Below are 72,089 nucleotides of genomic sequence, written 5' to 3' on the forward strand. Positions count from 1 at the left end.
AGTTCAATTCCCACTCACCGCCAACACCAGTGACGATTATATGAACCGTTGCTGGGCCTCCCCTTGGTCGACTCAGCCTCAAATTAGTACCTGGTGTGATGTATGACCATAATTATTGGTGAGACAAAGGTGGCCGGGCGTGGTAGCTGGCCACCCCACCCCCTCGTGTGCCGTGCCGGCCTTCATAGGTGCTCGCTAACAGCACTTGCTCCTACTGTCTGTTTGAGGCTACACGGGAAGAGATGGATTTCTGTGCGTGAGTGTGTGTATTTGTGTGTGAGTGTGTGTATTTGTGTGTGCGTGAGTGTGCGTGAGTGTGCGTGAGTGTGTGTGAGTGTGTGTATTTGTGTGTGAGTGTGTGTATTTGTGTGTGAGTGTGCGTGCGTGAGTGTGTGTGAGTGTGTGTATTTGTGTGTGAGTGTGTGTATTTGTGTGTGCGTGAGTGTGCGTGAGTGTGCGTGAGTGTGTGTGAGTGTGTGTATTTGTGTGTGAGTGTGTGTATTTGTGTGAGTGTGCGTGCGTGAGTGTGTGTGAGTGTGTGTATTTGTGTGTGTGTGAGTGTGTGTGAGTGTGTGTGAGTGTGTGTGAGTGTGTATTTGTGTGTGCGTGAGTGTGCGTGAGTGTGTGTATTTGTGCGTGAGTGTGTGTATTTGTGTGTGCGTGAGTGTGCGTGAGTGTGCGTGAGTGTGTGTGAGTGTGTGTATTTGTGTGTGAGTGTGTGTATTTGTGTGTGAGTGTGCGTGCGTGAGTGTGTGTGAGTGTGTGTGAGTGTGTGTGAGTGTGAGTGTGTATTTGTGTGTGCGTGAGTGTGCGTGAGTGTGTGTATTTGTGCGTGAGTGTGTGTGTATTTGTGTGTGAGTGTGCGTGCGTGAGTGTGTGTGTGTGTGTATTTGTGTGTGCGTGAGTGTGTGTGCGTGTGTGTGTGTGAGTGTGTGCGTGAGTGTGTGTGAGTGTGTGAGTGTGTGTGCGTGAGTGTGCGTGAGTGTGTGTATTTGTGTGTGTATTTGTGTGTGTGTGTGAGTGTGCGTGAGTGTGCGTGAGTGAGTGTATTTGTGTGTGCGTGAGTGTGTGTGAGTGTGTGCGTGAGTGTGTGTGAGTGTGTGTATTTGTGTGTGAGTGTGTGTGCGTGAGTGTGTGTATTTGTGTGTGCGTGAGTGTGCGTTCGTTCACTGCTTTTGATGTTTATGCCGGGCAGGTTTTTTGTAAAACGACCCCTAAAGAGATCACACACACACACACGCGCGCGCGGGCGCACACAAAGACAAATATCTCCCAGTATAGCCTCGATCAGACGATCGGGGCAAGTGCTCTTAACTAGCAAACACCTATGAAGGCCGGCACTAGCACAGGTGTGCGGTGGGTGACCAGCACTGTCGCCGGCCGCCTTTGTCTCACACAACCGCACCAGTTGTTCATTTCAGGCTGAGTCGACCTAGGCGAGGCCCAGGGACCGGCTCAGATAATAATCGTCACCGGTGTTTGTCACCCTGAGTGTGGAATCGAACTCGGGACCACCCAGTTCGCAAGCCAGCGCGCTCGCCACCCACGCACGTGAGCACGCGATAGCAAAGAAAAAGGTCCCCCGTGTAGCCTGTAACAGACTGTAGGGGCAAGTGCTGTTAGCAACAACCACGCCCGGCCGCCTTTGTCTTCCCACTGCACTACCGCTCCCACACACGCGCGCACAGCTTTCATGTCTGGCGTGGACACACCTGCTGTTCTCTGTGGTCTACGGGGTATTTTTTTTTCATTTGGAGAGACTTCAGTCAATTTGAAAAAAAAAAATTGTGTTTTATTTTCAAGACTACATTGTTTTGTCTTTTTGTGGGCGCGTGCGTGTGTGTGTGTGACTGTGTGTGTGACTGTGTGTGTGACTGTGTGTCTGTGTGTGGGGGGAGCGGTAGTGTAGTGGTTAGCCGTACGCTGCGCTACGAACCCGGCGACCCGAGTTCGGCCGACACCGGTGACGATTATCTGAATCGGTTCTGGGCCTCCCCTAGGTCGACTCAGCCTCAAATGAGTATCTGGTGCGGTGTCTAAACATCGCCACTGGGGAGACAAAGGCGGTCGGACACACACACGGACACACACGGACACACACGGACACACACACACATAGACACATAGACACACACACGGACACACACATAGACACACACACACACACGGACACACACACACGGACACACACGTAGACACACACACATAGACACACACACGGACACACACATAGACACACACACATAGACACATACACGGACACACACAGAAACACACACACGAACACACACGCAGACAAAGATAAAGATCCCCCATATAGCCTTAACAGACTGTAGGGGCAAGTGCTGTTAGCGAGCACCTACGCAGACACACACATAGACACGTAGACACATACACGGACACATACTCGGACACACACACGGACACACACATAGACGCACACACAAAGTCTGCCCTTGTGTCATTTCCAAGAGATGCGTTATCGAGCACTCGTACCCAAATATTGTGTTTACATAGCAACCGCAGTTAAATGTTTGTTTTGTGTCCCGATTACCGACACAGTTAATCTATTCTTTATTCATCGTGATCATTATCGTCATCAGCACCATCATCATCATCAGCAGCACCATCATCAATCATCGTTATCAGCATCATCATCATCATCGTCATCAGCACCATCATCATCATCGTCATCAGCACCATCATCATCATCGTCATCATCAGCACCATCATCATCATCATCATCGTCATCATCAGAACCATCATCATCATCGTCATCATCAGCACCATCATCATCGTCGTCATCAGCACCATCATCATCATCATCATCGTCATCATCAGCACCATCATCATTATCAGCACCATCATCATCAGCACCATCATCATCATCGTCATCATCAGCATCATCATCATCATCGTCATCAGCACCATCATCATCGTCATCAGCACCATCATCATCATCGTCATCATCAGCACCATCATCATCGTCATCATCAGCACCATCATCATCATCGTCATCATCATCAGCACCATCATCATCAGCAACGTTCCATCCACTACCGGATGCAAAAATCCCGCCAGACCGACTCAACTTTCCGGTGGATGCCACCTCGACGCATCCATCCATCCCCGGGCGTGGCGCGCGCCGTCTTCTACCGTGTCCATGCGGAAAAAAGTCCCGGGCCAATCCGGGATGGTTGGCAACGCGATCCCCCGCGCGAGTGACGCCAAAATCAGCAGGAAAAAATATAAAATTAACAAAAAAACTGCCCGGCCAATCCGGACCTCTCGTTGGAGTGGATGTTAACTGCATCGCTTGGTGTGCAGGAGGTCATGGGCTCGATCCCGTCTCTGACGCATGCTGCTGTATATTTGTAGTTTGCGCGTGTCTCTCTCTCTCCATAGCCGTGTGGATTTGTTACCGGTCACTCCCGACTTGATGTAAATTCCCACGTGATTAGCCGTGTTCGTTGCGCTTGTTTTTGTTGGCAAGGTTGCTTCTTCTTTAAAAAAAAAAGCGCTACGTAACTCAGTGGGCACTTACATGGTATAATAAACACCAATAGTTGAAATCGTTTACACTCCATTCTTGACTCTACTCCACTTCCCGTGATGTAGACCACCCGCACAACAGCTGGGAGTGAATAACAAAACAGAGGCATTACGCGATGTCTCCTAAAACCCACCATCAGTCTCTCCGCGTGCATAAATAACAACAACAAAATTGGGGTTTTTAATTTTTGGACGCATCAAATCAGCCGCACGGCCATCTTGAGAACGCATCATTTCCGCGGCCTTGACTCAAGACAAGCCGACAACTCTGGACCGTCTTCTTGGTTCTTTCGGTAAAGTCACAAAAAGAAAGAACCAAGAAGATGAATCCCTGCAGTCACGAAAGCTTTAAATAGAAATTTAACTCTGGACCGGGTTTGACACTCAGTGCCTCATCAGTAAGCAGAGCCAATGGTCGGCATCTTTGTCGGATGTCCACAGTGCAGGCCTTCATAGGCGCTGCTCGCTAACAGCACTTGCCCCAACAGCCCGTTGGAGGCTACACGGGGGATCTTTGTCAACGGCTGCGGTGATTATGATGATACCGATGATGTCAACGTGGCGATTGTTGTTGTGATGATGAGGGGGGGTAGTGGTTAGCGCTCTGCTTCTACAAAACCGGCTTTCCGGGTTCGATTCACGCTCACGGTCAATACCAGTGACGATGATTTGAACTATTCCTAGGCCTCCCCGTGCCTCGACTCAGCCTCAAGGGAGTGCAAGGCGCTGGTTTGTCGTCAATATCGCCAACTGGGGAGACAAAGGCGGCTCGGCGTGGTGCTGGCCACCCACCCCCTCCCTCGCCTCGTGTGCCATGCCGGCATTCATAGGTGTTCGCTAACAGCTCTTGCCCTACAGTATGTTAAGGCTATACGGGGAGTCTTTGCGTTTGATGATGGTGGTTGTGATGGTGGTTATGATGGTGGTTGTGATAATGGTAAACAAGTATAACCCGTAAAACAAAGTTTTTCACTATAAATCCTTTATATGCGTGGCGGCTAGAGTCCTCTCGTCCTCTGGCTTGAGATGGCTGCCACCTATGGGTCAGATGATTGTCTGCCAGTATTAAGCAATTGGTAATTAAATATTTAATTTGTTTTCCCTAAACTGTGTAAAATTTTGTAAAAAAACATTTCACGAACATTAAGTGTTACGCACAACGAGTCTGTGTGCAAAATGTCAGCTCGATTGGATCACGGGAAGTGGGTTAAAAAACGACCGAAAGATTTGCACGGTCGTAAGCGCGCAAGCAAGTGAACTTAATATAAAGGATTTTAAAAAAAGACGACGATTGTTTGATATGCTACGACGACGGTCGTGGAAGTGGAGTTGAAAACGCGATAACATAATGAATGTTGACGCAGGTCATGATGATGGTGGTGATGTTGATGGTGATGTTGTTGATGATGATGGTGATGTTGTTGATGATGATGGTGGTGGTGGTGTTGTTGATGATGATGGTGATGTTGTTGATGATGATGGTGGTGGTGGCGGCGATGGCGGTGATAATGTTGGTGATGATGATGGTGGTGGCGGTGATGGTGGTGATGTTGTTGATGATGATGGTGGAGGTGATGTTGTTGATGATGATGGTGGTGGTGATGTTGTTGATGATGGTGGTGGTGATGTTGTTGATGATGATGGTGGTGGTGGCGGCGATGGCAGTGATAATGGTGTGATGATGATGGTGGTGGCGGTGATGGTGGTGATGTTGGTGATGATGATGGTGGTGGTGAGGTTGTTGATGATGGTGGTGATGTTGATGATGGTGGTGGCGGTGATGGTGGTGATGTTGTTGATGATGATGGTGGTGGTGAGGTTGTTGATGATGGTGGTGATGTTGATGGTGGTGATGTTGATGATGGTGGTGATGATGATGGCGGTGATGGTGGTGATGTTGTTGATGATGATGATGATTCGCTCTGGCATCCAGCGATTCCACCTCGCGATTATCTTCCGAGCGTGCAACAAAGTTGGGGCTGATAACGTTTGAACAAGAAAAAAAAAAGAGCATTCGTGGTTGGGTTAAAGTAGGTGGGTAAGGTGGTGGTGGTGGGAATTGTATTTTGTGTTACCTTCAAGATAGAAATGCCATCGAGGAAGGACCACACAAGGTGAGAAGCGACTGCCAGAGCCAAACCCACGGTCACGCAATCACTCAACGATCAACCGCACACACACAAAGATAAAGCCCCCCACCCCACACCTGTATAGCCTTAAACAGGCATTTGGGGCAAGTGCTGTTCGCGAGTTTGCACCTATGAATGGTCGCCACGGCACACAACGGGGTGGGTGGCCAGTACCACGCCCGGCCGCCTTTGTCTCCCCAGTGACGATATTTACACGCCGTACCAGGTACTCATTTGAGGCTGAGTCGACCTAGGGGAGGGCCCAGGACCGGTTCAGATAATCGGGAATTGAACCCGGATCGCCGGGTTCGTAGCGCAGCACGCTAACCACTACACTACCGCTCCCCACGCACACACAAAGACAAAGATCCCCCATATAGCCTTAGCAGACTGTAGGGGCAAGTGCTGTTAGCGAGCACCTATGAAGGTCGGAACGGTACACGAGGGGGTGGGTAGCCAGCACCACGCCCGACCGCCTTTGTCTCCCCAGTGGCGATGTTTGCACATCGCACCAGTTACTCATTTGAGGCTGAGTTGACCTATGGGACGGCCCAGGACCGGTTCAGATAATTGTCACTGGTGTTGACCGTGAACGGGAATCGAACCCGGGTTACCGGGTTCGTAGCGCAGCGCGCTAACCGCTACACTACCGCTCCCCACGCACACAACACACACATACTGACACACGCAGACACACACACGCAGACAAGCAGACGAACAGCATCACGATCCATCAATTCATTAAACACATCTGACCCTTGAAAATGTGGGGGGCATAACGGCGCACAGACAGCAAGTATTAACTTTTCCCTTTTTAAAACATCTGCAAAAATTAATTAATTCAAAGCACATTATTTCATTTCCATGCTCACACGACCACCACCACCACTACAATAACAACAATAAAGACAAAGATCCCCCCTATAGCCTGTATCAGACTGTTTGGCAAAGTGCAGTTAGCGAGCAGCACCAATGAAGGCCGGCACGGCACACGAGGGGGTGGGTGGCCAGCACCACGCCCGGCCGCCTTTGTCTCCCCAATGGCGATGCCAACACATCGCACCAGATACTCGATTTGATGCCGAGTCCACTTAGGGGAGCCCAAGTGCCGTGAGCGGGAATGGAACTCGAGAACGCCCGTTCGGTAGCGAAATCGCGCTAACCGTTGCGCCACCGCTCCCCCCCTACGGATGGAGATACCACAACAAAACAAAGGTCCCCCGTATAGCCTTAACAAACTGTAGGGGCAAGTGCTGTTAGCGAGGCGAGGTGGGTGGCCAGCACCACGCCCGGCCGTCTTTGTTTCCCGAGTGGCGATGTTTAACTACACCGCGCCAGGTACTCATTTGAGGCTGAGTCTACCTAGGGGAAGCCCAGGACCGGTTCAAATAATCGTCACTGGGTGTTGGCCCGCGAGCTGGAATCGAACTCGGGTCGCCGGGTTCTTGACGCAGCGTAGCGGTCACCGCCACACCACCACTCCCCACACAACAACAACAACCACCACCACCACCAACCACCACCACCAACCACAACCAACCACCACCACCAACCAGCACCCACCACCACCCCCAACCACCACCACTCCCCACACAACAACAACCACCACCGACCACCACCAACAACAACAACCACCACCACTCCCCACACAACAACAACCACCACCACCACCAACCACCACCACCGACCACCACCAACAACAACAACAACCACCACCACTCCCCACACAACAACAACAACCACCACCAACAACAACCACCACTACCACCACCACCCCCAACCACCACCACTCCCCACACAACAACAACCACCACCACCAACCACCAACCACCACCACCAACCACCAACCACCACCAACCACCACCCACAACAACCACCACCACCAACCACCACCACCACTCCCCACACAACAACAACCACCACCAACCACCACCAACAACCACCACCACCACCACCAACCACCACCACCACTCCCCACACAACAACAACCACCACCACCAACCACCACCAACAACAACCACCACCACCAACCACCACCACCACCACCACGGACTATCACCAACAGCAGCAGTGATAGCATCCCAACCAAACCTCCCCAATAACCGCACAACCACCCCTACCACTCGCAAATCTGCGAAGAAACGCTGCGTGCATATATCTCAGCCAGCAATGCTTGATTGCTGTATTGGAGAGGGTGGGTGGCTGTAGTGGTGGTGGTGGTGGGGGGAGGGAGGGAGGGAGAAGAGCTCTGTTAATGGTGGGGGGTAGTAGTAGTGGGGGGGGGGGGGGTCTCTGCAAGGCACACATATAATTTGTATCGCCATTAGCCGCTCCATGTCGCCGCCGATGGCTGAGTGGATCACCTGCAACAATTAAACCTGAGGCGGCAGATCACGGAGCGAGATGACTGCCTATTAGTGGAGAGGGGTGCGGGGAGAGATGAGAGCGAGATGAGAGTGGTGGGGTGGGTTGTGGTGGTGGGAGTGGTGTTTGTGGTGCTGGGGGTGGTGGTAGTGGTAGTGGGGGTGCTGGTGGTGGCGGTGCTGGTGGGGGCGGTTGTGGTGGTGGTGGGAGTGGTGTTGGTGGTGCTGGGGGTGGTGGTAGTGGTGGTGCTGGTGGTGGCGGTGCTGGTGGGGGCGGTTGTGGTGGTGGTGGGAGTGGTGTTGGTGGTGCTGCGGGTGATGGTGGATGGTGGTGGTCGTGGTGGAGGCGGTGGTTGGTGGTAGTGGTGGTGGTGATGGGAGTGTTGTTGGTGGTGGTAGTGGGGGTGGTGGTTGTGGTGGTGGTGGTGATGGTGGAGGAGACAGTGGTGGCAGGGTGGTGTTGGTGGTGATTTGGATGGTGGTTGTGGTGGCGGTGGTGGTGGTGGTGGTGGTGTTGGTGGTGGTGGTGTTGGTGGTGGTGGTGGGGAGGTAGTGGTGGTGGTGGTTTTGGTGGTGGTTTTGGTGGTGGTGGTGCACAAGCCCTGTGTGTGGTTAATGCGGACTTGATTCCTAGTTGGTGTTTGGATATCTTAACACCAGAAAGGGTGAAAAATATTCGTATTTTTCATCCATTGGCACTGGCAAAATATTTCCATGATTCGCATATATAAGCAGAGATAATACCACCCTCATTTCATGTATCCCTCCATCGTAAGAACATACTTATATATATAAAAAAATATATTCATTTTACAAATCTCATCAGCCACAGCAGGATAAATGATTCAATGCAAGATAAACCTTCTTGGATACGACTCTACATGACCTGCTGATGATGCTCCCCATGTCGAAACGCGTGCACTGGGATAAATGAGTACATTCCACATTTCGATGGCAGGAGGTCAAATCCAGGGTGAGAACGGAGGTGACCAGAACGGGAACGTAAAGGCGAATGAATGAGAGGGTTAATGAGCTGAGTGGGTGAGTGAATGGGTTAATTAGTGAGCGAATGAGTCGGTGAATGAGTCAATTCAGGTTTTATGTTGTTTGACCACGTGAGAACTGAAGGGACCAGGATGAGAGAGTGAATGAGTGAGTGAATCACTGAGTGGGTGACTGGATGGGTGAGTAAATGAATGAGTGGGTGGGTGACTGAGTTGGTGAGTGAGTGAATGCATGAGTGAGTCAGTGAATGGGTGAGTTAGTGAATGAGTGAGTGAGTGAATGAGTGAGTGAGTGAATGCGTGGGTGGGTGATTGGATGGGTGAGTGAGTGAATGAGTGAGTGAGGTGAGTGAATGAGTTAGTGAGTGAGCGAATGAGTGAGTGAGTCGTCACAATTATACTGTCTTACCCAGAGGAGTTTAGCTCACTCACCCACTCACTCGCCGAATCACCCACTGAGTCACTCGTTCACACACTCACTCACCCACTCACTCGCCTACTCACTCACCGAGTCACTCATTCACTCACTCACTCACACTGGAAATCCACAATATAAAAAAAAACATCCATGAGCCAGAGCAGAAACTGCTACCACCACTGTGCACCTAGCCTGGCACACACACGCACGCCGTGGTAATGTCAACACCGCTTATCGACGAATTGGTCGTTTGATTTTTCGATTTAAAGCTTTCGTGACTGCAGGGATTCATCTTCTTGGTTCTTTCGGTAAAGTCACGTAGAAGGGAAATAATAAAATAATAAAAATGAAACATAAAATAATTATCACGACGTTTCGGCCACAACGCAAGCAGCCGTCCTCAGGTGAAGAACAGGTCTGTCGAGAAGACAGCGTCTGAAGGGCATATTATGAATTTGAAACCCCACCGCCCACCTCCTACGCATTCCACAAGTAATGACTAATACCATATCTGCATTTCCCATACATATGCTAAATTCCTCTTGATATGCAAATTATTTTGTCAAGGAGCTCTACCCCCTCCAACCCAGCAGCTTAAATATACGCTCCAAGCCTGGTGGTGTTTCATTCAGATGCTGTCTTTCCGACAGACCTGTTCTTCACCTGAGGACGGCTGCTTGCGTTGTGGCCGAAACGTCGTGAGAATTGTTTTATTATGTTTTATGTTTTATTATTTTATTATTTCCCTTCTACGTGACTTTACGGAAAGAACCAGGAAGATGAATTGGTCGTTGTTCGTGCTGTCACCCATTGTAATCACCACCACGTTGCAATCTCACCGCCCTCGTCTGTATGGTAAGGTGCCATTGCATGAAGGGGCTGTTACGATTGTGTGGCTTTATCTCGGTGTGGCCTGGGACTGCGTTTCTTGTTGTTTGTGCCGCCTTGACCGATCTTGATAAATCGGGCGTATGTAATTAACGCACAAAATTGTTAATTATATTTAGTGACTTGCGCGCCAGTTTCTCTATTTTGTACCCCTTAGACAGAGAGAGACACCCAGACCCAGGGCTTGAACCCAGATTCTCAACCATACCGGCTTAGTGTCTCTGACACGGCCACTATGAACCCCCTTACATAGAGAGAGACACCCAGACCTAGGGCTTGAACCCAGTTTCTCAACAGTATAAGGGAAGTGTCTCTGACACGGCCACTATGAACCCCCTTAGACACAGTGAGACACCCAGACCCAGGGCTTGAACCCAGGTTCTCAACAGTATAAGGTCAGTGTCTCTGACACGGCCACTACGAACTCCCTTAGACACACTGAGACACCCAGGGCTTGAAACCAGGTTCTCATCTATACGAGGTCAGTGTTTGCCCTCCTATCGTGTGTTTGTATTTGTTTGCTGTTGTGACTTTGCAGTCCTGTCCGTCCTTACTAGACATTTCTAGCAAGACAAAGAGCTTCAACGCTCTTCGGATTTCCTTCCCCAGTCTAAATAAAGTGCCTGGCTCTGAAACTCTTTCGTACCGTACGTGCCCACCCGTCGCTTCTCCCGTCAATGCGGCCCACATCTGTTTCAACCCTAATCCCAGTCGTATAAGAATAATGTACGATAACAATAATCATCCACTCTGGCTAAAACACAGTAACTCTTACCTCCTGCACCACCACCCCCCATCGGCTTTACAAACTCGCTCAATAAGTTGTGGAATTAGGCTGCTAATAATGATAACAATAAAGCGTGGTGACATTCCCCGTCCACTCACCGCCTGGCAGAGCATTACGGCGCTTAAAGGTGCAACAATGGGGCATTGGCAGTTCGCGGCCGCGAATATTGTAAAATCGCATCAACAGAGATATCTTAATCGGATTACTCAGCGGAGAGAGATTATTTCTGGGGGGGGGGGAGGGGGGCAAATCAGAGAAATTGGAATCGCTGATTAAATGGGATGAGCAATGGGACGCGGATTGGCTTTGCCTGCAGAATAATCTTCAAGAAATATTAATATTGGCCCACGTAACCCGTTATTTATGCGGGATTAGCAGAGACGCGGACACGATCCGTTGCTTTCAGTGGAAAGAGAGCAACTGGAAGCTTGCAAGCCAGAGGCTGCCGGTTCGATTTCGTGGTGGGATGGAGAACAGACTAGAACTTGCAATCTATCAGCCACATGCTCGATTCCCTGGTGGGATTATGAACACACGGGGACTTGCAACCCAAAGTTCGCAAGTTCGATAACCTGGTGGGATAGTGAGCACAATGCGACTTGCAATCCATCAATCACAAGTTCGATTCCCTGGTGGGATGATGAACACACGGGGACTTCGAAGCCAAAGGCTGCCGGTACGATTTCGTGGTGGGATGGAGAGCAGACTGGGACTTGCAATCCATCAGTCGCATGTTCGATTCACTGGTGGGATGGTGAACACAATGGGACTTGCAAAACATCAATCACAGGTTCGATTCCATGGTGGGATAGTGACGACATGGGACTTGCAATCCATAAGTCGACGGTTCGATTCCCTGGTGGGGTGGTGAGCACCACGCGTTACTAAACCTGCCACCCGAGTTCGATTCCTGGCCACGGTCAACACGGGTGGCGGATATTTAATTCAACAATGCACTGAACCCGTAAAGAGAAAAAAAAACAATAAATTAAATACTAGCATACGACGTTTCGATTGCAACTCACACGCAATCATCATCAGGTATAAATGAAATTGAAAGACAAATCTAGTATACTTAGAAATGTGATGTAATACAACAGAGAGTCGGATAACATAACAGTCAACACCCTACCTGGTTGATTGCGTTCTTCCTGAGAATGCTAAATTTGAGAGAGAGATAAAACACAGAACCAGAGACATATAGACAGACATATAAGTAGAGACAGATATCACAGAGATACATAGAAAGAGACACATACATAGGCACACCATATGTAATTTATTTATTTTATTTATTATTTTCTCTATATATACGTGACTTTACCGAAAGAACCAAAGAGTAATTCCTGCAGTCACGAAAGCTCCAAATTAACCGTGATTATCTCTTGCCTACAACTCTGCTGCTGAACCAGCGGTGGAAATTCCACATTACTATGGCGGAGCGCGAGTCTCTAGCCAGGACAAACTCTGCATGACCCCTCATCCCAAGTTTACCAACCAACAGAGGGAGGGATGATGGGCTGAGTCTACCGGGCCCATCCCCCCGCCCCTCAACCCCCTCCCTCCACCCCCACTCCCCCCCTGCCCCCCCCCGGTCCCCCCTGCCCCCTCCCTCGCTGCTCTCCCCCCCCCTGCCCCCCCCCTGCTCCCCCCCCCCCCGGTCCCCCCTGCCCCCCCCCTGCTCCCCCCCCCCGGTCCCCCCTGCCCCCTCACTCGCTGCTCCCCCTCCCCCCGGCCACTACCGCCCCCCCCGCATCGCTCCCCCCGTCCACCCCCCCCCCCCCGTCCACCCCCCCCCCCGTCCACCCCTCCCCCCGCATCGCCCCCTCCCTCCCCCTTACCCCCTCCCCTTTGCCCCAATTCCCCTCCCCCTTGACCCCCCCCCGCCTCCCCTCCGCTCCCCCCCCCCCGCCCCGCCCCCACTCCCCCGTTTCATTTCCACAATTGGGGACTGAGCTCACGACCCACTGATTGTGAGTCACTGGTTGCTCTACGACTTAGCCACCAGGCCGGATATCCTACTAATTATGTTAATTAATGTGAGCGTCATGACCACCGCCACGGTAATGATGATGATGACGATGATGACTATGATGACGATGGTGATGATGATGACGATGATGATGATGATGACGATGATGACAATGGTGATGATGATGATGACGACGATGACGAGGATAATGACGACGATGATGATGACGACGACGATGATGACGATGATGACGATGGTAATGATGATGACGATGATGACGAGGATAATGATGATGACGATGATGACGATAATGACGATGATGACGATGGTAATGATGATGACGATGATGACGATGATGACGATGGTGATGATGATGTCGATGACGACGATGATGATGACGACGATGATGATGACGACGATGATGACGATGACGATGATGATGATGACGACGACGATTATAATGACGACGATGATGATGACGACGACGATGATAACGATGGTGATGATGACGACGATGATGCTGACGATGATGTCACCAACAGAGTGAGGTGCAAATTCGATTGATGAGTTGCCCGCATGGAGCAAGGGGCTATCGCCACTCCAACGGAGCGAAGAGAGAGAGAGGGAGAGAGATGGGGGAGGGGTAGGGAGGGAAATATTAAGAAAACGAAACATTTTTATTTATTTTACCAGGTAAGGTCCACTGAGATATTAGAACTATTTTTAAATCCTTTATATTAAGTTCACTTGCGTGCTTGCTTGCGCGCTTACGACCGTGCAAATATTTCGGTCGTTTTTTAACCCACTTCCCGTGATCCAATCGAGCTGACATTTTGCACACAGACTCGTTGTGCGTGACAATTTATTTTCGTGAAATTTTTTTCCAAAATTTTACACTTCTTAGGTAAAAGGAAATTATATTTAATTACCAATTGCTTAATGGTGGCAAGCAATCATCTGACCCATAGGTGGCAGCCATCTCAAGCCAGAGGACTCTAGCCGCCCGTTTCAAAGACCAATGTGGGCTGGGTTGTGGCCCATTGAACACGCATAAAAAGGATTTATAGTGAAAAACTTTGTTTTTACGGCTTATTTTTTTCAGGAGCGACCTGCCCATCACGAATGACCGTTCAACGGAGACGGCTGATATCATCACGTTGACATTTAGCAGCCAGATACTCTGAACGCGTGATGTCGATTCGAAATGTGGAGGGGAAAAAACCGAATGACCCGGAGAAAATTTCACGCTACCACGGGGCTAGAGAGAGAGAGAGAGACGCAAACTTGAAATATACAGCAGCAGCAGCCATGGCCAGGGTCTGGGTCGAAACCCACGATCCTCCTGCATACCAGGCGAGGTAGTTAACATCTCCTGTAGACCAGGCGAGGTAGTTAACATCTCCTGTAGACCAGGCGAGGTAGTTAACATCTCCTGTATACCAGGCGAGGTAGTTAACATCTCCTGTAGACCAGGCGAGGTAGTTAACATCTCCTATAGACCAGGCGAGGTAGTTAACATCTCCTGTAGACCAGGCGAGGTAGTTAACATCTCCTATAGACCAGGCGAGGTAGTTAACATCTCCTGTAGACCAGGCGAGGTAGTTAACATCTCCTGTAGACCAGGCGAGGTAGTTAACATCTCCTGTAGACCAGGCGAGGTAGTTAACATCTCCTATAGACCAGGCGAGGTAGTTAACATCTCCTGGCCAACGCGGCGACGCTCACTGAGAGATGAGCATGATGGTGATGATGGTGATGATGATGATGGTAGTGATGATGATCATGATGGTGATGATGATCACGATGATCATGATGATCATGATGATGATCATGATGGTGATGATGGTGATGATGATGATCATGATGGTGATGATGATGATCATGATGGTGATGATGATGATGATCATGATGGTAATGATGATGATGATCATGATGGTGATGATGATCACGATGATCATGATGGTGATGATGATCATGATGATCATGATGGTGATGATGATAATGACCATGCTGGTGATGATGATCATGATGGTGATGATGATGATCACGATGATCATGATGATCATGATGACGGCAACGCTGCCACCTCCACGCGGGGGGTGACCATTGCGGGAGAGAGGAGCGAGGAGGAGGAGGGGGTCAGCGAGGAAAGAGGGGAGAGAGAGGAAAGAGAGAGAGAGGAGAGCGCGTAGACCGGGAGAGGGGGGAGATAGAGGAGAGACAGAAGAGAGAAGAGATAGATGGAGGAGAGAGACAGAGAAGAGAGATGCGAGTTCGCGCGCAGCGTCACAAACCGTCGAACAAGGCACAATCTGCCAGCGGCCCCTCCCCTCACAGCCTTTCCCTCGCCTCTTCCCCCCAATGAGGGTTAAACAATCTGGGCGCTCGTGTGGAATTGAGTTGATCAGTTTCTGGGCGAATGCGTTTTGAAGTCTCACCCACCTCCCCCCGATTCCCCTCCCCCCGTGAGCTCCACTCACTCACCTACTCATCCACTCACCCACTCATCCACTTATTCACTCACCCACCAACTCACTAACTCGCCCACTTACTCGTTCACTCACGCATCCACTCATCCACTCATTCACTCACTCACCCACCAACTCACTGACTCACCCACTTACTCGTTCACTCACTCACCCACCCACTCACTGAGTCACTCACTCACCCACTCATTCACTCACTCACCCACTTACTGACCCACTTACTGACCCACTGACTCGCCCACTCACTCACCCATTCACTTACTAACTCACCCACACACTCACCCACTCACCCACTTACTCATTCACTCAATTACTCACTCATCCACTCACACACTCACCCTCATAACGATTCACTCACGCACTAAGTCATTCACTCACCCACGCATCTATTTATGCACTCACTCACCCACCCACTCACTAGCTCATCCACTTATTCTTTCACTCAATCAATCACTCATCCACTCACCCACTTACTGCCTCACTTACTCACTCACTGAGTCACTCATTCTCCCAATCATTCACTCACTCACCCACTTACCAACCCACCCACTTACTGACCCACTGATTCGCTTACTCACTCACCCATTCACGCCCTCACTGAGCCACTCACTCACCCACCCACTCATTGACTCACTCACTCATCCACTCACCCACACACTCGCCCACTCACTCACCTATTCTCTCACCTACCCATCCACTCACTCACGCACACTAGAAACTACATTATTAAAATAAATAATCCATGGGTCTGGGAAAAAAAACGGTCATCACCTAAGGTAGCAAAATCGTTCAGTGGTTTCAGATGCATTTACAATGCCAAATAGCAGTGGATGAATGTTTAACCTCCAATATTTAAACTAAGCTTACAACTACACGTGTTTTTACGTTACCGGTTAAGTCACACTGAGCGGTGTTATTAAGAATGACTCCTCCGCGGGAATTGTGGTGGTGTCAGACACCGACGTTTCGGGAAACATCCCTCCACGCCTAAGAGAGGACACTCCGATTTAAAGCTTTCGTGACTGCAGAAATTCATCTTCTTGGTTCTTTCGGTAAAGTCACGGAGAAGGGAAGTAATAAAATAATAAAAATAAAACATGATAAAATATTATGTTTTATTATGTTTTATTTTATAATAAAATATTATGTTTTATTATGTTTTATTTTTATTATTTTATTACTTCCCTTCTACGTGACTTTACCGAAAGAACCAAGAAAAAGAGGACACTCCCTTGACCCTGTGCACGAACTAATTTTCCCCCCAGGTTTGCTGGCCTGGCCTGGCCTGTGTGGTCACAGACAAAGACACTCGATCCCTCTTAAGCCCTCCTAAGCAGCGAGACACCTCGGAGACAATGGAAGGAATATCTGCGAGGTTTAACGCTTGTTTACTCTCGCGGTGGTTGTGGTGGTGTGGCTGTGGTGGTACCGTCACAGCCACGACAGCAGTATCAAGTAAATGAGAGATTGCATGAGCTACCTGCAATAAAAATAAAAATCACGACGTTTCGGAGGCAACACAAGCTTCCGTCTTCAGGTGGTACCGTCACAGCCACGACAGCTGTATCAAGTAAATGAGAGATTACAGAAGCTACCACTCCGTTTATATAATGGTTGGAGTGGTAGCTTCTGCAATCTCTCATTTACTTGATACAGCTGTCGTGGCTGTGACGGTACCACCTGAAGACGGAAGCTTGTGTTGCCTCCGAAACGTCGTGATTTTTATTTTTATTTTATTTTACTTTTTAATGTTTTTACCTACGTGACTTTACCGAAAAAACCTAAGAATATGAATCATTGCAGTCACGAAAGCTTCAAATCTAGAATTTACGCTGTGGTGGTGTTTGTGATGGTGGCGGTGGTGGTGGTGGTTGTGGTGGTGGTGGTGGCTGTGGTGGCGGTGGATATGGTGGTGGTCGCTGTGGTGGTGTTTGTGGTGGTGGTGATGGCTGTGGTGGTGGTCCTTGTGGTGGTGGCTGTGGTAGTGGTGTTGGTTGTGGTGGTGATGGTGGCAGTGGTGGTGGTTGTGGTGGTTGTGGCGGTGGTGGCGGTGGCTGTGGTAATGGTTGTTATGGTGATGGTGGTGGTGGTGGTGGTTTTGGTGGTTTTGGCGGTGGTGGTGGTGGTGGTTGTTGTGGTGGTTTTGGCGGTGGTGGTTGTGGCTGCGATGCTACACGTGGATTCCTGTTATCCTCCAGCACTGTGGAGGCAGCAACAGCGGTGGTTGGTAGATCACCGCAGCACAGATGTTGTTGTGAAACTCCCTTCCGTGGGTGGAAAAGAAGGCAGTACGACAAAGTGTGGACTAATCGCCACTTGTGTCCATCTGTACGGGGATAGAGTGACATCGAAACATTCTATGCGAGTTTTTGGGTCTATAATGTAAATATTCTGTGTGAGTCTAGGGGTCTATATGTTAGTCTCTGAGTCAATCTGTGAGTATATGGGTCTCCATATAGGTTTATGGTTCTCTATGTGAGTATATTCGTCTTCATATGAGTCTCTGCATCTCTATGTGCGTCTGTGAGGTCTCTATGAGAGTCTGTGGGTCTCTATGTACATCTGTGGGTTCTCTATGCGAGTCTGTGCATATCTGTGTGAGTGTATGGGATCTCTATGTGCGTCTGTGAGGTCTCTATGCGAGTCTCTGGGTCTCTATGTGAGTCTGTGGGTCTCTATGTGAGTCTGTGGTTCTCTAAGCGAGTCTGTACATCTCTGTGTGATTGTATGGGATCTCTATACGAGTCTGTGGGTCTCTATGTGAGTCTGTGGGTCTCTATGTGAGTGTATGGGGTCTCTCTGAGAGTTTGTGGGGTTTCTATGTGACTCTGTGGGGTCTCTATGTGAATCTATGCATCTGTAGGGGTGTTAAAGAGAGGGCCCGTTATGCATGGCAGCCTATGGAAAACAAACACAGTGGGCGGGGCTACGTAAGTGCACAAGCAAGTGCCCTCTACGACGTCCGAGCCAGACACCCTGGGGGGGGCTGGTTCGAACGTTATGATCCCCCGGGGCCCCACCCCTCAGGGAGGGGTTGGGTATAAAAGGGGATGTTCAAAGGGCTCAAGGCAGTTATGTTTAAGCTAAGGGAAGAAGATTGAAGACGTCTTAGATAGAGCCCTGGACTCCCCTGGTTCGATGTCCTTTTCAGGGCCGGACAGGACTGAGCCAGCGGCGTGGTCCCGAAAGCCAGAGCCGGTGCTCTTGTAAGAGCTGGTCTGGAACTCCGGGTACCGGGCCCGACTTACCAGTGTCGGGCCAGTTAGCCTCCCCTAGCCCATTAGTGGAGGATTCGGGGCTAGGACAGAGTTAGCTAGGGGTGTATCCCGAGTTATACGGGTGAGGGGGCCGATACCCCCTCGAGTGTGTATATGCCCACTGTCATATTGTGAATAAACATACGTGTGCCTCAACCTCGGCGTCAAGCGTCCTCACCGGTACTTCACATCTCTATGTGTCTGTAAGCTCTCTGTGCCAGTCTGTGGGTCTCCATATGAGTATGTGGGTCTCTGTACGAGTCTGTGGGTCTCCATGTGAGTCTGTGGGTCTCTATGTTAGTCTGTTGGCTCTCTGAGTGAGTCTTTGCATCTCTGTGTAGTTGTATAGGGTCTCTATGCGAGTCTACGAGTCTCTATGTGGGTCTGTGAGCTCTCTGTGTGAGTCTATGGGTCTCTATGTGAGTCTGTGGGTCTCTATGTGAGTCTGTTGGCTCTCTATGCAAGTCTGTGGGTCTCTATGTGAGTCTGCGGGTCTCTATTTAAGTCCATGCAACTCCTGAGACCACCAACTCGCTCAGCTCGAGAACCCGGCTCGAACCACGTGTCCGCGGTTGAATCCTGGACTCGAACCCAGGTTCTCGGCGATGGTGGCTGAGCCCCCTAGGAAACTCCCGAACCAATCCCCCCGGTCGGGCCCGCGTGTTAATCTTCCCGAATTCGAATCGCAACGCTTCATGCTTCAAATAATCGTCTTTTATTGTCGACAGCTTTTTTTGCCCCTGTCCATGTGTGCAGGCCGGAAATATAAAAAAAATAACTCGTAAAAACAAAGTTTTTCACTATAAATCCTTTATATGCGTGGCATCGGTTTTATTTTATTATTCATTTCTGTTTTTCTTGAGTAAGAGTTTCATTTTTATCACATTGGTATTTTAAATTCAATATGAAAAAAAAATTCCTAAAAAGTGGAAAATTTTTGGAAAAAAATATTTTCACGAAAATAAATTGTCACGCACAACGAGTCTGTGTGCAAAATGTCAGCTCGATTTGATCACGGGAAGTGGGTTTAAAAACGACCGAAAGATTTGCACGTCGTAAGCGCGCAAGCAAGCAAGCAAGTGAACTTAATATAAAGGATTTAAAAACACAAATTGTGAGTCCCAGCCCCATCATCGCCATCATCATCATCATCCCCGCCGTCAGATAGCCCCCGTAGTATCTGGTGTACCGCTCGCACGCTCCCCCACACCTAGGCCTCGGCAAAGTAAGGTAAAAGTGTAAAAAAAAATAACCCGTAAAAACAAAGTTTTTCACTATAAATCCTTTATATGCGTGGCATCGGTTTTGACCCGTTTTACCACTTTCAAGAACCTGGCGGATTCAATTTAACTGCTCTATAAATAGTCTCCATTGTACAGCGTGAGGGCAGGGATTTCATGCCATGTGGTTAGTCAACATTTGCGTCATCATTAAACTGGCGGCTAGAGTCCTCTCGTCCTCTGGCTTGAGATGGCTGCCACCTATGGGTCAGATGATTGTCTGCCACCATTAAGCAATTGGTAATTAAATATTGATATTTTTCCCTAAAAAATACAATTTTGGAAAAAAAAATTCACGAAAATTAATTGTCACGCACAACGAGTCTGTGTGCAAAATGTCAGCTCGATTGGATCACGGGAAGTGGGTCAATAAAGGATTTAACAACGAGCCTGCCTTTACCCTACTTTTTACCTTACCCCTTGGCATGTCTCACACCTTTACGCTTTAACCCGGTACAAAGGGTACAATTACCTTACCTTGCCGAGGCATACCCACACCTTCACTCGCCCTCCGACAGCGCCAGCGTGCACTCGAGTAGCGGCCATGCCTTTCTCTCATTGTGACGTCATCGTCGTCGTCATCGGTCACGTGGTCACCGTGCCCGCCAAGGCCATTCTCTGCCCGAGTCTTCCCCCAACTACCCCCTCTCCCCCGTCTCATTGGGTCGAGTCCCAGCCACGGCCAACTGTGAACTCCCAAAGCCACCCCCGATGGATCGAGGTGTGCAAAGGTCAGCCTTTGACGTAAGTTGTTTGAGCAAGAGGGGTGATGTCACGTGTACACACACACACGTATAGACATTTTTTTTTCTTTCGCCGCTGACGTTTTTCAAAAAGCCATTTAGCTCCCAAAGCCTTAACGGATGGCCAGAGTTGATCAATATTTACCAAAACTCCGGTAAAGTGTGTGAGTGCATAGGCCCTCTCGCTAACAGCACTTGTCCCCCACAACAGTTTGAGGCTATATGGGGGATCTTTGTCTTGTGCGGGGAGCGGCAACTCGGGTTGAATTCCCCGCTCACGGACACCTGCCAGTTTATTATTATTATCTGAACCGAACCGGTCATGGGCCTCCCCTAGGTCGACTCAGTCTCAAATGAGTACCTGGTGCGGTATGTAAAATATCGCCACTAGGGAGACAAAGGGGGCCGGGCATGGTTGTTGACCCCCCCCCTCCTGTGCCGTGCCGGCCTTCATATGTACTGCTACTCGCGAACAGCACTTGCCCCAACGGTTTGTTGAGGCTATACGGGGGGGGGTATATTTGTCTTTGTGTGTGAGAGACAGGGGGGCGGGGTGGAGAAATGCCACGCGTGTGTGGATCTAACCAATACCAATACAGCCGCCATTCACCACCTAGTGACGGTGGCATCAACACGGTACCCGGTGCCAGGCTAGGTGCACGTTGAGGCCATGTGAAGTGTCGAAGGCTCGCTGACAGGAGGTCTCGGGACAGACCCAGCAGGTGCCGTGGGTTGGCTGACTGAAATGACGGGTAGATGCACACCAGATGTACCCCCATACTATGCCAACTTGCTGTGCTTTACCCACCCGGCGCTCCGCTCATTGTTGTGAGCGTCGCTCCTCTGCCCTCCGTTGTTGTTGGAGGGCGACTGCCTCCAACTGCCCAGTAGCGTCCTTCACGAGCCTCCTCCACAGAGGCCGATCTTGGCACCGCTTGTACCGGTCATCCTCAAGTCCACTCAGCTCCACATCCTCCCGTACCGCATCACCTCATACACAAAGATCCCCCATATAGCCTTAACAGACTGTAGGGGCAAGTGCTGTTAGCGAGCACCTATGAAGGCCAGAACGGTACACGAGGGGGTGGGTGGCCAGCACCATGCCCGACCGCCTTTGTCTCCCTAGCGGCGATGTTTACACACCGCACCAGGTACTCATTTAAGGCTGAGTCGACCTAGGGGAGGCCCAGGACCGGTTCAGATAATCGTCACTGGTGTGAGCTGTGAGCGGGAATCGAACCCGGGTCGCCAGGTTCGTAGCGCAGCGCGCTAACCGCTACACTACCGCTCCCCACCACCTCATACACACACACTTACACACGTGAACACAGCATGTCGTCACGCCCCGAGAATTTGCAACGCGCTCAACGTTTTGCAAAGCGGGCACATTTGGTGTTCAAGTCGCAACGTCTTTAACCTGGAGATCTGCTCAGAATATTGATGTGTGCCGGAGGAATCCGAAGAGCTACCAAGCTCTTTTGCACAGATGTCCCAGTAGGGACGGGCTTCAGTGCGAGGTGACACGTTCTGGACAGGTGTTGACGTGGCGTGCTGATGAGGCGTCCACGTGTCGAGAACCGGTCCGTTGGCAGGAAGGAGGGAACCCCAAATTTCCATGGCACGGGTCAACCCTTCCATGGGGTCGAGTCAAGCTCCCAATAGAGATGCATGGATACCCACAGAGATGCATAGAGATGCATAGAGATGCATGGATACCCACAGAGATGCATGGATACCCACAGAGATGCAAAGAGATGCATATAAATGCATGGCTACCCACAGAGATGCATGGATACCCACAGAGATGCATAGAGATGCATAGAGATGCATAGAGATGCATGGATACCCACAGAGATGCATGGATACCCACAGAGATGCATAGAGATGCATAGAGATGCGTGGATACCCACAGAGATGCATAGAGATGCATGGATACCCACAGAGATGCATAGAGATGCATAGAGATGCTTGGATACCCACAGAGATGCATAAAGATGCATGGATACCCACAGAGATGCATGGATACCCACAGAGATGCAAAGAGATGCTTAGAAATGCATGGCTACCCACAGAGATGCATGGATACCCACAGAGATGCATAGAGATGCATAGAGATGCATGGATACCCACTGAGATGCATGGATACCCACAGAGATGCATGGATACCCACAGAGATGCATAGAGATGCATAGAGACGCATGGATACCCACAGAGATGCATAGAGATGCATAGAGATGCATGGATACCCACAGAGATGCAAAGAGATGCATAGAAATGCATGGCTACCCACAGAGATGCATGGATACCCACAGAGATGCAAAGAGATGCATAGAAATGCATGGCTACCCACAGAGATGCATAGAGATGCATAGAGATGCATGGATACCCACAGAGATGCATGGATACCCACAGAGATGCATAGAGATGCATAGAGATGCGTGGATACCCACAGAGATGCATAGAGATGCATAGGGATGATTGGATACCCACAGAGATGCGTAGAAATGCATGGATACCCACAGAGATGCATGGATACCCACAGAGATGCATAGAGATGCATAGATACCCACAGAGATGCGTGGATACCCACAGAGATGCATAGAGATGCATAGAGATGATCGGATACCCACAGAGATGCGTAGAAATGCATGGATACCCATAGAGATGCATGGATACCCACAGACATGCATAGAGATGCATAGATACCCACAGAGATGCGTGGATACCCACAGAGATGCGTGGATACCCACAGAGATGCATGGCTGTCAGGAGACTCAACTCCCTCCCTGCTCTACCATCACTCCCCCCCTCTGCCCATCCACCCCCCTTTGCCCCCTGACCCGAACCCCCAAACACATATTCACTCGTACATCCTGATCTCTGGACTGCACATTGCACTACATCGCACTATCACACTGGTTTAAATATCTTATTTCTTTAAATACTTTATTAAAATAATATTTTACATTTTAAAAATTCTTGACTGTTGTTTATTTTAAGTCTATTACATTTTTGATTATTTATCTTGTGCTGATCGCCGATTGTTTATTGTTTATTTATGTCTGTTAATTGTTATAAATTTTTTAATTGCTTGGTTGCACCGTGGGACCAAGAGAGAGGACTGTAATTTCATCTGTGTTGTATGTCATGCATGTAACACACTTGACAATAAAGTGACTTTAAGACTTTTTAAGACTTTAAGAAATGCATGGCTACCCACAGAGATGCATGGATACCCACAGAGATGCATAGAGATGCATAGAGATGCATGGATACCCACAGAGATGCGTGGATACCCACAAAGATGCATAGAGATGCATAGAGACATGCAGAGGCACGCAGAAACCCATCGGGACACAGACATCCATGTGAACACAAAGAGACCCATAGATTTTTTTTTATTTAAAGCTTTCGTGACTGCAGGGATTCATATTCTTGGTTATTTTGGTAAAGATTCATAGATATTCATAGAGACCCATAGATATTCATAGAGACGCATAGAGATGCGTAGAGAGCCATCGAGACAGAGCGATCTAAATGCACAGAGACTCATAGGGACACATAGACATGTGTAGAGAGACATAGAGACCCATCGAGACACAGGGATCCATATGTACAGACAAAGACCCATAGCGACACATAGAGACCCATATGGACACATAGACATGTGTAGAGAGAAATAGAGACCCATCGGGACACAGAGATCCGTATGCACAGACAGAGACTCATGGGGACATATAGAGACCCATAGGGACATATAGAGACACATAGAGATGCATAGAGACCCATCTAGACACACAGATCCATATGCACACATAGAGACAAACTGGGAGACGTGGTTTTCAGCAAAGGGTTGGGTGGGGGGGGACTCAAGAGACTGGGATCGTCCTTATTTGCCAGACAGAGACCTGGGGGGGAGGGCGGGAGAGTTCCAGATGACGGGATGAGTAGCTGAAGGTATCAGCACCCGCGCCTTGCAGGAGCGATCAACGGAACGTTCCCGGGGAAGGATCTCTCTCTCTCATCTCTCTCACACACCCTCTGTTCCCAGAGTCGAGTGATGGAGGGCAGCATCACGTGACTGGCGAGCACGCTGAATTGACAGAGCTGGGAAGCAGTTGGAGAGATTCCACTTTGAATTATCGCGCCACTAACGCACGAACCACGTTTTTGATTTTTTATTTTACCCGGGTAAAGGCCCACCGAGCAACCATGGCCATCACGAATGATAACTCAACGAAGTGGGCTCAGCACCACGTGGGCATTCATGACGCGCGACGTCCATTTTTAATTCTGAGAAAGAACAAAAATAAGTATAACCCGTAAAAACAAAGTTTTTCACTATAAATCCTTTATATGCGTGGCGGCTAGAGTCCTCTTGTCCTCTGGCTTGAGATGGCTGCCACCTATGGGTCAGATGATTGTCTGCCACCATTAAGCAATTGGTAATGAAATATTTAATTTGTTTTCCCTAAACAGTGTAAAATTTTGGAAAAACATTTTCACGAACATTAATTGTCTCGCACAACGAGTCTGTGTGCAAAATGTCAGCTCAATTGGATCACGGGAAGTGGGTTAAAAAACGACAGAAAGATTTGCACGGTCGTAAGCAAGCAAGCAAGCAGGCGAACTTGATATAAAGGATTTAAAAATCACGGAGGACCCGGAGAAAAACAAAACTCCACGGGGCTAGAAAGAGAGACACACGAAACGCTCCAAACGCACCGCAGGCGTCAGGGTCGGGTTCGGGATCGAACCCACGGACCTCTCCTGTGCAGCGGGCGAGATGGTGAACATCCCGCAAGCCCAATGGGATCTCGGACTGCTGTAGCACTCACAGAGGGGCCCGGGGACTGGGTGGGAGAGGAGCGGCTGCTTGGCCGATTTCGCTGTTATTTCTGAAGCCACTCGACTACGGGCAAAGTCATTTCAGCGGCAGGGTCAGTGTTGGTCTAATCGCTCGCTTGAAAAGCCTCGATGACTCGTAACGTCCTTCATTCAACCACGTGCGCACGTTTGTGTGTGTGTGTAGCGGTTAGCGCTACGCTGCGCTATGAACTCGGCGACGCGGGTTCGATTCCCGCTTACGGCCAACACCAGTGGCGATGATCTGAACCGGTCTACGGGTCTCTGTGTGAGTCTATGGGTTTTTCTGTGTGAGTCTATGGGTCTCTGTGTGTCTATGGGTCTCTGTGTGAGTCTATGGGTCTCTGTGTGAGTCTATGGGTCTATGTGTGAGTCTTTGGGTCTCTGTGTGAGTCTATGGGTCTCTGTGTGAGTCTATGGGTTTTTCTGTGTGAGTCTATGGGTCTCTGTGTGTCTATGGGTCTCTGTGTGAGTCTATGGGTCTCTGTGTGAGTCTATGGGTCTATATGTGAGTCTTTGGGTCTCTGTGTGAGTCTATGGATCTCTGTGTGAGTCTATGGGTTTTTCTGTGTGAGTCTAAGGGTCTCTGTGTGAGTCTATGGGCTTTTCTGTGTGAGTCTATGGGTTTCTGTGTGAGTCTATGGATCTCTGTGTGAGTCTATGGGTTTTTCTGTGTGAGTCTATGGGTCTCTGTGTGTCTATGGGTCTCTGTGTGAGTCTATGGGTCTCTGTGTGAGTCTATGGGTCTATGTGTGAGTCTTTGGGTCTCTGTGTGAGTCTATGGGTCTCTGTGTGAGTCTATGGGTTTTAGTGTGTGAGTCTATGGGTCTCTGTGTGTCTATGGGTCTCTGTGTGAGTCTATGGGTCTCTTTGTGAGTCTATGGGTCTATATGTGAGTCTTTGGGTCTCTGTGTGAGTCTATGGATCTCTGTGTGAGTCTATGGGTTTCTGTGTGAGTCTATGGATCTCTGTGTGAGTCTATGGGTTTTTCTGTGTGAGTCTAAGGGTCTCTGTGTGAGTCTATGGGCTTTTCTGTGTGAGTCTATGGGTTTCTGTGTGAGTCTATGGATCTCTGTGTGAGTCTATGGGTTTTTCTGTGTGAGTCTATGGGTCTCTGTGTGTCTATGGGTCTCTGTGTGAGTCTATGGGTCTCTGTGTGAGTCTATGGGTCTATGTGTGAGTCTTTGGGTCTCTGTGTGAGTCTATGGGTCTCTGTGTGAGTCTATGGGTTTTAGTGTGTGAGTCTATGGGTCTCTGTGTGTCTATGGGTCTCTGTGTGAGTCTATGGGTCTCTGTGTGAGTCTATGGGTCTATATGTGAGTCTTTGGGTCTCTGTGTGAGTCTATGGATCTCTGTGTGAGTCTATGGGTTTTTCTGTGTGAGTCTAAGGGTCTCTGTGTGAGTCTATGGGCTTTTCTGTGTGAGTCTATGGGTTTCTGTGTGAGTCTATGGATCTCTGTGTGAGTCTATGGGTTTTTCTGTGTGAGTCTAAGGGTCTCTGTGTGAGTCTATAGGTTTTTCTGTGTGAGTCTATGGGTCTTTCTGTGTGAGTCTATGGGTCTCTGTGTGAGTCTATGTGTCTCTGTGTGAGTCTATGAATCTCTGTGTGAGTCTATGGGTCTCTGTGTGAGTCTATGGGTCTTTCTGTGAGTCTATGGGTCTCTGTGTGAGTCTATGTGTCTCTGTGTGAGTCTATGAATCTCTGTGTGAGTCTATGGGTCTCTGTGTGAGTCTATGGGTCTTTCTGTGAGTCTATGGGTCTTTGTGTGAGTCTATGGGTCTCTGTGTGAGTCTATAGATCTCTGTGTGAGTGTATGGGTCTCTGTGTGAGTCTATGGGTCTCTGTGAGTTTATGGGTCTATGTGTGAGTCTATAGGTCTCTGTGTGAGTCTATTGGTCTTTCTGTGTGAGTCTATGGGTCTCTGTGTGAGTCTATGGGTCTCTGTGTGAGCCTATGAGTCTCTGTGTGAGTCTATGGGTCTATGTGCGTGTCTATGGGTCTCTGTGTGAGTCTATGTGTCTCTCTGTGAGTCTATGTACTAATGTTGAACTTCTTTCGCACCGTACGGAGCCAACCATACTAAATGAATGTGCGGGTGAAGGACAACAAACTAAACACGAATTATAGTTCTTTGGAAATGAATGTGTAAACTCGATAGCTTAAAAGTGACGGCTCCTCTGGGTTCCTAATAGTCGACCTAGAATGAGTACCCGGTGTGATGTAAAATCATCGCCACTGGGGAGACAAAGGCGGTAGGGCGTGACGCTGGCCACCCACCCCCTCGTGTGCCGTGCTGGCGTTCATAGGTGCTCGCAAACAGCACTTGCCCCACCAGTCTGTTCAGGTTATACGGGGGATCTTTGTACGTGTGTGTGTGCATGTATATACCAGCGGTGAAGGACGCTACTGGGCAGTTGAAGGCAGTCGCCTTCCAACAACAACGGAGGGCGGAGGAGCGACGCTCACAACAACGAGCGGAGCGCCGGGTGGCTAAAGCACAGCAAGTTGGCATAGTAGGGGGCACAGGTGGTGCATCAGCCAGTCATCTCAGTCAGTCGACCCGTGGCACCTGCTGGGTCTGCCCCGTGACCTCCTGCCAGCGGGCGTTCGACACTTCACGTGGTAGCCTCAAGGTGCACATGGCCTGGCACAAGCGTCATGGTGACGTCACCGCCACTTAGTGGCGAATGGCGCTTGTTGTTGTTGTGTAGTGTGTGTGTGTTAGTGTGTGTGTGTGATAGTGTGTGTGTGTTAGTGTGTGTTAGTGTGTGTGAGTGGGGAGCGGTAGTGTAGTGGTTAGCGCGCTGCGCTATGAACCTGGCGACCCGGGTTTGATTCCCGCTCACGGCTAACATCAGTGACGATTATCTGAACCGGTCCTGGGCCTCCCCTAGGTCGACTCAGCCTTAAATGAGTACCTGGTGCGGTGTGTAAACATCGCCACTGGGGAGACAAAGGCGGTCGGGCGTGGTGCTGGCCACCCACCCCCTCGTGTACCGTTCCGGCCTTCATAGGTGCTCGCTAACAGCACTTGCCCCTACAGTCTGTTAAGGCTATACGGGGGATCTTTGTTAGTGTGTTAGTGTGTGTTAGTGTGTGTGTTAGTGTGTGTGTTAGTGTGTGTTAGTGTGTGTGTTAGTGTGTGTGTGTTTGTGTTAGTGTGTGTGTGGCCTCAAGGTGCACATGGCCTGGCACAAGCGTCTTGGTGACGTCACCGCCACTTAGTGGCGAATGGCGGTTGTTGTTGTTGTGTATATGCAGTGCGTGTGATCACGTAGGTGTGTGCAGGTGTGTGTACGTGTGTGTGTGTATATGAAGTGTGTAGGTGTGTGTACGTGTGTGCAGGTGTGTGTGTGTGCGTGTATATGCAGTGTGTAGGTGTGTGTACGTGTGTGCAGGTGTGTGTGTGTGCAGATGTGTGTGCGTGTATATGCAGTGTGTAGGTGTGTGTACGTGTGTGTATATGAATTGTGTAGGTGTGTGTACGTGTGTGCAGGTGTGTGTGTGCGTGTATATGCAGTGTGTAGGTGTGTGTACGTGTGTGTGTATATGCAGTGTGTAGGTGTGTGTACGTGTGTGCAGGTGTGTGTGTGTGCGTGTATATGCAGTGTGTAGGTGTGTGTAAGTGTGTGCAGGTGTGTGCAGGTGTGTGTGTGTGCATATACAGTGTGTAGGTGTGTGTACGTGTGTGCAGGTGTGTGTGTGCGTGTATATCCAGTGTGTAGGTGTGTGTAAGTGTGTGCAGGTGTGTGTGTGTGCGTGCATATGCAGTGTGTGCGTGCTCGCAAGAGTGACATTCGCGGAGTAATTTGCCTGTGACTGCACGCAGGGAACAGAGCAAACTTTGCCCAGGTGTGATTACACAGCGCACTCACTCACGCACACGCAAAAATATACAAAGAGCCCCCGTGTAGCCTTCACAGACTATTAAGGGCAAGTGCTGTTAGCGAGTAGTAGCACCTATGAAGGCCTGCACAGCACACGAGGGGGTGGGTGACCAGCACCACGCCCGGCCGCCTTTGTCTCCCCAGTGGCGATGTTTACCGCCTACAACGTACCCAGGTACTCATTTGAGGCTGAGTAGACCTAGGGGAGGCCCAGGACCGGTTCACATAATCGTCACTGGTGTTGTTGTCCGTGAGCGGGAATCGAACTCGGGTCGCCGGGTTCGTAGCGCAGCGCTAACTGCTGCGCCACCGCTCTTCGTAGCGTCACCCCCACCGCAACTCATCCCATGGGAGTCCAGTTTACCATGGGAGTCCAGTTTGCAGTGAGAGTCCAGTTTACCACGGAAGTTCAGTTTTCCACGAGAGTCCAGTTTACCATGGGAATGCAGTTTACCATGGGAGCCCAGTTTACACTAAAAATCCAGTTTAACACGGAAGTCCAGTTTACCATGGGATTCAATTTTACCATTGGGAGTACTGTTCATCATGGGAGTCCAGTTTAACACGAAAGTCCAGTTTACCATGGGAGTCCAGTTTACAATAAAAATTCAGTTTACCATGAAAGTCCAGTTTACCATGGGAGTCCAGTTTACCATGAAAGTCCAGTTTACCATGTGAGTCCAGTTTACAATCAAAATTCAGTTTACCATGAAAGCCCAGTTTACCATGGGAGTCCAGTTTACAATGAAAATCGAGTTTACCATGAAAGTCCAGTTTACCATGGGAGTCCAGTTTACCATGGGAGTCCAGTTTACCATGAAAATCGAGTTTACCATGGGTGTCCATTTCACCACGGCAATCTCGTTTACCACGGAAGTCCAGGTTGCCATGGGCAGGGGCTCTAAACAACCTGTGGCTCCGAAACTGCGTGCGACTTTTCAAGGACTGTTTGGTGACTTTTATTTACTTCTTAACAGAACCACCGTCTCGTGTTCACGAATCTTGAAATATGTAAGTGTTTTCTTTTTACCGAATCTGACAAAAAAAATGTCGCCGCTTGTTATTTTTTTTGGTTTCCCTAGCCCTGGCGATGGCGTTGATGGGCGTGCTGCCGGCCGGGTTTAAACAATGCCCGCGTGCGTGCGTGAGTGAACGGATGAATGAATAACGAACGTGTGAGTGAGTGAACGAGTGAGCGAGTCAATGAATGACACCGAGAGAAACACACCTGCGTGGGTGTGTGTGCGTGTGTGTGTGCGTGTGTGCGTGTGTGTGTGCGTGTGTGTGTGTGCTTGTGTGTGTACGTGTGCGTGTGTGTGTGTGTGCGTGTCGTATTGGAGTGATGTGGTACAGGAGGACGTGGAGCTGAGTGGACTTGTTGATGACTGGTACCAGTGGTGTCAAGATCGGCCTCTGTGGAGGAGGCTCGTGAAGGACGCTACTGGGCAGTTGGAGGCAGTCGCCCTCCAACAACAACGGAAGGCGGAGGAGCGACGCTCACAACAACGAGCGGAGCGCCGGGTGGCTAAAGCACAGCACGTTGGCACAGTAGGGGGCACAGGTGGTGAATCAGCCAGTCGTCTCAGTCAGTCGACCTGTGGCACCTGGGTCTGCCCCATGACCTCCTGCCAGCGGGCGTTCGACACTTCACGTGGCCTCAAGGTGCACATGGCCTGGCACAAGCGTCGTGGTAACGTCACCGCCACTTAGTGGCGAATGGCGGTTGTTGTTGTTGTGGTATTGTAGCATTTAGCGCACTGCGCCATGAACCCACCGACCCGAGTTCGATTCCCGCTCACGGCCGCCAACACCAGTGACGATTATCTGAACCGGTCCAGTGCCTCCCCTAGGTCGACTCAGCCTCAAATTAGTACCTGGTGCGGTGTGTAAAACATCGCCACTGGGGAGACAAAGGCGGTCGGGCGTGGCGCTGCCCACCCACCCCCTCGTGCGCCGTTGCCGTGCCTTCATAGGTGCCAGTCGCTAACAGCACTTGCCCCTATAGTCTATTACAGGCTGTACGGGGGATCTTTGTCTTTGTTTGTGTGCGTGTGTACGGAACCGTGGCTACCCGAATGGAGGCTGTTAGAGCTAAATGAGGCTTTGGACCATCTGCAAATTAATGTTTGCTACCTGCAAGACAATGGGGTGCGGGGGTGGGGGGAGAAGAGAGGGAGGTGGATGGGATTGAAGGGAGGATTTAAGACTAGGGCGAGAGGGGGGGTATCATAAATATGATTGGGTCAAAAGTTTAACACTTCGTCGATATGTTAACTACCTCGCCTGGTGTACAGGAGGTCATGGGTTCGATCCCGACCCTGCCGCCTGCTGCTGTATATTTGGAGTTTGCGTGTCTCTCTCTCTCATCATCATCACGGTGGCTAGGATATGTTAACTACCTCGCCTGGTGTACAGGAGGTTGTGGGGTCGATCCCGACCCTGCCGCCTGCTGCTGTATATTTGGAGTCTGTGTGTGTGTCTCTCTCTCTCATCATCATCACGGTGGCTAGGATATGTTAACTACCTCGCCTGGTGTACAGGAGGTCATGGGTTCGATCCCGACCCTGCCGCCTGCTGCTGTATATTTGGAGTTTGCGTGTCTCTCTCTCTCATCATCATCACGGTGGCTAGGATATGTTAACTACCTCGCCTGGTATACAGGAGGTCATGGGTTCGATCCCGACCCTGCCGCCTGCTGCTGTATATTTGGAGTTTGCGTGTCTCTCTCTCTCATCATCATCACGGTGGCTAGGATATGTTAACTACCTCGCCTGGTATACAGGAGGTTGTGGGGTCGATCCCGACCCTGCCGCCTGCTGCTGTATATTTGGAGTCTGTGTGTGTGTCTCTCTCTCTCATCATCATCACGGTGGCTAGGATATGTTAACTACCTCGCCTGGTATGCAGGAGGTCGTGGGTTCGATCCCGACCCTGACGCCTGCTGCTGTGTATCTGTAGTTTGCGTGTCTCTCTCTCATCATCATCACGGTGGCTAGGAGATGTTAACTACCTCGCCTGGTATGCAGGAGGTCGTGGGTTCGTTCCCGACCCTGCCGCCTGCTGCTGTATATTTGTAGTTTGCGTGTCTCTCTCTCTCTCATCATCATCACGGTGGCTAGGATATGTTAACTACCTCGCCTGGTATAAAGGAGGTTGTGGGTTCGATCCCGACCCTGACGCCTGCTGCTGTGTATCTGTAGTTTGCGTGTCTCTCTCATCATCATCACGGTGGCTAGGAGATGTTAACTACCTCGCCTGGTATGCAGGAGGTCGTGGGTTCGTTCCCGACCCTGCCGCCTGCTGCTGTATATTTGTAGTTTGCGTGTCTCTCTCTCTCTCATCATCATCACGGTGGCTAGGATATGTTAACTACCTGGCCTGGTATAAAGGAGGTTGTGGGTTCGATCCCGACCCTGCCGCCTGCTGCTGTATATTTGGAGTTTGCGTGTCTCTCTCTCTCATCATCATCACGGTGGCTAAGATATGTTAACTACCTCGCCTGGTATAAAGGAGGTCGTGGGTTCGATCCCGACCCTGACGCTTGCTGCTGTATATTTGGAGTTTGCGTGTCTCTCTCTCTCATCATCATCACAGTGGCTATGAGATGTTAACTACCTCGCCTGGTATAAAGGAGGTTGTGGGTTCGATCCCGACCCTGCCGCCTGCTGCTGTATATTTGGAGTTTGCGTGTCTCTCTCTCTCATCATCATCACGGTGGCTATGAGATGTTAACTACCTCGACTGGTATAAAGGAGGTTGTGGGTTCGATCCCGACCCTGCCGCCTGCTGCTGTATATTTGGAGTTTGCGTGTCTCTCTCTCTCATCATCATCACGGTGGCTATGAGATGTTAACTACCTCGCCTGGTGTACAGGAGGTTGTGGGTTCGATCCCGACCCTGCCGCCTGCTGCTGTATATTTGGAGTTTGCGTGTCTCTCTCTCTCATCATCATCACGGTGGCTAGAAGATGTTAACTGCCTCGCCTGGTATAAATGAGGTTGTGAGTTCGATCCCGACCCTGCCGACTGCTGCTGCGTATTTGGAGTTTTGCGTGTCTCTCTCTCTCATCATCATCACGGTGGCTAGGAGATGTTAACTCCCTCGCCTGGTATGCAGGAGGTCGTGGATTCATTCCCGACCCTGCCGCCTGCTGCTGTATATTTGTAGTTTGTGTGTGTGTCTCTCTCTCCGTGGTCGCGTGGATTTTTCTCCGGGTCCTCCGGCTTTTCCCCTTCACGTGTAGACTCGACATCATCGCGCGTTTGAAGTATGTGGCTGCTGTCAACTCCCGCGTGATGATAAGCCACTTCGCTGAGCTTTCATTTGTGGCCAGGTCGCTCCCAAAACAAAAAATCAAGAGCTACCTAGCTCAGTGGACCTTACCTGGTGAAATAGATACAATAGTTTTAGTTTTGACTTCATCCTGTACTAAGCCAGCCAAAGAGTGGTCAATGTAGAAGCAAGGGAAATGGTTGCAGCATAGAAGAAGACGACCTGATGATGGTGATGATGGTCATGATGGTGATGATGGTGATCATGATGATGGTGATGATGATGGTGATGATGGTCATGAAGGTGATGATGGTGATCAAGATGATGGTGATGATGGTGATGATGGTCATGATGGTGATCATGATGATGGTGGTGATGATGGTGATGATGGTCATGATGGTGATCATGATGATGGTGATGGTGATGATGGTGATGATGGTCATGATGGTGATGATGGTGATGATGGTGATGATGGTCATGATGGTGATCATGATGATGGTGATGGTGATGCAGCCAGCTGCGAGAAGGGAGCTGGTACTATTAGGACACACATCTGTAGGATGGACGACAACAATTACATTCAAAGTACTCTTGGGTTCTTTCGGTAAAGTCACGTAGGTAGAAAAATAACACTGGCCTGGACTTTTGCAGCTGTTTTAGACTAATTTCAGGGTGCTGATTCTAAATCTGATCTCAGATTTGCTGTATCACATCTCATTTTATGCTATCGGCATACCCCATTTTAATTGATTTTACCCGAAATTAACTCTGTCACTTATGATTGCAAGTTGTTGCGAGTCGATGACTGCTTTAGTGTTAAAATACGATGCTGTATTTTTAGGATAGTGTGTTTATAACATAATTTTATGTAGATATCCACATTTATTTAATATTTTTCTTCTGCAGTTTTTATTGTAAATGCAATATTTTATATCTCAAAAACCTGATGTGATAGACAAAAACTGATGCCAGATTTGGAATCAGCACACCAAAATTACCTTAACACCGTTGGAATACCTTATGCCAGAAAAAGTGTGTTGACCAGTATAATCGATCACGACGTTTCGATCGCAACACAAGCAATCGTCATCAGGTGAGACAACCACAGCAAGAAAAACTGCTGAATTTCTTTGGATCTTCCTGAATGTATGAATAATTTCGTTGGCACCGTACTTAGCCAATCGCGCTAAATCCGAGGTGTGTTAGGAATCAAAAAATTAACCCGTAAAAACAAAGTTTTTCACTATAAATCCTTTATATGCGTGGCGGCTAGAGTCCTCTCGTCCTCTGGCTTGAGATGGCTGCCACCTATGGGTCAGATGATTGTCTGCCAGCATTAAGCAATTGGTAATTAAATATTTTAAAAAAAATTCCCTAAACAGTGTAACATTTTGGAAACATTTTTTGACGAAAATTAATCGTCACGCACAACGAGTCTGTGTGCAAAATGTCAGCTCGATTGGATCACGGGAAGTGGGTTAAAAAACGACCGAAAGATTTGCACGGTCGTAAGCAAGCACGCAAGCACGCAAGCAAGCAAGCGAACTTAATATAAAGGATTTAAAAATCAAACTCAACACGTCAAAGCTGTTCTGAATCATTGAGTCTGTCAATCTGCGTGACGATTTAAAGGCGCACTGCATCGCAGCGGATTCCCGGCATCGCAAGGAAGAGCGTTCCAGACGGCCACAGAAGAAGCGACCGCCTTTGTTCGACGGTTGAGCCGGATGCCACTGCCACTGCAGCTGCGAGGATGAAAAGGAAAAAAAGGTGTCAGTTTTGTTGCCAGATGAAAGGGTAAAAAAACAATTATCATTTTTTTCACTGGTAAATGAGGTTCCAATGGTGTAAATGCTTACCCCGAGCTCTCATACTCTGATGGTGCATTGTCTTTGAGTTGTGCGCCTTTTGGCGTCATCTGGTCCAACACCATGTGAGACTAGGCTCTAAGGAAAGCTGTCTCGGGTGTAGACTAATCAACTTCAAGGACAGTGCATACATGATCAGAGTTATGTTTTTTGTTTGCATTATGACTGCAGGCATTGCGGTCTATGCAAACATGACTCCTTGTAAAAAAAGGTGTCAGTTTTGTTGCCAGATAGAAGGGTAAAAAACCAATTATCATGACCGAAGGTGTTCACGTGATGATGCAGGGTTTAACGCGTAGGCTTTCGCGACCAGTATTCATCATCATCATAAAGGTTTAACTACGAGTGATGATGGTAGTTTTGACGCTCCTCGCAACGAGCTCAGCAGCGAGGCGTGGCGTGGCTCACCCACTCATCCAACATCTCACTCACTCATTCACTCACCCATTCATTCATCCCCACCTTAATCATTCACTCACTCACTCACTCACCCACTAATTAATTCATTCCCTAACTCACTCACTCCTTCCATTAATTCATATTGCCAATCTCAATCACTGCCTCACTCACCCATTCATTCATCACACATCTTACTCATTTATTCACTTACTCACTCACTCAGCCACCCACCAATTAATTAATTCCCTAACTCACCAACTCCATCCATTCATTCATAGGGCAAATCTCAATCACCCCCTCACTCCTCCATTCATTCACCCCCCATATGAATAATTCACTCACTTACTTACCCACCAACTCACTCACCCACAAATTCACTCATTCTCTCACTCACTCACCCACTCCACCCATTCCTTCATCCTGCATCTTAATATAATTCACTCACTTACTCACCCACTCACCAAATTAATTCATTCTCTCACTCACTCACTCACCCACCCACCAAATTAATCCATTCTCTTACTCACTCACCCACCCACTCACCCACAAATGAACTCATTCCCTCATTTACTCGCTCAATCACCCACTCCATCCATTCATTCATAGAGCCCATCTTAAACACCCCCTCACTCCTCCATTCATTCACCCCCCATCTTAATAATTCACTCACTTACTCATCCACTCACTCACTCACTGACCCACAAATGCACTCATTCCCTCATTTACTCGCTCAATCACCCACTCCATCCATTCATTCATAGAGCCCATCTTAAACACCCCCTCACTCCTCCATTCATTCACCCCCCATCTTAATAATTCACTCACTTACTCATCCACCCACTCACTCACCCACAAATTCACTCATTCCCTCACTCACTCACCCACTCCACCCATTCCTTCATCCTGCATCTAAAAAAATCACTCACTTACTCACCCACCCACTCACCCAATTAATGCATTCCCTCACTCACTCACCCACTCACTCACTCACCCACCCACCAAATTAATTAATTCCCTCACTTATTCACTCACCCACTCCATCCATTCATAGGGCCTGTCTCAACCACCCACTCACCCCTACGTTCATTCACCCCCCATCTTAATAATTCACTCACTTACTCACCGACCCACTCACTCACCCACAATTCACTCATTCCCTCACCCACCCACTCCACCCATTCCTTCATCCCGCATCTTCATATAATTCACTCACTCACCCGCTCACCCACCCACTCCATCCTTTCATTCATAGGGGACCCATCTCAATCACCCCCTCCGCTCCCCACCCACACTTTCTCTCTCTCTGTCTCTCAACCTCTGAGGCTGGATCCCTTGCGCGTATAATTGTGAATGTACACACACACACACGCACACGCGCGCACATAGAGGGCTTCTGTCAACACAAACAACTCCAGTAGCACAGTAATTGTGCTCGCCGCTATCCGGAGCTCGACTCTCTCACGCGTATTGCGTGTTCAGTCGCGCACGGCGGGGAGAATGGCTTGTTCCCGCACTCGCTGTCTATGTGTGTGCGTCTGTCATAGTGTCTCTGCGTGCGTGTCCGTCATTGTGTGTCGCTGTGTGTCTGTCTGTCTGTCTGTGTGTGTATGTCGCCGTGTCTGTGTGTTTGGATGACTATGTGTGTCTGTGCGTGTCACTGTGTGTGTGTGTCACTGTGTGTGTGTCTCTGTTTGTGTGTCTCTGTTTGTGTGTGTCCGTCATTGTGTGTCGTTGTGTGTCTGTCTGTCTGTGTGTGTGTATGTCGCCGTGTCTGTGTGTTTGGATCACTCTGTGTGTCTGTGTGTCACTGTGTGTGTGTGTGTCACTGTGTGTGTCTCTCTGTTTGTGTGTGTCCATCATTGTGTGTCGCTGTGTGTCTGTCTGTGTGGATTTCTCCGTGTCTGTGTGTTTGGGTCACTCTGTGTGTCTGTGCGTGTCACTGTGTGTGTGTCTCTGTTTGTGTGTGTCCATCATTGTGTGTCGCTGTGTGTCTGTCTGTGTGTATGTCGCAGTGTCTGTGTATTTGGATGACTATGTGTCTGTGCGTGTCACTGTGTGTGTGTCACTGTGTGTATGTCACTGTGTCCGTGTGTGTCACTGTGTCTGTTTGTATGTCATTGTGGATGTGTGTCTCATTGTGTATGTGTGTTTGTCCATCATTGTGTGTCACTGTGTGTGTGTCACTGTGTGTATGTCTCTGTGTCTGTGCGTGTCACCGTGTGTGTGTGTCACTGTGTGTATGTCGCCGTGTCTGTATGTTTGGGTCACTCTGTGTCTGTACGTGTCACTGTGTGTGTCACTGTGTGTGTGTGTCACTGTGTCTATGTCACTGTGTCTCTTTTTCTATAGCCGAGTGTCGATGCTGTGTGTCCCTTCAAATGTCCTCTGCCTCTTCACGTGCCTCCGTGTGTCTGTGTGTGTGTCACTGTGTGTCTGTGCGTATCTCCGTGTGTCTGTGTGTGCGTCATTGTGTGTCTGTGCGTGTCACTGTGTGTCTGTGTGTATGTGTCACTGTGTGTCTATGCGTGTCTCCTAGTGTGTGTGTGTCACTCTGTGTCTGTGTGTGTGTCACTGTGTGTCTGTGCGTGTCACTGTGTGTCTGTGCGTGTGTGTCACTGTATGTCTGTGTGTGTGTTACTGTGTGTCTGTGCGTATCTCCGTGTGTATCTGTGTGTGTGTGTCACTGTGTGTCTGTGCGTGTCACTGTGTGTCACTGTGTGTGTGTCACTGTGTGTCTGTGTGTGTCACTGTGTGTCTGTGCGTGTCTCCGTGTGTCTCTGTGTGTGTGTCACTGTGTGTCTGTGCGTGTCTCCGTGTGTCTGTGTGTGTGTGTCACTGTGTGTCTGTGCGTGTCTCCGTGTGTTTGTGTGTGTGTCACTGTGTGTCTATGCGTGTCTCCGTGTCTCTGTGTGTGTGTCACTGTGTGTCTGTGCGTATCTCCGTGTGTCTCTGTGTGTGTGTCACTGTGTGTCTGTGCGTGTCACTGTGTGTCTGTGTGTGTGTGCGTGTCTCCGTGTGTCTGTATGTGTCACTGTGTGTCTATGCGTGTCTCCGTGTCTCTGTGTGTGTGTCACTGTGTGTCTGTGCGTGTCTCCGTGTGTCTCTGTGTGTGTGTCACCGTGTGTCTGTGTGTGTGTGTCTCCGTGTGTCTCTGTGTGTGTGTCACTGTGTGTCTGTGCGTGTCTCCGTGTGTTTGTGTGTGTGTCACTGTGTGTCTATGCGTGTCTCCGTGTCTCTGTGTGTGTGTCACCGTGTGTCTGTGTGTGTGTGTCTCCGTGTGTCTCTGTGTGTGTGTCACCGTGTGTCTGTTCGTGTCTCCGTGTGTCTCTGTGTGTGTGTCACTGTGTGTCTGTGCGTATCTCCGTGTGTCTGTGTGTGTGTCACTGTGTGTCTGTGCGTGTCACTGTGTGTCTGTGCGTGTGTGTCACTGTGTGTCTATGCGTGTCACTGTGTGTTTGTATGTGTCTCCGTGTGTCTGTGTGTGTGTGTCACTGTGTGTCTGTGCGTGTCACTGTGTCTCTGTGTGTGTGTCACCGTGTGTCTGTGCCACGCATCTCAGCTACCTGGGATTAAGTTCCGCCCAAGTCAAGCACACAGGCAGATGCCTGCCGCGGCAATGTGGAATGTCCTAACCACCACTGGGCTCATCGTGGGAAATTCCACATTCCCGCGGCAGGTAACCAGCCCGCCTATCCGTGGCAGTCACAGAATGGTCCCAATTCCCAGCCAAGCCTCCTTAACGCAGCATGTGACCAACATGACATTTAAACCATTTTTTTGGGTTTGGTTTCAGACCCACTGTTCACAACGACGTGTAAACACAGGGAAATGTTACAAATGCTTCTTAGCTTTGACGTGAATCACTTTTTTTTCTCGAAGTATGTTCCCTTCGTCCCCACGTCCAACCTCTGCGGAACGAAAGTGAGAGTGGGAGAGAGGGGTGGTGGTGGTGGGTGGGTGGGGGGGGAGAGGAGATTCGAATTAATGGGTCCCATTATATCCCTGGTACAAAAAAAGATAAAGGCAAAGATACCCCCGTATAGCCTTTCACAGACTATATTCTTGGTTCTTTCGGTAAAGTCGCGTAGAAGGGAAATAATAAAATAATAAAAATATTAAACAATACAAATTCTCACGACGTTTCGACTGCAACACAAGCAATCGTCATCAGGTGTGAAATCCACAGCAAGAAAATTTGAAATAAGTAGCGGTTTTTCCTAACGTCAGCCACTTTTTCCAAATTTTCTTGCTGTGGATTTCACACCCGATGATGATTGCTTGTGTTGCAGTCGAAACGTCGTGAGCATTTTTATTGTTGTATATTTTTATTACTTTATTATTTCCCTTCTACGTGACTTTACCGAAAGAACCAAGAATATGAATCCCCGCAGTTACGAAAGCTTTAAATGAAAACTTTCAGAGACTGTTGGGGCAAGTGCTGTTAGCGAGTAGCAGAGCACCACGCCCGGCCGCCTTTGTCTCCCCAAGTGGCGATGTTTACTACACACCGCAGCAGGTACTCGTTGGCGGCTGAGTCGACCTAGGGGAGGCCCAGGACCGGTTCAGCTAATCGTCACCGGTGTTGGCCGTGAGCGGGAATCTAGCTCGCTGCTAAACTGCCTCTGCCCAGATGCGAATTAATGGACCCCATTATACCCCGGGCACAGAATGGGAGTGAGACACACACACACACACAGACACACACACAGACACACACACACTCACGCACGCACACAACTTCACAAGGCACGGCGGTTGACCTACGGAGGGAGACGTCACCTCTGCCCAAGTTCAAATTCCCCTCCGGGGTTTTCCACTCGAGCCCGGGGGTCATCCCCCCCCCCCCATCCACCCCCCACCCCATTCACCCCCCACCCCATCAACCCCCCCCACCCCCCAATCCACCCCCCACCCCCCCCATTCACCCCCCAACCCCCCATCGACCCCCCACCACCTTTCACCCCCCACCCCATTCACCTCCCCCCATCCCCCATCCACCCCCCACCCCATTCACCCCCACCCCCCCATACCCCCGCAGGCCCCCACCACCCTCGCCCCCACGATAAATGTTGTGGGAATATCCTGAGATGGTCAGTTAAGAGTAATCAGATTACATATGTGTTAGACTGAGAGTAGTCAGATTACAGATGTCTTAGACTGAGAGTAGTCAGATTACAGATGTGTTCGGATAAGAGTAATCAGATGACAAATGTTTTAGACTGAGAGTAGTCAGATTACATATGTGTTCGGATTAGAGTAATTCGATTGCAAATATGCTTTAAAGAGTACTCAGATTACATATACGTTAGGCTGAGAGTAATCAGATTACCGATATGTTCGGCTGAGAGTAGTCAGATTACAGATGAGTTAGGCTAAGAGTAGTTAGATTACTGACATGTTGGGCTAAGAGTAATCAGATTACAAATATGGTGGGATGAGAGTAGTCAGATTACAGATCCATTCGTCTGAGAGTAATCGGATTACAAACATGCTAGTCGGTGAGTAATCAGATTACAAAGATGTTAGCCTGGGCGTAATCGGATTACATATATGTTGGACTGTGAATATTCAGATTACAGGTATGTTCGGGTGAGAGTAATCGGATTACAGGTGTGCTATGTTAAGAGTAATCAAATTACTGACATTTTAGCTTTCAAGTAATGAGATTACTGGTATTTTAGGTTTCAAGTAATCAGATTACTGATATGATACGTCAAGAGTAACGCACGGATAATGAGAACATAAGCCACACAAACACATTGGACACGTGCCATGAAGAAGGCTCGCTGCCCGAAACGTCTCATCTGATATATTTAGATATATAATTGGTTTTAGGGCCACGATGCTATTGTCGAATGTGTTGAGTTGCATTTGTGTGGAAATTCCACGCTTTTTGAATGTGTCGAGTGGTATTTGAATTCACAGTGGACGAATGCAACTCAACGCATTCAACATGTGGAGATGTTTACTACCTCGCCCGGTATACAAGAGGTCGTGGGTTCGATTCTGACCCTGACGCCTTTTTTAAATCCTTTATATTAAGTTCACTTTCTTGCTTGCTTGCGTGCTTGCGTGCTTGCGTGCTTGCTTAGGGCCGTGCAAATATTTCGGTCGTTTTTTAACCCACTTCCCGTGATCCATTTTGCACACAGACTCGTTGTGCTTGACAATTAATTTTCATAAAAATTTTTTCCCAAAATTTTACACTGTTTAGGGAAACATAAATAAATATTTAATTACCAATTGCTTAATTGTGGCAGACAATCATCTGACCCATAAGTGGCAGCCATCTCAAGCCAGAGGACGAGATGACTCTAGCCGCCACGCATATAAAGGATTTATAGTGAAAAACTTTGTTTTTACGGGTTAATTTTTTTATATTTAGAGTTTGCGGCCCTCTCTTTTTCTCCCCGTGGTCGCGTGGAGTTTTCTCTGGGTCCATCCGTTTTTTTCCCTCCAAACTTAGACTCAACATCACGCGTTTGGAGTATTTGGCTCCTGATATATATTTCCACACGACGAAAAGCCACTTGGTTGGACTATCATTTGTGATGGTCAGGTCGCTTGTGAAACCGAGCTACATAGCTCAGTGGGCCTTACCTGGTAAAATAAAATGAAAAGTTTACTTGTTTATAGTTTCTAGGCCAGTACTATACAGAAGATGTATGGACCCGCTTGATTTGAATCATCATCCTTATCACCATGTTGTTGGTTCTTTCGGTAAAGTCACGTAGAAGGGAAATGATAAAGTAATAAAAATAAAACATAATAAAATAAAATTATCACCACGTTTCGACAGCGCTGTCTTTCCGCTGTCTTTCCGACAGCTCTATTTCTTCACATGAGGACGGCTGCTTGTGTTGTGGCCGAAACGTCGTGAGGATTTTATTTTGTCATGTTTTATTCATATTATTGCATTATTTCCCTTCTACGTGACTTTACCGAAATAATCAAAAATATTTATTCCTGCAGTCACGAAAGCATTAAATCGAAAAAAATCCTTATCACCGTTATCATCATCATTGACATCATTGTGAACGTCATCGCCATCATCAGAAACAGCATATTAATTTTTTTACTGGAGGAATCCGATGAGTTCTTTTTCACAGATCTCAAGGAGTTTTCACAGATGTCCAGTCGTATCATTGCCATAATTGTCATAATCATAATTACCCATCATCATCATTATAATGATGATCGCCACCATCATCATCATCATCATCGAGGAACACATTTTGCCCTGCAACACTGGCACGGGGGGTGACTTTTTTGCAGCGCAGTCTTCTCTCAAGAGCAGCTATCGCTCTGCTCGTATCGAGTTGTCATCATTGGCATCATCATAGTTATGATCATCATCATCATAATCAGCACCATCATCATGTCCATAGCCGGCATTATCATTGCCATCATCATCATCATCATCTTCACCCTCGTTAAAATTGTCATTATCATCATCACCACCACCACCACCGTCATCATAATCATCTTCATTATCGCCATCATCATCTGCATGATCGCCACCATAATCATCATCATCACCGTGGTAATCACCACGATCATCGTGATCATCAACCTCCTCCGTGCTGGATTCGCAAACACGGGGAAACACGCCTCGCCACGCAAGGCTCCCCGTTGGGGCGAGATTCAGCTCAGTGTTCTCTCACGAGCAGCAAAAGCCTTGCTTGTATCGAGTTGTCTTCATTGTGATCATCATCATCATCATCGCTATCATCATCATCATTATCATCATTTTCATCATCAGCACCAGAACAATGATCATGACCGTTGTCATAATCATCATCTTCATAATCAGCAAGATCATGATCATAACCTTCATCACCATCGCCATCATCATCATAATTATCTTGAATTTGTATCATCAGCACCACAGTAATGCTCATCACCGTCGTCATCATCTTCATAATCAGCACCATCATCATCATGATCATAACCTTCATCATCAACGCCATCAACTACATCATCACCATAATGATCATGATCACCGACACTCCGTGCTGAATTCGCAGACACGGGGAAACACGCCTCGCGACGCAAGGCTCCCCGTTGGGACGAGATGTAGCTCAGTGTTCTCTCTAGAGCAGCAAAAGCGTTGCTTGTATCGAGTTGTCTTCATTGTGATCATCATCATCATCATCATCATAATAATCTTCATTTTCATCATCAGCACCAAATTAATGATCATCACCGTCGTCCTAATCATCATAATCAGCACCATCATCATCATGATCATAACCTTCATCATCAACGCCATCATCATCATCATCACCATGATCATCATGATCACCGACTTCCACGCTGGATTCGCAGACACGGGGAAACACTCCTCGCCACGCAAGGCTCCCCGTTGGGACGAGATGCAGCTCAGTGTTCTCTCTACGCGAGCTGCTGCTGCGGCGGCGGCTTCGGCTGGCGGCGGCACTTGCTGCAAAAACAAACAAACAAAAAAAGTCCCCGGCGGAGAGGTTTCAAGGCGAAGGCTGCACGACTTGGATAATCCTCCCCCTTCGTTTCAGATCAGTTGCTTCCGCGAGGTCTCCAGAGACGATGTTGATGGTTCAAGACCTCCCCCCACCCCACCCCACCACCCACCCACCCACTACCACCAGCACTCTGCGAAACTTAGACCCAGGGGCCTTGACACGCACTAACCCACACACGTTAACGTGCAATTTGAGAGAGAGAGAGAGAACGCATAGCAGACAGCGAGAGAAAGAGCGGGGGGGGGGGGGAGAGAGAAAGAGAGTGAGTGTGTTTTTTTTTAATTTAATTACGCAGGAGAGAGAGAGTGAATATATATTTTACTTTTAAACCACTTTCATTGCTGCCAGCAGCAAAAATAGCACTTGAGTCGATTTCGATACATACTCACATCGTGCACAGCGTCACGTGTGCAACGTCACAAACACACTAACCACGTGGCACTGGACACGTGCATCACAACTCCGCGTCGTCACGTGTGCAACGTCACAAACACACTAACCACGTGACACTGCACGTGCATCACAACTCCGCGTCGTCACGTGTGCACGTCACAAACACACTAACCACGTGGTACTGCACGTGCATCGCAACTCTGCGTCGTCACGTGTGCAACGTCACAAACACACTAACCACGTGGCACTTGCCACGCGCATCACAACTTCGTGTCGTCACGTGTGCAACGTCACAAACACACTAACCACGTGACACTTGACACGGGCATCACAACTTCGTGTCGTCACGTGTGCAACGTCACAAACACACTAACCACGTGACACTTGACACGCGCATCACAACTTCGAGTCGTCACGTGTGCAACGTCACAAACACACTAACCACGTGACACTTGACACGGGCATCACAACTTCGCGTCGTCACGTGTGCAACGTCACAAACACACTAACCACGTGACACTGGACGTGCATCACAACTTCGCGTCGTCACGTGTGCAACGTCACAAACACACTAACCACGTGACACTTGACACGCGCATCACAACTCTGTGTCGTCACGTGTGCACGTCACAAACACACTAACCACGTGACACTTGACACGGGCATCACAACTTCGTGTCGTCACGTGTGCAACGTCACAAACACACTAACCACGTGACACTTGACACGCGCATCACAACTTCGCGTCGTCACGTGTGCAACGTCACAAACACACTAACCACGTGACACTTGACACGCGCATCACAACTCTGTGTCGTCACGTGTGCACGTCACAAACACACTAACCACGTGACACTGCACGTGCATCACAACTTCGCGTCGTCACGTGTGCAACGTCACAAACACACTAACCACGTGACACTTGACACGTGCATCACAACTCCGCGTCGTCACGTGTGCACGTCACAAACACACTAACCACGTGACACTACACGTGCATCACAAACTTCGCGTCGTCACGTGTGCACGTCACAAACACACTAACCACGTGATACTGGACGCACGCATCACAAACGCCGCGTCGTCACGCTACGCCACGCGCGGCCAATCACCTCGTGAGAAAGTGAAATGCAGAATTCTGTTGGCGCTGGCGCAGAGGGCTTCTTGACCGCCCCCTTCCCCACCCCACCAGAGTTTGAAGAACCACGCGCTCGTCCCCAGCATCGAAGTGGTACACGTGTCCCCCAGCTGGAGCCGTGCCTAGAGCAGGGCCCCTGAACATCGGAGTGGTGCACGTGCTCCAGATGGAGCCGTGCCTAGAGCAGGGCCCCTGAACATTGGAGTGGTGCACGTGCTACAGATGGAGCCGTGCCTAGAGCAGGCCCCTGAACATCGGAGTGGTGCACGTGCTACAGATGGAGCCGTGCCTAGAGCAGGCCCCTGAACATTGGAGTGGTGCACGTGCTACAGATGGAGCCGTGCCAAGAGCAGGCCCCTGAACATCGGAGTGGTGCACGTGCTACAGATGGAGCCGTGCCTAGAGCAGGCCCCTGAACATCGGAGTGGTGCGCGTGCTCCAGATGGAGCCGTGCCTAGAGCAGGCCCCTGAACATCGGAGTGGTGCACGTGCTCCAGATGGAGCCGTGCCTAGAGCAGGGCCCCTGAACATCGGAGTGGTGCACGTGCTACAGATGGAGCCGTGCCTAGAGCAGGGCCCCTGAACATCGGAGTGGTGCACGTGCTACAGATGGAGCCATGCCTAGAGCAGGGTCCCTGAACATCGGAGTGGTACACGTGCTACAGATGGAGCCGTGCCTAGAGCAGGGCCCCTGAACATTGGAGTGGTGCACGTGCTACAGATGGAGCCGTGCCAAGAGCAGGCCCCTGAACATCGGAGTGGTGCGCGTGCTACAGATGGAGCCGTGCCTAGAGCAGGCCCCTGAACATTGGAGTGGTGCACGTGCTACAGATGGAGCCGTGCCTAGAGCAGGCCCCTGAACATCGGAGTGGTGCGCGTGCTCCAGATGGAGCCGTGCCTAGAGCAGGCCCCTGAACATCGGAGTGGTGCACGTGCTCCAGATGGAGCCGTGCCTAGAGCAGGGCCCCTGAACATCGGAGTGGTGCACGTGCTACAGATGGAGCCGTACCTAGAGCAGGGCCCCTGAACATTGGAGTGGTGCACGTGCTACAGATGGAGCCGTGCCAAGAGCAGGCCCCTGAACATCGGAGTGGTGCGCGTGCTACAGATGGAGCCGTGCCTAGAGCAGGCCCCTGAACATTGGAGTGGTGCACGTGCTACAGATGGAGCCGTGCCTAGAGCAGGCCCCTGAACATCGGAGTGGTGCGCGTGCTCCAGATGGAGCCGTGCCTAGAGCAGGGCCCCTGAACATCGGAGTGGTGCACGTGCTACAGATGGAGCCGTGCCTAGAGCAGGCCCCTGAACATCGGAGTGGTGCACGTGCTCCAGATGGAGCCGTGCCTAGAGCAGGGCCCCTGAACATCGGAGTGGTGCACGTGCTACAGATGGAGCCGTGCCTAGAGCAGGCCCCTGAACATCGGAGTGATGCACGTGCTACAGATGGAGCCGTGCCTAGAGCAGGCCCCTGAACATTGGAGTGGTGCACGTGCTACAGATGGAGCCGTGCCTAGAGCAGGCCCCTGAACATCAGAGTGGTGCACGTGCTCCAGATGGAGCCGTGCCTAGAGCAGGCCCCTGAACATCGGAGTGGTGCACGTGCTCCAGATGGAGCCGTGCCTAGAGCAGGCCCCTGAACATTTGGACCACAGAACAGCCGTCAGTGTCGCCTTGCAGCATCTTTTCCCTCTGCTCTTGTAAGCCGTGCCATAGTTGCGTGGGCAAAGACGAAGTATGCAGTGAGAGAGATAATTTAAGTACGCAAGGGTAGAGAGAGAGAGAGAGAGACACAGAGCAGACATATTGAAGAAAACATTTAAAACGCAAAGCGGTTTTGCCCTGCTGCTTAAATTCGATGGGGAATGTTGAAATCGCGATGGCTGAATGAGGGGTGGGATTCAAAGCACCGTAATTGGAGTGCGCGATTAAGACATTCATGTGGGATTCTTTTCTAGCTTTTGCACGCTCTACTTTTGTTGAGGTGATGATGATGATGTAGGTTGCGTTGTGATGTCCAGTATAGCAGGCAACAGGTCTGTCAGTCTATTATCTAGAGAGCTCAACAATGACTTGGGTCTGTCAGTGTATTGTCAAGAGACCTCAACTGTGACCAGGCCACTCAGTCTATTTTCTAGACACCTCAACAGTGACTGAGTCTTTCAGTCTATTGTCTAGAGACCTCAAGAATGACCAGGTCTGTCAGTCTATTGTCAAGAGACCTCAACTGTCACCAGGCCAGTCAGTCTATTGTCTAGAGACCCCAACAGTGACTGAGTCTGTCAGTTTATTGTCTAGAGACCCCAACAATGACTGAGTCTGTCAGTCTATTCTCTAGAGACCCCACCAATGACTGAGTCTGTCAGTCTATTCTCTAGAGACCCCAACAGTGACTGAGTCTGTCAGTTTATTGTCTAGAGACCCCAACAATGACTGAGTCTGTCAATCTATTGTCTAGAGACCCCAACAGTGACTGAGTCTGTCAATCTATTGTCTAGAGACCCCAACAGTGACTGAGTCTGTCAATCTATTGTCTAGAGACCCCAACAGTGACTGAGTCTGTCAGTCTATTGTCTAAAGACCCCAACAGTGACCAGCGAACAAGCGATAGAGCGATCGAGCGAGCGGGCGAGTGGTTGAACGAGTGAACGAGCGATCGAGTGAGTGAGCGTTTGGGTGCGAAACAGGAGGGAGTGAACGAGTGAGTGATCGGGTGAGCGAATGAGCGATCGGGTGAGCGAGCGAGCGAGTGCGTGAATGAAGCAGCGAGCGATCGAACGAACGTACGAACGAGCGAGTGAGCGAGCGCGTGAACGTGTTGTGCGGTGGAGCGGAGAAGAAGCGGATGGATTGGATTTGACTTAGAACTCCGCGCGTGTTGGTGATTATTATTATTATGTGGTGAGGGTGGTGGTGCTAATATGTGAAGCCATGGGGAGGAAGCGACGATCATATCCCGACAATAATTCTGCTCAATTCGCGGCTAGAGAGAGAGAGAGAAAGTCTTTTAATTTGTTCGCGTTCTGGGAGTCAGGATTATAGCCCCCACAAAGTCTGCCACTTATCAGTCGCGCGCAGAGCGCAAATGCAATCCCGGGGCCGAGCTCGCACGCGCGCGTGTGCGTGCGAGCGCGTGTGTTTTGGAACTAACTGGGCCTCGGTTAAAGTGTTTAAAAAAAAAAACATTTTAAAAAATATATTAGGTAGAGAAGTCGTTAAGTAAAGATTCAATGACGAAAATAAAATAAAAAATTGGCGTGGTTGTGGGGTGGGGGGGTAATGTCGGAGCGGGATAAATTAAACGCCGCGTAAACTTTCACGTTTTCCACCTCTATAGCTACGCTGCAAATAAGTCTCTTGCCTCTCCCCACCCCACTGCACCCCACCGAACCTCGCCACACACCTCCCCAATTTAAATTAACATATATAATATATATAATACGTCCACACATTTACGGTATAAAACGGCCCATTACCTGCGGTGAATTGCAAACGCAGTGGCGGAATTGGGGGTGGGTTGAGTGGGTGGATATGCAGATGAATTAGGGATCCGTGGGGTTTAATTTTTGCGAGTCACAATGGGGACCACGTGGCCTGGGTTGTGATATCCACGCGAGGGGTGGATTTATTAGGGAGAATTGGGGGAGGAAACTCCACGGATTTGTTTATTTTAAACAAAAAAACGTCAAATGTCTTGGGAGTTGTGTTTGTTTGTGTGCGTCTGTGCGTGCATGCATGTGTGTGTGTATGCATGTGTGACTGTGTGTGTGTCTGTGTGGGGAGCGGTAGATTAGTGGTTAGCGCTACGAACCTGGCGACCCGGGTTAGATGCTATACGGGGGTTCTTTGTCTTTACGTACACACAAACGTACACACGGCACAACAACAACAACAACCGCCATTCGCCACTAAGTGGCGGTGACGTCACCACGACGCTTGTGCCAGGCCATGTGCACCTTGAGGCCACGTGAAGTGTCGAACGCCCGCTGGCAGGAGGTCACGTGCACACACACATACACACACGTACACACACACATACACGTACACACACACATACACACACACGCCACGCACTTCATAACGCAGCAGTAATGTGTGTGGGGTGGACGTGGTGGTGGTGGTGGTTGTTGTTGTTGTGGTGGCACAATTATTCCTGAGACATTCTTGCCCCAGGGCTTGAACCCAGGCCCCTGTACCTTGACTGGTCGTGGCACATAATCAATGCGTGAAGATCGGACAGATTGTGCGGCGATGCTGCTGCTGCTGTTGTTGCTGCTGCACTGGCAGGGGTGCAAAGGCGACGCTTAACAAAAGACCACCCCCTCTTCTTATTGGTTCTTTCGGTAAAGTCACGTAGAAGGGAAATAATAATAAAATAAATAAAACATAATAAAATATTTTGTTTTATTTATATATATATTATTTTTTATTTCCCTTCTACGTGAAAATAAATATAAAAATAACACTTAATATTTTATAATGTTTTCTTTTTATTATTTTATTATTTCCCTTCTACGTGACTTTACCGAAAGAACCAAGAAGATGAATCCCTGCAGTCACGAAAGCTTTAAATCGAAATTTGACCACCCCTCTGTATGCCTCATACGGAGACCCACAGACTCACACAGAGACCCATATACTCACACAGAGACCCATATACTCACACAGAGACCCATATACTCACACATAGACCCATAGACTCACACAGAGACCCATAGACTCACACAGAGACCCATAGACTCACACAGAGACCCATATACTCACACAGAGACCCATATACTCACACAGAGACCCATAGACTCACACATAGACCCATAGACTCACACAGAGACCCATAGACTCACAAAGAGACCCATAGACTCATATACTCACACATAGACCCATAGACCCACACAGAGACCCATAGACTCACACAGAGACCCATATACTCACACATAGACCCATAGACTCACACAGAGACCCATAGACTCACACAGAGACCCATAGACTCACACAGAGACCCATATACTCACACAGAGACCCATATACTCACACAGAGACCCATAGACTCACACATAGACCCATAGACTCACACAGAGACCCATAGACTCACAAAGAGACCCATAGACTCATATACTCACACATAGACCCATAGACCCACACAGAGACCCATAGACTCACACAGAGACCCATATACTCACACATAGACCCATAGACTCACACAGAGACCCATATACTCACACAACGACCCATAGACTCACACAGAGACCCATAGACTCACACAGAGACCCATATACTCACACATAGACCCATATACTCACACAGAGACCCATATACTCACACAGAGACCCACAGACTCACACAGAGACTCATAGCCTCACACAGAGACCCATAGACTCACACAGAGACCCATAGACTCACACAGAGACCCATAAACTCACACAGATGCCCATAGTCTCACGCAGAGACCCATAGACTCACACAGAGACCAACCGACTCACGCGGAGACCCATAGACTCACACAGAGACCCATAGACTCACACAGAGACCCATAGACTCACACAGAGACCCACAGACTCACACAGAGACTCATAGACTCACACAGAGACCCACAGACTCACACAGAGACTCACACAGAGACCTTCAGACTCACACGGTGATATGGTGGAGGGGTGGGGTGGGGGGGTAATTCGACCAAAAAAACCCAAAATCCACAAGGAGAATTCGCGGTGCGCTGTGGATTTTAGGATGAGGCGAGGGGGTTCGGGGGGGGGGCTCGCGTGTCTCCAATTGACTGGAGGCCATCCACCCAGCGACTCCCCGTGTCATTTATCTCATCTTGGCTTTGAACTCCCAATCAGCTTAAATCAATTAGCAGCGCCGCGTTTACAGGAGCCGAATGCGTGTCCAACGTCCCTCCTCCCCCACCACCACCCCCCTCTATAGATCACTTAGGGGGGTCTTCCCAAAGGATCTGTATGAGTTCCACGGCTCATAAAACTCCCCAACCCAACCTGACCCCCCTCCACCCCCCACAGCTGACGCCAATGCGGCCCCCCCTCCATTTATTCTTCACACCACGACACGCACACACGTGGACCCTCCTCCTCTGGTGCTCATTCACAACTCCCCGCGGGACCCATTTGTCGAGTGTTCAATTAATTCGGCCAATTGCGAGGACGCGTAAGGAGGGGGCCCCCGCCAGCCCCCCCCCCCCCGTTCGCTCGCGCCATTAGTGACGCTAATTGTTGAGGATGGATTGGACACATCACGCATCACGCACACACACAGACAAAGACAAAGATCCCCCGTATAGGCTGCACGGGGGCAAGTGCTGTGAGCGTGTTTGGGTACGCGAGGGGGTTTGGTGGACAGCGCCACGCCCGACCGCCTTTGTCTCCCCCGGTGGCGATGTTGTTTTGACACGCCCAGCCAGGTGATCACGTGACTTGGGACCAGTTCGGACGACGATAATCGTCACCGGTGTTGGCCGTGAGCGGGGAATCGAGTCTCGGGTCGCGGTCGGGTTCATGGCGCAGTGCACTCACCGCTACAAGACCGCTCCCCGGCACTTATACAACAACAACAGCAACAACAACAGCAACAACAACAACAAACGCCGTTCACTAATAAGTGGCGGTGACGTCACCACGGCGCTTGTGCTAGGCCAGGTTCACTTTGACGCCACGTGAAGGTACAGGAGGTCACAGGACAGACCCAGGTGCCATGGGTTGACTGCTGTGCCAGGCTAGGTACAGGAGGTCACGGGACAGACCCAGGTGCCATGGGTTGACTGCTGTGCCAGGCTAGGTACAGGAGGTCACGGGACAGACCCAGGTGCCATGGTTAGATTGCTGTGCCAGGCTAGGTGCAGGAGGTCATGGGACAGACCCAGGTGCCATGGGTTGACTGCTGTTCCAGGCTAGGTACAGGAGGCCGCGGGACAGACCAAGGTGCCATGGGTTGACTGCTGTGCCAGGCTAGGTACAGGAGGTCATGGGACAGACCCAGCAGGTGCCATGGGTTGACTGCTGTGCCAGGCTAGGTGCAGGTGAAGTTCACGGGACAGACCCAGGTGCCATGGGTTGACTGCTGAGTCAGGCTAGGTACAGGAGGTCACGGGACAGACCCAGATGTCATGGGTTGACTGCTGTGCCAGGCTAGATACAGGAGGTCACGGGACAGACCCAGGTGCCATGGGTTGACTGCTGTGCCAGGCTAGATAAAGGAGGTCTTGGAACAGACCCAGGTGCCATGGGTTCAATTCTGTGCCAGGCTAGGTACAGGAGGGCGCGGGACAGACCCAGGTGCCATTGGTTGACTGCTGTGCCAGGCTAGGTACAGGAAGTCACGGGACAGACCCAGGTGCCATGGGTTGACTGCTGTTCCAGGCTAGGTAAGGAGGTAATGCACACACACTCACTCGCACTCAGGGGAAAGAACGGTGATCCAATCTCCGACCCCAAGGAATAGGTTTGCAGATTTGCTGGGCATTCTGTGAGTTCCTGGGGGAAGGGAATTCCCTCAGCCTGGAAAACATCGTTGGACAAAGTAGGGATGACCCTGCTGAGGCTGCGGTCCCTCAAATATTGGAAGAAGATGTCACCCCCTGTGAGTGGCTGGCTGAGGTGCCATCCGTTGAGGAAGTACTGAAGGCGATCCAGAGCCTGAGACCAGGAAAGGCACTGGGCAGAGATCATCTCCCAAGCGAAATGCTGAGGGAGGGTGGCGTTTGTGCAAAGACTACCCTCTATGACATCATAACAACAGTCTGGACGACTGGACGGGTTCCGCAGGATTGGAAGGATGCCCTGGTGGTCCCCTTCTTCAAGAAGGGGGACCACACAGACTGTAACAACTACAGGGGCATCTCACTCCTCAGTATGCCGGGAAAGGTCCTGGCAAGGATTATTCAACATCGCCTTGCTAGGCACGCTGAGGAGAGGCTTGCGGAGCCCCAATGCGGTTTCAGGAAGGGGCGGTCCTGCACAGATGTCATATTTTCTGTCCGTCTACTACAGCAGAGGTGTAGGGAATTCCAACAAGACCTCCATCTCTGCTTTATTAACCTGGTCAAATTCTATGATACCATCAATAGTCCTAGACTCTGGGTTGTTCTTCGTGCTTTCGGAGTCCCTGACCCTCTGCTCACGATCATTATGACGGTGAGCGGGCCCGGGTAAAACTACGTGGCTGGGAGTCGGAGCCATTCCCTGTTCACTTTGGGGTGCGACAGAGATGTCCTCTGGCTCCCACATTATTTAACATCTATTTCGATCACTTAGTTCGTGAAACCTTCAATAGCTGTACCGGGGGAATTTCCATTTGGTACAGATATAATGGGAGACTTACCGATGCCCGGGTGCGGTCAAGGGATGGCTCCCTATTGCTCAACCATGTTATGTATGTCGATGATCTCGTCATTACTGCTCACTCAGAGGAGGAGTTCGAAGCGCTGCTTCTGAACCTGGAGCTTGCCACAAAGAGTTGGGGACTTACCATCAGCCCCACCAAAACTAAGCACCTGTCTGGGTATTTTGTACCATCGGACGCTCCACCACCACAACTTCCAATTGGTGATGGGGCAGTTGTGGAGAGAGTGGAGAGTTTCCCATACCTGGGCAGTGTGCTCCGGTTTGACAGCAGATGTCTCACTCCGAATCAGTCGAGCGGCATTATCTTTTCATCGGTTGCATAACGCTATGTGGAAGCTACCTGGTCTGTCGCTCCGCACGAAGCTTCAGGTCTTCTCGGCCACAGTCATTCCATCTCTTCTCTACGCTTGTGGAACGTGGACCCCTCTAATGCAACATCTTCGCCTGTTAGAAACAATTAGGCTGGCCTGCCTACTATCCATCCTGGAATTAAATAGGCTGGATTGTGTGAGGAGCTCACAAATCCTTGAAAGATCTGGACAAAGTCCCATCGGTGAGCTCCTCCGGCAGGCAAGGCTGCGTTAGCTTGGTCATGTAGCCCGCATGCCCAGCCACCGCATGCCTAAACAGCTTTTGTTCGGCCGAATCGAGGGGGCTAAACGGGCGCGCCACGGAGTGATGTGGTACTGGAGGATGAGGAACTGAGTGGACTTACCGATGACTGGTACCAGTGGTGTCAAGATCGGCCTCTGTGGAGGAGCCTCGTGAAGGACACTGCTGCTGGGCAGTTGAAGGCAGTCGCCCTCCAACAACAACGGAGGGGGGTGGAGCGATGCTCACAACAACGAGCAGAGCGCCGGGTGGCTAAAGCACAGTAAGTTTCCACAGTAGGGGCACACAGGTGGTGCACCAGCCAGTCGTCTCAGTCAGTCGACCCGTGGCACCTGGGTCTGCCCCGTGGGCTCCTGCCAGCGGGCGTTCGACACTTCACGTGGTCTCAAGGTGCACGTAGCCTGGCACAGGCGTCGTGGTGACGTCACCGCCACTTAGTGGCGAATGGCGGTTGTTGTTGTATGCTTGAGTGTTAGTGAGCGTGAGTGTGTGTTTGTGTATGCGTGAGTGTGTGTGCGCGTGAGTGTGTGTGCGTATGCGTGATTGTGCGTGAGTGTGTGTGCGTGCGTATGAGTGTGTGTGCTTATGTGTGAGTGAGTGTGTGTGCGTATGCGTGAGTGTGTGTGAGTGTGTGCGTGAGTGTGTGTGAGTGGGTGTGAGTGCGTGTGCGTATGAGTGTGTGTGCGTATGCGTGAGTGTGTGCGTGAGTGTGTGTGAGTGTGTGTGCGCGTGAGTGTGTGTGCGTATGCGTGAGTGCGCGCGTGAGTGCGTGTGCGTGTGAGTGTGTGTGCATATGCGTGAGTGTGCGTGAGTGTGTGCGAGTGCGTGAGGGTGTGTACGTATGAGTGCGTGTGCGTATGCGTGTGTGTGCGCGTGAGTGTGTGTTGGCGTGAGTGTGTGTGCGTATGAGTGTGTGTATGTGAGTGTACGCGTGAGTGTGTGCGTGAGTGTGTGTGCGTGTGTGTGCGTATGAGTGCGTGTGCGTATGCGTGAGTGTGCGCGCGTGAGTGTGTGTGAGTGTGCGTATGCGTGAGTGTGTGCATGCGTGCGAGTGCGTGTATACACGTCTCTCACACTCTCTGCACCACCACACGCCGTGTCACATAATCAATACGTCGTCCACCAACCCCCGTCATGCTCGTTCACCCGCGCGCTGGGGTCCCGTGATGGGGAGTGAACGAGGAGACGGAGTAGGGGGTGAGGAGCAGGGGGGGGTGGGGACTCAGCTCTTCCTTGCAGCAGCAGCAGCAGCAGCAGCGCTTTCTTAGGGACACGTTGACTGCCCCTGTAACCACCCCCCTCCAGGCAAAGAGAGGGGGGGTTACAATGACATGTCTGTCTGTCTATGTGTGTGTCTGTGGGGAGAGCGGTGGCGTAGCGGTTAGCACGCTGCGTTTCGAACCCGGTGACCCGAGTTCGATTCCCGCTCACGGACAACACCAGTGACGATTATCTGAACCGGTCCCGGGCGTGGTGCTGGCCACCCGCCCCCTCGTGTGCCGTGCCGGCCTTCATAGGTGCTACTCGCTAACAGCACTTGCCCCTACAGTCTGTTACAGGCTATACGGGGGATCTTTGTCTTTGTGTGGGGGTTGAGCGGTAGTGTAGCGGGTAGTGCCACGCCGCGCTACGAACCCGGCGATGACCCCAAGTTCGATTCCCGTTCCTCACGCATCACCACCCACGATCATCTGCACCGGTCTAGGTCGACTCAGCCTCAAATGAGTACCCAGTGCGCCACTTGGGGAGACAAAGGCGGCCCTGCCCGGGCGTGGCGCTGACCACCCATCCCCTCGTGTGCCCTCCAATTCCTTCATAGGTGCTCAGCAGTCTGTCCATGCCACACGGGGATGAGGGTAGGGGAATCCGTGTTGTTTGCGCACTTGCCCCGACCAACGCGTGGAAGCAACACGGGGGATCTTTGTCAGCGTGTGTGTATGTGTGCAGTGGCGGTGGTGGGGAATGCGAGTCCTGTTATTAATGGAGCTATTGTGGTCGCGTTGGAAGGTCGAGGGAGGAGAGAGGTCGTAGGTCCGTCTGAGTCGTTGTGGGTGGCTCTGGGTACGGGACAGGGGTCGGCATCCCGCGCGGAGCCTCTTGAAGGAACGGCGGTGGTCACTGTGGGAATTGGAACGAAAATGGTTCTTCTTGTCGTGTTGGTTGCCGATTCCTGACCACGCAAGTCCAGTTCACCATGGAAGTCCAGTTTACCATGGAAGTCTAGTTCACCATGGATGTCCAGTTCACCACGGAAGTCCAGTTCACCACGGAAGTCCAGTTCACCATGGAAGTCCAGTTCACCACGGAAGTCCAGTTCACCACGGAAGTCCAGTTCACCACGGAAGTCCGGTTTATAATGGGAGTTCAGTCCACCATGGAAGTCCAGTTCACCATGGAAGTCCAGTTTATCATGGAAGTCCAGTTTACCATGGAAGTCCAGTTTATCATGGAAGTCCAGTTTACCATGGAAGTCCAGTTTACCATGGGAGTCCAGTTTATCATGGAAGTCTAGTTTACCATGGGAGTCCAGTTTATCATGGAAGTCCAGTTTACCATGGAAGTCCAGTTTATCATGGAAGTCCAGTTTACCATGGAAGTCCAGTTCACCATGGGAGTCCAGTTTATCATGGAAGTCCAGTTCACCATGGAAGTCCAGTTTATCATGGAAGTCCAGTTTACCATGGAAGTCCAGTTCACCATGGGAGTCCAGTTTATCATGGAAGTCCAGTTTACCATGGAAGTCCAGTTTATCATGGAAGTCCAGTTTACCATGGAAGTCCAGTTTACCATGGAAGTCCAGTTCACCATGGGAGTCCAGTTCACCATAAAAGTCCAGTTCACCATAAAAGTCCAGTTCACCATAAAAGTCCAGTTCACCATGAAAGTCCAGTTTATCATGGTCACTGTGAAAGTCCAGTTTGCCATAGAAGTTCAGTTCACCATGGACGTTCAGTTCACCATAGAAGTCCAGTTCACCATGGAAGTCCAGTTTATCATGGAAGTCCAGTTCACCATGGAAGTCCAGTTCACCATGGAAGTCCAGCTTATCATGGGAGTCCAGTTCAATTTTGAAAGTCCAGTTCACCATGGAAGTCCAGTTCACCATGGAAGTCCAGCTTATCATGGGAGTCCAGTTCAATTTTGAAAGTCCAGTTCACCATGGAAGTCCAGTTCACCACGGAAGTCCAGTTCACCACAGAAGTCCCGTTTATCATGGGAGTTCAGTTTACCATGGAAGTCTCGTTCACCATGGATGTCCAGTTCACCACGGAAGTCCCGTTTATCATGGGAGTTCAGTTTACCATGGAAGTCTAGTTCACCATGGAAGTCCAGTTCACCACGGAAGTCCAGTTCACCACGGAAGTCCAGTTCACCTATGAAGTCCCGTTTATCATGGAAGTCCAGTTCACCATGGGAGTCCAGTTCACCATGGAAGTCCAGTTCACCACGGAAGTCCAGTTCACACCGGAAGTCCAGTTCACCATGGGAGTCCAGTTCACCATGGAAGTCCAGCTTAGCATGAAATTTCAGTTCACCATGGAAGTCCAGTTTACCACGCGGCTCCACAGCCGTATACGTCTCATTATGAACTGTACTCGTGACGAAATTGGCCGCGTTCTGTTAACGTGACAACCCTTTCTAGTTGGCTGTGTCGGGTGGTGGCGGGTTTCAACGACACATTTAACATTTACGTGATTAACCCCCCAAAAAACCCGCTATTGTGTGAGCGTTAGACATCAAGGGACCACCACCGTCTCGTATCAACCCACAGTGCATTGTGGCCTCTTGAAGCGATTTAAAGCTTTCGTGACTGCAGAGATTCAACCAAACCAATAAGATGAGAAAATAAAAAAAATATTTCGGTTAAACATAACAAAAAAACACCATATTCTTGGTTCTTTCGGTAAAGTCACGTAGAAGGGAAATAATAAAATAATAAAATTCCACAGCAAATTGTCTTGCTGTGGTTTTCACACCCGCCAATGATTGCTTGTGTTGCAATCGAAACGTCGTGAGAATTTTTATAGATTTACTTTATTTTTTTATTATTATTTCCCTTCTACTTGGCTTTACCGAAAGAACCAAGAATATGGTGTTTTTTTGTTTGTTTTACCGAAATAAATTTTTATTTTCTCATCTTGTTGGTTTGGTTTGCAGACCTCCAACCCCGGCAAACACTCTTATACGTTTGTTGTAGCGGCACTCAAACCTGATCGTGACGACCAGGCGAGGTTTCTACGACAGAGTCCGACACGGACTCAAAGATTGCGGAGTACTTGAAGTACTGCACATGTTTCATTGCTTCTACATACTATTAAAATTTCCCTCCCTTTGTTAATGCTACCCCCTGCCCCCTCCCTTTGGAGCTGCTGATCCTGCATAATGCATGGGCATAATATGACTTTGAAACCCCCCCGCCCACCTCCTACGCATTTCCCATGAATATGCTAAATTCCTCTTGATATGCACATTCTTTTGTTAAGGCGCTCTTCTTACACCCCCAACTCAGCTTATATATAAGCTCCTAGCTTGGCAGTGTCTCATTCTTCACCTGAAGACGGCTGCTTGCGTTGTAGCCGAAACGTCGTGAGAATTATTTTATTATGTTTTATTCTTCTTATTTTATTACTTCCCTTCTACGTGACTTTACCGAAAAAACCAAGAAGATACTGCAGAGCACTTGAAGTACTGCACTTCCTCTGGCGAGTTCCCCAATGAGCTGAGCAGCTCTGGAACAGTTGCATAGAGACTCATAGAGTCGCATAGCGATCCATAGAGTTACGTAGAGTTACATAGATATTCATAGTTGCATGGAGACCCGTGGAGTTACATAGAGATCTGTGGAGTTACATAGAGATCCGTGGAGTTACTTAGATGATTCATGGAGTTACATGGAGATCGATGGAGTAACAAAGAGATCCATGGAGTTACACAGAGAACCATAGAGACCCACAGACCACAACCCAAGACTGTCGGCGTGGTGTGGCGGAGGGAACGCTCAAACAACAACAACAACAACAAACTCACCACAACAACAACAAACTCACAAAAACAAACTCACAACAACCTACTCACAACAACAACAAACTCACAACAACAACAACACACTCACAACAACATATTCACAACAACAACAAACTCACAACAACAACAACAACACACTCACAACAACCTCACAACAACAACATTTTAATCGTCACGGGTATTGGGTATTGATGGCCGTGAGCGGGAATCGAACTCTGGTCATAGCCGGGTTCCGGATGACGCATCGCGCTAACCACTTCGCCACCGCTCCTCCCACCCTTACCCCCACCCCGCCCCCCTCCAGGCCCACCCCCCACCAACAGCCCCCCACCAACAGCCCCCCCCCCACTCGTCCCCGTGTGCGTTTGTCCCGGGGCCCCAACTGCACGCCTGAGACATTTGCTGGCAGATAATCGATAGCAAGAGGCGCGCTAATGCTGCGTCTGCCTGCCCTGGTTAGGCTGAGTTGGATAAGTGGGGGGCAGGAGGGCGGTGGGGGGGGTGGGGAGAGATGGGGGGGGGGGTGGTGCTATGTTGGGGGGGGGGTGCCTGGGTATTGGATGTAGAAATGATTACAAATTACGCATGGCGTGGGCTGGCCGCGCGTGCGTGTGTGTCCGTGTGTCCGTGTGTCTGTGCGTGTGTGTGTCTGTGCGTGTGTGTGTGTGCGTGTCTGCGTGTGTGTGCGTGCGTGTGCGTGTATGTGTGTGTCCGTGTCTGTTCGTGTGTGTGTCCGTGTGTGTGTGTGTGCGTGTCTGTGCGTGTGTGTCCGTGTGTGTGTGCGTGCGTGTGCAGTGGGGAGCGGTGGTGTAGCGGTTAGCGCGCTGCACTACGAACATGGCGACCCGGGTTCGATTCCCGCTCACGGCAAACACCAGTGACGATTATCTAAACCGGTCCTGGGCCTCCCCTAGGTCGACTCAGCCTCGAATGAGTCACCTGGCGCGGTGTGTAGTAAGCATCGCCACTGGGGAGACAAAGGCGGTCGGGCGTGGTGCTCTTCCACCCACCCCCCTCGTGTGCCGGCCTTCATAGGTGCTGCTCGCTAACAGCACTTGCCCCAAAGGCCCTACGGGGGATATTTGTCTTTGTATTCCTTGTTTTATGTATGCGTGGCTTTGTGTATATGTGTGTGAGTGTGTGTGGCTTTGTGTATATATGTTTGTGTATACCTGTGTGAGTGTGTGTGTGGCTTTGTGTATATGTGTGTGAGTGTGTGTGGCTTTGTGCATATGTGTATGTGGCTTGTGTAAGTGTGTGTGTGTGGCTTTGTGTATATGTGTGTACGTGTATGCGTGGCTTTGTGTATATGTGTGTAAGTGTGTGTGCGGCTTTGTGTATATGTGTGTGAGTGTGTGTGTTGCTTTGTGTATATGTGTGTAAGTGTGCGTGTGTGGCTTTGTATATATGTGAGTGTGTGTGTGGCTTTGTGTATACGTGTGTGAGTGTGTGTGTGGCTTTGTGTATATGTGTGTGTGGCTTTATGTATATGTGTGTACGTGTGTGGATCTGTGTGTATGTGTGTAAGTGTGTGTGTGGCTTTGTGTATATATGTGTATGTGGCTTTGTGTATATGTGTGTGAGTGTGTGTGTGGCTTTTTGTATGTGTGTAAGTGTGTGTGTGGCTTTGTGTATATATGTGTGTGTGGCTTTGTGTATATGTTTGTGTGGCTTTGTGTATATGGTAGTGTGTGTGTCTGTGCATATTTGCTCGTCCGTGTGTGGCTTTGTATATATGTGTGTGAGTTTGTGTCTGGCTTTGCGTATATGTCTGTTTGTGGCTTTGTGTATATATGAATGTGTGTGGCTTTGCGTATATGTGACTGTGTGTGCGGCTCTGTGTATGTGTGTGTGGCTTTGTGGATATGTGATTGTTAATGTGGCTTTGTGTATATGTGAGTTTGTGTGTGGCTTTGTATATATGTGAGTGTGTGTGGCTTTGTGTATATTTGTTCGTGTGTTTGTGGCTTTGTGTATATGTTAGATTGGTTGTGGCTTTGTGTATATGTGAGTGTGTGTGCGGCTTTGTGTATATGTGTGTGAGTGTGTGTGTGGCTGAGTGCATGTGTGGGAGTGGTGCGGGAGTGGTGGCACAGTAGTTAGCGCCACGGACCCGGAGTTCGATTCCCTCTCACGGCCAACACGGGTGACGATTATCTGAACCGGTCCTGGGCCTCCCCTAGGTCAACTCAGCCTGGTTCTTTGTGTAAAAACATCGCCAATTGTGAGACAAAGGCGGCCGGGCGTGGTGTTGGCCACGCACACCTTCATAGGTGCTACTCGCTAACAGCACTTGCCCCAAAAGCCTGTTAGAGGCTATATGAGTGGGCCTTTGTCTTTGTAGCTGTACAGCGGGTACTGCGTTGTTTCAAACCAACAGCACTTGCCCCAACAGTCTACTCGAGGCCACACGGGGGACCTTTGTCTGTTGTGCGTGCGAGACTCGAGACTGCAGTAATGGCTCGAGGATACCTGAACGCCGTGTGAATCCAGAGCCTCTGAAACATTAGCAACGTGTATTACCTCCCCTCTGGGGTCTACCCTCCCTCAGCCTCCTCCCAATCTTCCCCATCTCCCCCACCGACCCACCCTCCCTCCCTTCCTCCCACCCACCTACCCCCCCCCTCCTCCACCCACCAAACCAAACCCCTTCCCAAAGACAAAGGTCCCCCGTGTAGCCTTTGACAGAATGTCGGGGACAAGTGCCTGTTTGTTGCCGATGAGGACCCGTGGCGCTGTGGCACACGTGGGGGTGGGTGACCGGCACCACGCCCGGCCGCCTTTGTCTTCCTAGCGGTGATGTTTTACACACCGCACCAGTCGTACTCATTTGAGGCTGCGTCGACCTACACACACACACACATTCCTACAAACAAAGATAAAGATTTCGATTTGAAGCTTTCGTGACTGCAGGGATTCATCTTTTGGTTCTTTCGGTAAAGTCACGTAGAATTGAAATAATATGCAAATTATTTTGTCAAGGCGCTCTTCGCGCCCTCCATCCCAGCTTAAATATTCGCTCCAAGCCTGGGGCTTGTCATTCAGACGCTGTCTTCTCGACAGACCTGTTCTCCACCTGAGGACGGCTACTTGCGTTGTGTCCGAAACGTCGTGAGAATTATTTTATTATGTTTTATTATTTTTATTTTATTATTTCAATTCTACGTGACTTTACCGAAAGAACCAAGAAAAAGATAAAGATCCCCCGTATAGCCTCAACAGACTGTTGGGTCAAGTGCTGTGAGCGAACACCTTCTACACACACACACACACATCCACACTATTTAACTATTAACTATATTATTTAATCTTCATTTGAAGCTTTCGTGGCTGCACGAATCCATACCCTTTGGTCCTTTCGGTAAAGTCGCGTAGGTAGACAGTACAATTAATCACGACGTTTCGGGCACAACAGGTGGGAAAGCGTTTTGGGTTCGATCGCGTAAAGTAGATAAAGTTTTAAAACCCAGGTAAGTCCCACTGAGCGACGTGGCCATCACCAACAATTGTGCAACGAAGTGGCTTATCACGTAGACGTTCATAGCAGTCGGATAAACACGCAGAGGCGCTGATTCTCAATGAATGTGGAGGGATGAGGAGGGGTGGGGGGTGGGATAAACCGGAGGCCCTCGAACTCACGAAACCTCCTGCACACCAGGCGAGGTCGTAAACATCTTGGCCACACGCTTGTGAAACTCCCACCCCCCCCACCACCCACCTCCACCAAAAAAGTTGCAAACTTATCGGTGTCAATATCGGCTTGGGACGTGTGGATTTTTTTGTTTCTGTGTGTGTGCGTGTGCGCGCGTGTGCTTGTTGTCGTGTTGGCGATTGTGTTCGTCGATAATGTGACAATGGCGAGGATGAGTGAGTGGCACGCTTGCTCGCTGTGCCACTGTTTTGTTGGGTTAACAATGTGTCGGCAAGCTAAGGTGAGCGGACGCGGGTGGGATTATTGGTGTCGTGGTGTCACGCGCGCACGTGCGTGCGTGTGTCTGTGTGTGGGACTGTGTGTGGGAGTGTGTGCGTGTGTGTGGGGCTGTGTGTGGGGCTGTGTGTGGGAGTGTGTGTGGGAGTGTGTGTTTGTGGGGCTGTGTGTGGGGCTGTGTGTGTGTGGGAGGGTGTGTGGGAGTGTGTGTGTGGGGCTGTGTGTGTGTGGGAGTGTGTGTGCGTGCGTGTGTGTGGGGCTGTGTGTGGGAGTGTGTGTGCGTGTGTGTGGGACTGTGTGTGGGGCTGTGTGTTGGAGTGTGTGTGGGAGTGCGTGTGTGTGGGGCTGTGTGTGGGAGTGTGTGTGGGAGTGTGTGTGTGTGGGGCTGTGTGTGGGGCTGTGTGTGGGAGTGTGTGTGTGTGTGGGACTGTGTGTGGGACTGTGTGTGTGTGGGGCTGTATGTGGCAGTGTGTGTGCGTGTGTGTGGGACTGTGTGTGGTGTGTGGGGAGCGGTGGTGCAGCGGTTAGCGCGCTGCGCTATGAACCCGGCGACCCGAGTTCGATTCCCGCTCACGGCAAACACCAGTGACGATTATCTGAACCGGTCCTGGGCCTCCCCTAGGTCGACCCAGCCTGAAATGAGTACCTGGTGCGGTGTGTAAACATCGCCACTAGGGAGACAAACGCGGTCGGGCGTGGTGCTGGCCACCCACCCCCTCGTGTACCGTTGCGGCCTTCATAGGTGCTCGCTAACAGCACTTGCCCCGACAGTCGGTTGTGTGTGTGTGACCTCCTGCCAGCGGGCGTTCGACACTTCACGTGGCCTCAAGGTGCACGTGGCCTGGCACAAGCGTCGTGGTGACGTCACCGCCACTTAGTGGCGAATGGCGGTTGTTGTTGTTATGTGTGTGGGGGGGGGGGGCTCTGTGATTGTTGTTGTTGTGCTGTCTTTGTTGTTGTTGTTGTTGTGCTGTGATTGTTGTTGTTGTGCTGTGTTTGTTGTTGTGCTGTGATTGTTGTTGCCCTGTGTTTGTTGTTGCGCTGTGTTTGTTGTTGTGCTGTGTTTGTTGTTGTGCTGTGTTTGTTGTTGTGCTGTGATTGTTGTTGTGCTGTATTTGTTGTTGTTGTTGTTGTGCTGTGTTTGTTGTTGTCCTGTGTTTGTTGTTGCACTGTGTTTGTTGTTGTAACGTTCTGACCCGGTGCCCTTACTGGTGGACATCTAGTTGCAACAAGAGCTTTAGAGCTCATCGGATTCCTCCTGCAGTACAAACACCTCCTGATTCTGACTCCCCCTCTCTGTGAGCACGAGAGAGGGGGGGGGGCAGGGAGTGTGACCCAGGTGGAGATGGGGGGGAGATCGCGATGACATTTGCACGTGGACTCACACACAGGTACAGATTCGCACGCTGGTCTTTGTCTCTCTTTCCTTTGTGCGACGAAACAAAAAACAAAATCTCGTTTGATCACCACCCCCTCCATCTCCATCCCCCTACATCCCCCCTCCCTCCCTCCTCATCCATCCCTCCCCACTCTCTCCCTCCCCCTCCCCCACACTCCCCTTCCCTCCCTCCCCATCCCTCCCTCCCTCCCGCACTCCCTCCACTCCCTCCCCCTCCCTCCCCTCTCCCTCCCCCACACTCTCTTTTCCTCCCTCCCCCTCCCTCCCTCCCTCACTCCCTCCACCTCCCTCCCCCTACCCCCTCCTCCTCCCCATCCCTCCCTCCCTCCATCACTCCCTACACCTCCCTCCCCCCCTCCCTCCCCCTACACCCCCCTCCTCCCCATCCCTCCCTCCCCCTCCCTCCCTCCCTCCCTCACTCTCTCCACCTCCCTCCCCCTCCCTCCCCTCTCCCTCCCCCACACTCTCTTTTCCTCCCTCCACCTCCCTCCCTCCCTCACTCCCTCCCCCTCCCTCCCCCTACCCCCTCCTCCTCCCCATCCCTCCCTCCCTCCATCACTCCCTCCACCTCCCTCCCCCCCTCCCTCCCCCTCCCTCCCTCCCCCTCCCTCCCTCCCTCACTCCCTCCCCCTACCTCCCCCTCCCTCCTCGTCACCCTAAACATCGCCTCCTTGCTGGTCGCCTGATCGGTACAGCCGATATCCCTGAGCATCGACGGAAGTGAAGATCATCATGATGACGCTGATGATCATGATGATGATGATCATGATGATGATGATGATCATGATGATGATGATGATCATGATGATGATGACGATGACGATGATGATCATGATGATGATGATCATGATGATGATGATCATGATGATGATGACGATGATGACGATGATGATCATGATGATGATGATGATCATGATGATGATGATGATCATGATGATGATGACGATGATGACGATGATGATCATGATGACGATGATGATCATGATAATGATGATGATCATGATGACGATGATGATCACGATGATGATTATAATGATGATGATCATGATGACGATGATGATCATGATGACGATGATGATTATTTATTATTTATTATTCAACAACAAATCTTCAACGTCTTCTCGTTCGACCCCAGTGGCTATTGTAACGTCACACCCCCCCTTCACCCCCCCCCCCGTATAGACTTTTATGTATCGAATATCAATATTTAGATGATTATCGATTTTATTTTTGCTTCTATCAATTCCCACACTTTTGTGGCCATGTCGCTTCTGAAAGAAAAAAATAAGTTAATAGCTCAATGAGTGCGCTTTACCTGGTAATATAAACAACATATTTATTGTTGTATTTGTATAAAAATATATATTTGTGATTCGTTTACCTTTCCTTCAATTTGCACTCCGACCGGGTGTTTGTGTTGCTGTTTGTTGTTGACACGTTCTGATCCACCTTCACTGGACATCTGTGATGGAAAGAGCTTCATAGCTCATCGGATTCCTCCAGCATTACTACTACAATGTCTGTGTGTAACGCGCGTGACGTCACTCCACATGCCGCACCTCCCCCATCATGAATATTCATGAGCGTGTGACGTCACTCCACATGCCCCCCCCCCTCCCCCCGTCATGAATATTCATGATCGGGTGGAATTTTTCACTCACGCAGAAGCAGTTTGAGCGGGCGGATTTTCTATTTTAAATCCTTTATATTAAGTTCACTTGCTTGCGTGCGTGCTTGCGTGCTTGCTTGCTTAGGACCGTGCAAATCTTTCGGTCGTTTTTTAAGCCACTTCCCGTGATCCAATCGAGCTGACATTTTGCACACAGACTCGTTGTGCGTGACAATTAATGTTCGTGAAAAAAAAATTCCCAAATTTTACACCGTTTAGAGGAAAATTTAAATATTTAATTACCAATTGCTTAATGGTGGCAGACAATCATCTGACCCATAGGTGGCAGCCATCTCAAGCCAGAGGACGAGAGGACTCTAGCCGCCCCGATGCCACGCATATAAAGGATTTATAGTGAAAAACTTTGTTTTTACGGGTTAATTTTTTCGCAAATTCGCTTTAAGTTTGACGTTTCTTTATTGAAAGTGAATCTAATAAAGAAATCTACGCTGCAAACAAAAGTGGATTTTGTGTCTCTATTTATTTGATCAGCACTTGAGATGAAAGACAAGTCTAATTTTTGCTTCTACATTACGGTAAAATCGGCATTTTTCGATGATTTTCCAGATATTGTTCTCGAATTCCTATTTATTTCAACCCCAGCGACGCAAAGCAGAAGATAATCAAGTAGCAGAGCAGTGAATTTGAAACAAATTGAAGGTCAGTTTATATACAATGGCTACAGTGACGTGAAGTGAGGTGTTTGACGATATACTTTCGTGCAAGATTCACTGCCGTTAAATTCACACAAGACACGCTTGTACTCCGCTAAAAAAAATTAGTCGTAAATATTACAGCTTCCGTCCACGAACGGGCAAAACAAGCCGGTTAATAAACATTTGGATTCTGTTCTCAGGTCTTTTCGGTAAAGTCACGTAGGTAAAAAATTCTAATTAATGAAAGTTAAATATAAAAAAACCTCCTATCCAGGGACCTACCCTGGCTCCTCCCCCTTCAACCAGTATACAGCAAAACCTCGGATTGCGAGTAACTTGTTCTGCGAGTGTTTTGCAAGACGAGCAAACATTTTAAATAAATATTAATTTGATAAACGAGCGAGGTCTTGCAATGCGAGTAGTACGTGTGTACGCTTTGTCTGCCGAGCGTCACGTGATCACAACTGATATACGAGTGCTTTGGATTACAAACACGTTTCAGAAACGAATTATGCTCGCAATCCAAGGTTTTACTTTATATACAAGGTCGGATCTCTTGGAATTTCTCATTTACTTGATACAGCAATCGTGCTGTGACGGTTCCACCTCAAGACGGAAGCTTGTGTTGCCTCCGAAACGTCGTGATTTTTATTTCATTTTTATTTTACTTTTATTAATTAAAATTTTTGACCTACGTGACTTTACCGAAAAAACCTAAGAATATGATCACGATGACGATGGCGGGGAAAGCGTCTCGTCGCTTTGCGTCGTTGTAAAGCGATGGCTTTTAGAACTAACAAGCGAGAAATATGCCGGCAGCCGGGGATCCATTCATCAAAAGGACACCAACCCCCACAACTTTCAGGGTGTGCACTCTCTCTCTTTGCCTCTCTCTCTCTCTGCCTCCCTCTCTCTGCCCCCCCCCCCCCACTCTCCACCGTCACCATCTCTCCACCCCGTGAAATGCTTTGCGGGATCAGAATTTTAATTCACCATTGGCGTTTGTGGGAATTCTGAGAGCTGGCACCACCACGCAGAGCCTATCACCACCACCACCACCGCCACCGCAACCACCAACAACCCTCCCTAACAAAACCACCACAACCACCACCCTCTCTACCACAACCACCACCACCACAACAACCACCACCACTAACTCTCCCAAACACAACCACCACAACCACCACCAACTCTTCCTAACACAACCACCACAACCACCAACTCTCCCTAACAGAACCACCACAACCACCGCAACCACCACCACGAACTATCGCTAACACAACCACCAAAACCACCACCAACCCTCCCTAACACAACCACCACAACCACCACTAACCCTCTCTACTACAGCCACCACCTACCCTCCCAAACACAACCACCCCCCTCTCCACCACAACCACCACCCTCATGCCGAACAAAACCACCACCGCCACTACCACCACCCCCAACACAACCACCCCCTTTCTCGACCACAACCATCACCAACACAACCACCACCACCCCCACCTCGCCTCAAATGCATGGTTGAGCAACGGCCCGCCCACCAAGCCCAAAGGCAAAGAACCCCCGTGTAGCCTCAACAGACTGTTGGGGCAAGTGCTGTTAGAGTGCGTAGCACCTTTTATAGCAGGGGAGGGTGGCCAGCACACTGGTGGGTGGCCAGCACCACGCCCGGCCGTCTTTGTCTCCCCACTGCTGATAGTGACACACCGCACCGGGTATTCATTTGAGGCTGAGTCGACCTAGCTGAGGCCACAGGACCGGTTCAAACAATCGCCACTGGCGTTGGCCGTGAGCGGGAGTCGAACTCGGGTCGCCGGGTTCGAAGTGCAGCGCGCTGACCGCTACTACACTACCGGCTCCCCATAGCATCACCACCACGACCACCACCAGCAGCACCATCATTCCCATCCTCCAATGCCCCTTTCAAGCGACTACTGCCCCCTTACAACCACGCGGACACCCCCCTAATCCCTCGCTACTCATCCACGTAGGGCATCTTTTTTTTTAATTCACAGAATTTTCCCATTGGTACCGTGACACACACGGCTGGCTGTGTGGGTGGGTGGCTGGGTGGTTGGGTGGGTGGCTGGGTGGTTGGGTGCGTGGGTGGCTGGGTGGGTGGGTGGGTGTTTGGGTGGGTGGCTGGGTGGGTGGGTGGCTGGGTGACTGGGTGGCTGGGTGGCTGGGTGGGTGGCTGGGTGGCTGGGTGGGTGGATGGATGGATGGGTGGGTGGATGGCTGGGTGGGTGGCTGGGTGGGTGGCTGGCTGGCTGGGTGGCTGGGTGGGTGGCTGGGTGGGTGGGTGGCTGGGTGGGTGGCTGGGTGGTAGGCTGGGTGGCTGGGTGGGTGGGTGGCTGGGTGGCTGTGTGGGTGGCTGGGTGGCTGGGTGGTTGGGTGGGTGGGTGGCTGGGTGGGTGGCTGGGTGGGTAGGTGGCTGGATGGCTGGGTAGGTGGGTGGGTAGGTGGATGGCTGGGTGGGTGACTGGGTGGCTGGGTGGGTGGGTGGATGGCTGGGTGGATGGCTGAGTGGGTGGGTAGGTGGGTGGTTGGGTGGGTGGCTGGGTGACTGGGTGGCTGGGTGGCTGGGTGGGTGGGTGGCTGGGTGGGTGGGTGGCTGGCTGGCTGTGTGGGTGGCTGGGTGGGTGGGTGACTGGGTGGCTGTGTGAGTGGCTGGGTGGCTGGGTGGGTGGGTGGCTGGGTGGGTGGCTGGGTGGCTGGGTGGGTGGGTGGCTGGGTGGCTGTGTGGGTGTCTGGGTGGTTGGATGACTGGGTGGGTGGCTGGGGACGGGACGGCTGCTCTGTCGTTGTATCTACCACTAAACTATTTTTTATTTTGGATAAATATTCCACCAGGTAAGGGTCTCTGCGTACAGCTATTGGGCGCCAGACGTTAACTACCTCGCCTGCTGCACAGGAGGTTTCGATCCCGACCCTGACGAGGCCTGCTTTATATTTGGAGTTTGCGTCTCTCTCACCCCGTTGTGCTCGCGTGGATTTGTGTCCAGGTCCTCCTGTTTCCCACCCCACCCCCCCCCACGTTTAAAATCGACGTCGTGCGTTGAGAGTAGTTGGATATGCGGCTATAGATGTCCACCTGATGATGATGATGAAAAATATAGATATTTCTATATAGAGAGCTCAGTGGGCATTAACTGGTAAAATAAAAATAAAATAACGTTTTAGTTTATTTTTCAGAAACTTCCTGCCTGGCTATCACAAATGATAGCTCAACGGGAATGGATAATTATATAATTCATCGTGTGGACATTCATATCGGCAGGATTTCACAACTCATGGACCGGTCCTGGGCCTCCCCCCTAGGTCGACTCAGCCTCAATTGAACGCCAGCGTGCTTGTGTGTGTGTGTGTAGACATCAGTTCTGGGGATACAAAAGCGGCCTGGCGTGGTGAGTGGCCACCAACCGGCCGGTGTGTGTATGTATGGTGAACTTCTTTCGCACCGTACGTAGCCAACCGTGCTAGTCGGAGGTGCAGGAGAAGGACAACAACACGAAACTATATTTTAAAAAAATGAGTTCCAAATTTTTTTGTTTTTGTGTTCCTTGCCAACGGCGATGTTCAGGCTATACGGGGCATCTTTGTCTTTGGTAGGTGGGTTTAGCTTTAGGCCGGTCTTGTGTCTGTGATGTGCGTGTCTACGGTTATGTTTGTAGGGGTAGTGAGGAGCGATCGTGTGTGGAGTGATTAGCGAACCCAGCCACCCGGGTTCGACTCCTGTTCACGGCCAACACCAGTGGCGATTATCTCAACCGGTCTTGGGCCTCCCCTAGGTCGACTCAGCCTCCAAAATGAGTAACTGGTGCGATGTGTAGTAAACTTTGCAAAACTGGGGAGACAAAGGCGACCGGGCGTGGTAATAGTCCACCCACCGTTTTGTTACCCGCAACGGCCTGCTATAGGGACTGCTACTTGCTCTAACAGCACTTGTCCCAACAGTCTATTGAAGGCTACACGGGGTATCTTTGTCTTTCTTGTGTGGTGGGGGTGAGGAGGGAACCAGGTTCGCAGCAGAGTGCGCTAACCAATGCGCCACCGCTCCCCCCAGTTACACATTCCCGTACATGCACACACCACGTCTCCCTGACCTCCACCCACTCACCCTCACCAAGTCGCGCTCACCCCAACTCTCCCTCACCCCACTCTCACTCACCCCACTCTCACTCACCCCACTCTCACTCACCCCACTCTCACTCACCCCACTCTCACTCACCCCACTCTCACTCA

This window comes from Lethenteron reissneri, chromosome 58, assembly GCF_015708825.2.
Source record: "Lethenteron reissneri isolate LAM-NWPU_2019-01 chromosome 58, ASM1570882v1, whole genome shotgun sequence".
NCBI classification, from domain to species: Eukaryota; Metazoa; Chordata; class Hyperoartia; order Petromyzontiformes; family Petromyzontidae; genus Lethenteron; species Lethenteron reissneri.